At 34.1% G+C, this 72,089-nt stretch overlaps 3 protein-coding genes and 1 long non-coding RNA gene across 4 annotated transcripts; 2 read left to right on the top strand and 2 right to left on the bottom strand.

Moving 5' to 3' along the window:
* Window positions 1–19,442: 19,442 nt before the first annotated feature.
* On the bottom strand, window positions 19,443–20,949 carry LOC127084760 (ATP-dependent DNA helicase RRM3-like). The gene is made up of 2 exons (XM_051025264.1): window positions 20,121–20,949; window positions 19,443–20,020 (listed from the first exon to the last, which is right to left on the bottom strand). Exons 1-2 carry the CDS (start codon window positions 20,947–20,949, stop codon window positions 19,443–19,445), a joined length of 1,407 nt encoding a protein of 468 aa, XP_050881221.1.
* Window positions 20,950–54,233: 33,284 nt separating this feature from the next.
* On the top strand, window positions 54,234–56,232 carry LOC127084758 (cytochrome P450 71D9). Its single transcript, XM_051025263.1, has 2 exons — window positions 54,234–55,252; window positions 55,390–56,232. The coding sequence occupies exons 1-2, from the start codon at window positions 54,353–54,355 to the stop codon at window positions 56,011–56,013; spliced, it is 1,524 nt and encodes a 507-aa protein (XP_050881220.1). The 5' UTR covers window positions 54,234–54,352; the 3' UTR covers window positions 56,014–56,232.
* A 5,924-nt stretch (window positions 56,233–62,156) lies between these two features.
* LOC127084759 (uncharacterized) lies at window positions 62,157–64,510 on the top strand. Its single transcript, XR_007788783.1, has 2 exons — window positions 62,157–62,350; window positions 64,480–64,510. It is a non-coding gene; the product is annotated as an uncharacterized LOC127084759 (long non-coding RNA).
* On the bottom strand, window positions 62,535–65,897 carry LOC127084757 (cytochrome P450 71D9). Its single transcript, XM_051025262.1, has 3 exons — window positions 65,729–65,897; window positions 63,385–64,473; window positions 62,535–63,286 (listed from the first exon to the last, which is right to left on the bottom strand). The coding sequence occupies exons 2-3, from the start codon at window positions 64,285–64,287 to the stop codon at window positions 62,663–62,665; spliced, it is 1,527 nt and encodes a 508-aa protein (XP_050881219.1). The 5' UTR covers window positions 64,288–64,473; window positions 65,729–65,897; the 3' UTR covers window positions 62,535–62,662.
* Between the last annotated feature and the right edge of the window lie 6,192 nt (window positions 65,898–72,089).

The following is a 72,089-nucleotide window of genomic DNA, read 5'->3' as shown; positions in this document are numbered from 1 at the left end:
TCGAGTATTGGAATGGCACCTTTTGAGGCTCTTTACGGTAGAAGGTGTAGAACTCCTTTGTGTTGGTACGAATCGGGAGAGAGTATTGTGGTTGGACCCGAGTTGATTCAAGAGACTACGGATAAGATTAAGATGATTCAAGAGAAGATGAAGGCTTCTCAGAGTCGTCAAAAGAGTTATCATGAAAAGAGGAGGAAAGCTCTTGAGTTTGAGAAAGATGAGCATTTATTTCTTCGAGTTACGCCAATAACGGGTGTTGGTAGAGCTTTGAAGTTGCGTAAGTTGACGCCGCGTTTCATTGGTCCTTATCAGATTTCCGAGAGGATAGGTGAAGTGGCATATCGGATTGCATTACCACCATCACTTTCTAATCTTCATGATGTGTTCCATGTGTCTCAATTGAGGAGGTACATTGCGGATCCATCGCATGTTGTTCCATTAGATGATGTTCAAGTGAGGGATAATTTGACGGTTGATACATCACCTATGCGAATTGAAGATCGAGAAGTGAAGAAGCTTCGTGGTAAGGAGATTGCTTTGGTGAAAGTGATATGGGGAGGAGTCGCCAATGGCAATATTACTTGGGAACTCGAGGATAAGATGAAGGAATCGTATCCGGAGTTTTTCGTTTGAGGTAAATTTTCGAGGCCGAAAATCTTTTAAGTGGGGGAGAGTTGTAACAACCCAATTTTAGTATTTATTTCTTATATTATTATCACTATATTTTATTTTATCTATTTGGAGTGTTAATTAATTAATTGGTTGCTAGGTAGTATAATAATCGATTATATTAATTAATTTGGTGTGTTAATTAATTATTTAGTTGATATGAGGTATAATGAATAATGGAATTAATTAACTTGGTGTGTATATTGTGTTAGTTTAATTTAATTGAACTAATTAGAGACATCTAAATATTAGGTCTTATTGGGCCTATTAATTAAATTGGAGGTATCACTCTTTAAGCCCAAATATAATACTATATATAAGAGGTATGAGAGTGAGAATTAGGATTCATTAGCTCATTGAAGGCAATAGAGAAAGAAAGAGGAGAAATAAGGAGAAGAGGGGAAGAACAAGAGGGAAGCTAAGGTTTCCAGAAAATTGAAGAGGTAAGGGGGAGAATCGTTATTATTATGGGTTAGTATGATTGGGTCAAGGGGTAGATGTATGTTTAGGTTAAAATCCCTAATTTTGTATGGTTGTTTGAAATTGTTAGGTTTGATGAGTATTCTTGATTTGTGGTGATTTGATTGTGTTAAACTGCAAATTTACGTTATATACTTAGAGTAGTGTATGAGTCATGATTTTCTGAATGTTTGGCTTTTTACGGAATAGAAATCGGAGGTCCGAAAGTCCTTCAACGATGAAAAATGCAGAAAATTCTGCATGTTGTTTTTGTGTTAACCGATTACCCACCGAGCGTTAACCGGTTACTTGCTTAAAAATCTGCATTCTGTTTTATGTTAACCAGTTACCCACCGAGCGTTAACCGATTACTTGCTTAAAAATCTGTTGATTCTATTTTTGTGTTAACCGGTTACCCGCCGAGCGTTAACCGGTTACTTGCTTGAAAATTTGCGCAGGAAATTAATTCTATTTTATGTTAACCGGTTACCCACCGAGCGTTAACCGGTTACTTGCTGTGAAAAGTGAAAAATTGAGATTTTAAAAGTTGTACTCAATTTGGAATGAAAACTAGGTGTGTGTATTTGATAATTAACATATATATGTGAATAGTGGATTGTGATGAATGTGTATATGTACTATTGGTGGATAATTCATAGAGTTGAATTATGGTTATATGTGGAATGTTTAGATAGTAGAGATGATCTTAATTGCATATTATGTGAATGGTGTAATTGTTATGAATGTGTATATGTACCATTGGTGGATAATTCATAGAGTTGAATTATGGTGATATGTGGAATGTTAAAATGGTAGAGATGATCTTAATTGCATATGTATTGGTATTTGTACATTCATTCATGGCATGGTCGGCTTCATAGTGGAGGCGGTGAAACCGTGGGTTCACATGGTAGCATACGTTGATCCTTAATTAGAAATAGGCGTAGTAGTAGACGGTGATCCTTAATTGGAAATAGACGTAGCATACGTTGATCCTTAATTGGAAATAGGCGTAGTAGTAGACGGTGATCCTTAATTGGAAATAGACGTAGCACACCTTGATCCTTAATTGGAAATGGGCGTGGTAGTGGCTTTGATCTTGTCCGGATCGAAAGCGTGGCTTGGATTCTAGATATTGAATCAGAAAGCGGTGAAACGTTGGGTTCACATTGAGGTACCACATGCATAGAGTCACATGTCTTGCATTGAGTCACATTAGAGTTTTGTGATCATCGCGTGTATGCATTGTTGTGATTGTGATGTGTGTATGAAATATGGTGATTGAGTTTGGTGATGTTTGAATACATAATTTGGCAAAATGTGTGATGGATTCCTTTAATTGTTGATTTAATCATTGTGCTTTATTATACTTCTTCATAATGATTTGAATTCTCACCCTTCTGTTGGAATGATGCTTTACACGGCATCGTGCAGATACTCCAGAGTAGTATTGCTGAAGTAAGTGGACGGTAGCTCGCTCGAGATTAGCCGGAGAGTTTCCGTATTTTAGTTTGAAGACTAGGTAATGAGTCAATGCTCTGGTCATGTAACACTGGGTAGATTAGTAGTATTGAACTCATATCTTATTTGGATATGCATTAGGTTATTAGTTGTTTTATTTTATCTTGAGGTGATTATTGAGAGATGATCATGGTATGGGACATGGATCATTTTATGAAATACATGAGTATTCATTATTTTCCGCTGTGAACACATATCCTTGAATATTCATGATAATTGAAATGTGTTATTTTAAATGACCAGGTGTATTGATGATGAATGAGGTTGGTTTTTGAAAGCTTTTAGTTTTTGAAAACGTCGATATGACGCCCTTTTGTTTATATGCGTGCTTATTTACTCTGATTAATGTTAAGTATTTTGGGGTAGAAAAATGGGTGTTATAGTGAATACACTTCTCAATAATTTTCTAGATTTTGAATAACGAAATTATAAAGCATTAGGTCATTTCACCATATACACCTCAACATAATGGCATAACTGAAAAGAAGAATCGAAGTAGATTGAATATTGCTAGGAGCATGTTCAAAGCTAAAGATATGTCAAAGATATTTTGGGTGAAGCAGCTTCGACAATAGTATACATTCTAAACAGATGTCCAACCAATAAGATAGTTGAAAGGACTCCTTATGAGGCTTAGACAAGCGTGGAGCCGATTGTTAGTCATCTTAGAGTCTTTGGATAAATATGCTTTAGGCATGTATCTGAACAATTGAGAAAGAAACTAGATGACCGAAGGCAGGCTATGATGCTTATAGGTTATCATTCGGTTGGTGCATACAAGTTGTAATCAATGAATGATGATAAATTGTGTAAGGGCAAATTGTCAGACAACATACAACCACAAGTTTCGATGATGACAAATGACCATCATGGACGAATCGGCATTGTCGATTCCACGTCTACAAACAAATGCAACACATCACTTATCATATCCTTCTCTATGCTTATCTAAATCTGCTATATTTCATAAAACATATGTGGATAACGTGTGATCATGACGAAACGCATGAAAACCACAAAATACGAATTTTTGCAGATTTGCAGGCTTTGAGTCGACCATAGGGGTCGACGCATCTCCCACGGGTCAGCGTATAACACAGACCAGTTGGTGACTGGTCAGCGCATGTTTGCTTGAGTCGACCACAGGTCAGCGCATGGCATAGTGCTGTTGGCCACGGGTCAGCGCATGGAACACTTGAGTCGACCATAGGGGTCGGCGCATTTCCCACGGGTCAGCGCACGCCGACCTATGGTCGACCGCTCGTGCGTAAACTCAGTTTTCTGAGTATTTTCCACTGTTTGAAAAGCTGTTATTTTTGGTTGGTAAGCTAGTTACTATAAATAGAAGTCAAATTACTTTTATCAACTAACATTTGTCAAATTGATTTCAAGTGTTCAAGGAAACAAGAAAAAGTAAAATAGGTGTCCAAGATTCATCATCTTCATCTTCAACATCTCACAACACATCAACTACACACAACCATTTTTGATGTGCTTCGTGATCGGTTAAAGGTGATAAGGTTCGAAGCCGAGATTGGAGAATCCGGTTCGGGTTGAAGCTTGTGGCAGGTTTTTTCTTGAATAAAACCGTTAGGGTTTTGTCCTCCAAGACCGGTTTGTGTTTGGGGGTTTTTGGACGAATTGCTTCATCAATACTCAGCTGAGCGAAGGTGATTAAGAAGAGGAAGTCTTCATCAGTCTAGTAGCGGATTCCGTGATATTGAAGGGAAGAACTCGGGTTCGATTCGTTGTGGTTGAGATCAGCCGGGCCGAGGGTTTGAAGAACGGAAGGATTTTCAACAAAGGGGCTGGAATCGGAGGTCTATCAACAACAATCGAAGGTATTGATTCATCTTGAATCAAGGAACAAGGAGAAGAAGCAACATTCAACATCTTGAGAGTTCAGTTGTTTACTTGCTTTGCAATCCTTGTATAAACGGTTAAATTCTACAGGTGATATCTAATTAAATCATCTCAATTCTAATTTTAGAATTGAGGGCAGACGTACCCCGAAGCGAGGACGGCGGGGGAACTGCCTCATCAAATCTGTGTCTTCTTTAATTTTCTGCATAATTGTTTTTCAACTTAAAAATTAAGTAATTTTAGTATAAGCACTTTTACCAAACATTGATATTAATTGAGTAAGAGGTTAAAACTCTGTTTTTGAATCCAAAGTACAATAGGACATTGTACTAGATTAATTGGAATCACTTACTCAACACAAATATCACTTGGAGTGTTTTTGGCACACCAAGTGTTTGATAATTTGCCTAAACCAAAAATTATCTTAAGTGTGTATCTAGTTTAATTTGGTATTTGAATCATTGGAACTAGGAATCCTAGTAAGTGAAACAAATCATTGATTGTGCAAATAGTGTAGTGATTCATATTTCACTTTATCTCTAATCCATTGGCTTGACGCATATCCGGTTTTCCAATAACGGTTCGTTTTAGACTATATTTTTCCTCGGACGCTTCCGCACTTAAAACAAATTTTAAAAACCATTTTTAAATTGGTAGCGCCGACTTAATTTTTAATTGGGATCTATTCAACCCCCCCCCCCCTTTTTAGATCCGTGCCATAGTCTAACAAGTGGTATCAAGAGCTCCGGTTAACTCTGTGCTTCAAAATATAACTTTGATAGAAAATGGCTAACGAACCTAAAGGGGCTTATAATAGAGCTCCCGTTTTCAATGGTGAAAATTATAGTTATTGGAAAGAATGTATGCGGGTGCACATAAATTCCATAGATAGAAAAATATGGAACGTTATTCTCAATGGTCCAATTGAAATAACCATGACCAATGAGAACAATGAATTAGTGCCTAAGCCCAAAGCACAATGGACCGATGATGATGAAAAGAAATACAATTATGATTGGAAAGCCAAAAATATCCTAATCTCCTCATTAGGTGTAGATGAATACTATCGTGTATCCCATTGTCCTACTGCTAAGGCCATGTGGGATTCACTACAAATTGCCCATGAGGGGACGAACGATGTTAAGTTGGCAAGAATCAACACACTAACACAAGAGTTTGATCTCTTTTTCATGGAGTAAGGGGAAACCATTGCTGACATGCAAAAGAGATTTACTCATCTCATCAATCGATTACATTCACTTGGTAGGCCGGTTTCCAATGATGTTGCTACTAATAAGATCTTGAGATGTCTTAACAGGGAATGGCAGCCGAAAGTGACCGCCATCAAAGAAGCAAATGATCTTACCACATTAGACTTGACAACATTATTTGGCAAACTACAAGAGCACGAACAAGTACTCTTGAGCCTAGAACAACATGAAAAGAAAGATAAGAGGGACAAAGCAAAGGTGAGTAAAAAGAAATCGATAGCTCTAAAGACTTCCTCCTCGAAGTCTCAAGCAAAAGAGCAAAGTGATTATTCATCGAGCGACGAAGAAGAAGAGGACAAGAGCGAAGATATGGGGTTGTTCGTTAAATGCTACAATCGTTACGTGAGAAAGAACGGCATCCAACATTCTGAGAAGAACTTGGTAAACTTCCGGAAACAATCTAGGTACTCTAAAAGTGATGACTCAAAAGGTAAAATTACTAGAGGGTCGTGCTATACGTGTGGAAAGCCCGATCATTACAAACCGGACTGTCCGATGAACAAGAAGACAAAGGAAAAGGAATCATACAAATCACACAAGAAACCATCAAAGCCAAGGAGAGCATACATAGCTTGGGAAAACGATAGCGACTCCTCCGATGATGAAAGTTCTAGTGATGAAGATGAAAATGCAAACCTATGTCTCTCTGCTCATCAAAAGAACAAAAAGAAACAGGTACGACAGGCTAAATATGAAAAATTCTCTAGTATGTCTCATCATGAATTACAAACTGCATTTGATACTTTACACTATGAAGCTAAAGAGGCCTTTAAAATGCTTGCCTCAAATAACAAAATTTTTACTCATTTGGAACAAAAAATTCGAGAATCCAAAAGGAAACTTGAGGCACTTAAAGCTTCTATAGTAGAAAGCACAAAAGCAGGTTATGAGGACCTTAGAAGTAGGATGATAATCTTTGGGTGTGACACTTGTTATATTTGGCAAGGTGAAGTAAGAAACCTAAAGGCCAAACTTGACAAGGCTCTTGAGCCCAAGATTACCTTTGCCATCGATAAATCAAACTTTCGAAAAAGTATGGTTAATCCATATCAAAAATATAAATATGTTATAAAGGATGAAGATAGCAAAGGCAATCAAAATGTAAATTTCTCTTGTCTATTTTGTTGCAAGAAAGGCCACTCCATTGCTAAATGTAGGTTTAGGAGATTTTTAGTTCCTAAAGGCATTTATCAATGGCTGCCCAAATGCAACCATTTCGTTCCTCACCATTCAGGACCCAATAAGCCATTGGGCACCTTCTCTTGTTAATTATATTTCCATAGGTACAATGCCCCGAGACTACCGAGAGAAGATGGGTTCTCGACAGTGGATGCTCAAGGCACATGTCAGGAGACATATCACTCTTCATTGACTTCGTGGCTAAGAAGAAGGGATATGTAACTTATGGTGACAACAACCGTGGAGCAATACTTGGTAAAGGTAGTGTAGGTAATCCTTCTTCCACTACTATTTCTGATGTATTGCTTGTCGAAGGTCTTAAACACAATCTACTTAACATCAGTCAATTATGTGACAAAGGATACAATGTATCGTTTTCAAAAGATTGTTGCAAAATTGTACATAATGATGATAAGAAGAGTATGTTTAATGGCCTGCGTGTGAATAATGTTTATATGCTTGACTTAAATGAAGTATCGTTAACAAGTGACAATGCCTTGTAACAATGAGTGAAGATTCATGGTTATGGCATAGGCGTTTAGCACATGTTAATTTTGATTTACTAAATAAAGTAGTCTCAAAAGATCTAGTCTTAGGTCTCCCCAAAATAAAAGTTTCGTAATAATGGACGACTTTTCTAGATTTTGTTGGACTATCTTTTTAGCAAGCAAGAGCGATACGTTCGCCGCCTTTGAAAGATTTGCTAAGCTTTCCCAAAATAAATTAAATACAAGCATTGTTGCAATTAGAAGCGACCATGGGGGTGAGTTCGAAAATCATTTATTTGAAGAATATTGCGGTAACCATGGTATTGATCATAACTTCTCCGCTCCACGTACTCCTCAACAAAATGGGGTTGTGGAGCATAAAAATCAAATTTTGGAAGAATTGGGAAGAACAATGATCAACGAAAGTGGCTTACCGAAATATTTTTGGGCCGACGCCATTAGTACGGCTTGTTATGTTCTGAATAGGGTGCTCATTCGCCCCATTCTAAATAAAACACCGTATGAGCTTTTAAAAGGGCGAAAGCCAAATGTTTCTCACTTACATGTTTTTGGTTGCAAGTGTTTTATATTGAATAATGGAAAGGAAAACTTGGGCAAATTCGATTCCAAGGCCGACGTAGGTATCTTCCTCGGATACTCTCAATCGAGCAAAGCATATAGAATATACAACAAACGATTACTTGCTGTAGAAGAGTCTGTACATGTCACTTTTGATGAATCCAATCCGAGAAACGTCGGAAAGGGTAGTGTTTTTCATGGTGCAGGTACATCTACCGAAGACATACTCAAAGGTGGCGAGCCGGGAATTGATCAACCCGACAATGTCAAAATTGAGGAGGATAAAGATGTACACCATGAGGAAACCGAGGTAGCTCATCCGCCTTCAAACGATGATCTCCCTCAAGCTTGGAAGTCTTCCAAAGACCATCCAATTGACAACATTCTCGGAGATATCTCAAAGGGTGTTACAACTCGATCTAAGCTAAGTAATTTCTGTTATCACTTCGCTTTCGTTTCGCAAATGGAACCTAAAAACCCTAAAGAAGCCCTACTCGATGAACACTGATTTTTGTCAATACAGGAGGAACTTAATCAGTTCACTAGAAATGAGGTTTCGGACATTGTCCCTCCTCCGCGAGATCATCGAGTAATCGGCACCCGATGGGTGTTTAGGAACAAGCTGGACGAAAACGGGGTAATAACCCGTAATAAGGCGCGTTTAGTCGCGCAAGGGTATAACCAAGAGGAAGGCATCGACTATGAGGAAACTTATGCGCCGGTTGCCCGACTCGAGGCTATACGCCTTCTCCTTGCCTTCGCTTGTGTGAAAGACTTTAAACTATTCCAAATGGATGTTAAGAGTGCGTTCCTTAACGGTCACATAAATGAAGAGGTTTATGTCGCACAACCTCCGGGTTTCGAATCTCATGAGTATCCTGATCATGTTTATAAACTAAAAAGGGCTTTGTATGGCCTCAAACAAGCTCCTAGAGCTTGGTATGAGCGACTAAGCAAATTTTTACTCGATCAAGGTTACTCAAGAGGAAAGGTTGACACAACCCTCTTCATTAAACGTCAAGGAAAGCACTTGATATTAGTGCAAATTTATGTAAATGATATTATATTTGGGTCTACTAACATGAATCTTGTGAGAGAGTTTTCAGACCTTATGCAGGGCGAATTCGAGATGAGTATGATGGGGGAGCTCACATACTTTCTCGGTTTGCAAATTAAACAGCTCAAAGAAGGAACTTTCGTGAGCCAGACAAAGTACTGTTTGGACCTTATCAAGAGATTTGACATGGCAAAAGCTAAGGCCATAGACACCCCCATGCCAACTTGTGCAAACTTGAACAAAGATGAAGACGGTAAGGAAGTAGATGTAAAACGGTATAGAGGTATGATTTGATCACTTCTCTATCTTACTGCCTCTCGTCCCGATATTATGGTTAGAGTATGCATGTGCGCAAGATATCAATCATGTCCCAAGGAATCCCATCTAAAAGCTGTTAAACAAATACTTCGATACCTATCTGATACTCCGAAGTATGGACTATGGTATTCCAAAGGTAATGATTGTTCATTGGTAGGTTTCTCCGATTCCGATTTTGTCGGGTGCAAATCGGATAGGAAAAGCACCAGTGGCACTTGTCACTTATTTTCAAATTCTTTGGTCAGTTGGCATAGCAAGAAACAGGTTTCAGTTGCTTTGTCAACCGCCGAAGCGGAATACGTTGCCGCCGGTAGTTGTTGTGCTCAAATCCTATGGATTAAGCAACAACTATTGGATTTTAACCTCAAACTTGAACGTATTCCCATTTTTTGTGACAATACAAGTGCCATTAATCTTACCAAGAATCCTGTGTTGCATTCTCGCACCAAACATATCGAAATTCGACACCACTTTCTTCGGGATCATGTAGAGAAAGGTGATATTGTATTTGAACATGTTAATACTGAAAATCAACTAGCGGACATCTTCACAAAGCCGCTAGCCACTGAACCTTTCTTTCATATCCGCCGAGAACTTGGTATTCTCGATATTTCGGAACGGGCATTATAATCTGCTGGTTTTACCTTATTTTCATTTAAGACTATAATCTTGTACTTCTAACAAGTTGATGTTGTTGCAAGCACAAGTTTATTGTTCACCGAGTTACTTCGGCATCGAGGTGATACTGTTCCCTTCTCTCTCTCTCTCTGCAAAGTTTCATGGTTAAATAGCTATACTACATAATGATATTGTATATATATGCATGATGTATCTCTTTGGATGTTTATTGTTGTATGGCATTCTAATTATGCATCAAACTTGTCAACGTATGTGCAGAATAGTGAAAAACTGAAATTTTGTCTGTATGAGTCGACCGTAACAAGGCTATGGTCGACGCACACTTAACATTTTTTTGTGATTTTTCAAAAATCAAACAGTATGCGTCGATGCATACAGAGGTATGGTCGACGCATCGCTCAAAAATTCTGTTTTTCTGCAGAAAACCTTCAACCTTCTCATGCATCTACATTCAAAAATCATCATTAAGTGTGCATTTACATTCCATTACATTTCAAACTTCCCACTACCTTGTAACTTGCATCTACCAAGTGTCTTTTGTCCCTTGATCTTTCCTCTTCCCAAAACCCTAACTTCTCATCTACAAAAAGGGAAAACCACTCTCTAGCAAAATCTCTCTCAAAAACCCTCACCAAGCTTCACTCTACTCCCACACACACTAAGCTTCAAATCTGTTCAAATGGCTTCCACATCTCGCAGACCCACCGGCAAGAGATCCCGGGAATCATCCGCCGCATCTCTACCCATCTCTGCTGTGTCGCTAGTTCCACCGGCTCGCATCGAATCCTTCAACAAAGATATCGGCAAAAGAGGAGTTGTACGACAACATGCTTTCTACAAGCTTACCGCCGAACGCATGCACCTCATAGAAATCATGGCTCTGCTACAGCATCAAGGCATTGTCAAATTCTTGGAATGCAATGCTAAATACAGCGAAGACTTAGTCCGAGTGTTCTACGCCGGCCTTCATGATAAATTTCGCGGGCACAAGTTTCACTCCAGGATCGACACGACAAAGGTATCGTTTAAGTCAAACGTTTGGAACAAATATTTTGATATGTCATTGGATGATGCTGAGAATCCTCTAGCTGAGGTAACCGACTCTCACCAAATAGAAGGTTACGAGTTCAGGAGTGCGTTGAGCGATATGCTGAAACGACCATATCCTGATCATATTGTTAACAGTGACTCGTTCCCACGAACTGTCACTGCCGGCAAGCTGAAAACAGGAGAACGGATTCTTCAGTGGATTGTCTCACGCATCCTGCGACCAAAGAAGGGTGGTCTCTCCAGAGTTGAACAGGCTGAGGTTCATCTCATGTACATTCTGAAGAGTAAGCAGAAAATCAACTGGCCCTACTACATTGCCAATAGGATGTTCAGCCTACGTGATTCCGGACGAGGAACGGCTCTTGCCTACGGATCTTTCATTCAAGAGGTCCTTACTGCAGCCGATGTCAATCATCCGTCCTTTCCGTATACCTCCATCTCATCAGACAAAGAGTTCAGCCCAAAAACTCTGTCTATGATGGGATATTTTTGGTGTGATGAGCGAAGGATGTACAAGTTTGTTCGAAGAGGAAATGTTCCTGCGCCTGTTGCAGCAGATGATGACAGTGATGAAAGTGAAGAAGAAGAAGATGAAGAGGAAAATGAAGAAGAGGAAGCAGGACAAGCCTTTGATCACCATGGTGGAGATAATAGTCCTCCACAAGTTGTCACTCACGACTACTCCGACTCCGCTTGGGTTCAGCATTCACATTCAACTGAAGAAGATGCCTCCAACCAGGGTGGCTGGGGTGAATGGCAACATACTGGCTGGTCAACACAACATCAATTCTACCAGCCGTATCACCATGATGATGAAGAATCTCCTCCGTCTCCTCCACAACATGAAAACTCTTCCGAATTGTTGGATATGATGCGAAATATGCAGCTCACTCAACAATCCTTCATGCAAACTCAGGATGAGCGCTATGCTCATATTAGCAGCCAAATTCAAGCGCAAAATGAGAGGCTTGATAACCTTTCTACAAGCATGAATGAACGGTATGCTACATTTACCGAAACGTTTGAGCGCCAGGAACGGGCGGTCGACGGGGGTCTCAAGTATCTAGGAGGGATTGCTGACCAAATATCGTCGCTGGCTGACCCCTACCGAAACCCGGATATCTGCTACCATCGAGGACGACACCATTAGTACATAGGACTGCATATGCATCTAAATTTGCTTGTTGTTTGTATGTATTCATTTCTCTGTCATGCTTGTTTGTGCAACATTAATTTTAATGTGTATCTTCCTTTAATTAATGATTATCGTTCAGTAATGATATTTGGTGTGATATTATCATCTGATTGTGTTATTTCCTGTTGAATTTTATGTTACGTTGAATAATCATTCCTTGTCTCTTTTTGATGTTGTCAAAGGGGGAGAAAGTGTACAAAGCAGCCAAAATGTTCACCACAATTAACAGCACAATTAACAGTCGTTTTTTGCAGATAGCCTTAGATTACAAAAGAAAGGGGGAGTGTGCATAATGTGTCAATACTGCATGTTGTTTGTCTCTTTGGTTTTGCACAGGTTGTCATCATCAAAAAGGGGGAGTATGTAAGGGCAAATTGTCAGACAACATACAATCACAAGTTTCGATGATGACAAATGACCATCATGGACAAATCGGCATTGTCGATTCCACGTCTACAAACAAATGTAACACATCACTTATCATATCCTTCTCTATGCTTATCTAAATCTGCTATATTTCATAAAACATATGTGGATAACGTGTGATCATGACGAAACACATGAAAACCACAAAATACGAATTTTTGCAGATTTGCAGGCTTTAAGTCGACCATAGGGGTCGGCGCATCTCCCACGGGTCAGCGCATAACACAGACCAGTTGGTGACTGGTCAGCGCATGTTTGCTTGAGTCGACCACAGGTCGGCGCATGGCATAGTGCTGTTGGCCACGGGTCAGCGCATGGAACACTTGAGTCGACCATAGGGGTCGGCGCATTTCCCACGGGTCAGCGCACGCCGACCTATGGTCGACCGCTCGTGCGTAAACTCAGTTTTCTGAGTATTTTCCACTGTTTGAAAAGCTGTTATTTTTGGTTGGTAAGCTAGTTACTATAAATAGAAGTCAAATTACTTTTATCAACTAACATTTGTCAAATTGATTTCAAGTGTTCAAGGAAACAAGAAAAAGTGAAATAGGTGTCCAAGATTCATCATCTTCATCTTCAACATCTCACAACACATCAACTACACACAACCATTTTTGATGTGCTTCGTGATCGGTTAAAGGTGATAAGGTTCGAAGCCGGGATTGGAGAATCCGGTTCGGGTTGAAGCTTGTGGCAGGTTTTTTCTTGAATAAAACCGTTAGGGTTTTGTCCTCCAAGACCGGTTTGTGTTTGGGGGTTTTTGGACGAATTGCTTCATCAATACTCAGCTGAGCGAAGGTGATTAAGAAGAGGAAGTCTTCATCAGTCTAGTAGCGGATTCCGTGATATTGAAGGGAAGAATTCGGGTTCGATTCGTTGTGGTTGAGATCAGCCGGGCCGGGGGTTTGAAGAACGGAAGGATTTTCAACAAAGGGGTTGGAATCGGAGGTCTATCAACAACAATCGAAGGTCTTGATTCATCTTGAATCAAGGAACAAGAAGAGGAAGCAACATTCAACATCTTGAGAGTTCAGTTGTTTACCTGCTTTGCAATCCTTGTATAAACGGTTAAATTCTACAGGTGATATCTAATTAAATCATCTCAATTCTAATTTTAGAATTGAGGGCAGACGTACCCCGAAGCGAGGACGGCGGGGGAACTGCCTCATCAAATCTGTGTCTTCTTTAATTTTCTGCATAATTGTTTTTCAGCTTAAAAATTAAGAAATTTTAGTATAAGCACTTTTACCAAACATTGATATTAATTGAGTAAGAGGTTAAAACTCTGTTTTTGAATCCAAAGTACAATAGGACATTGTACTAGATTAATTGGAATCACTTACTCAACACAAATATCACTTGGAGTGTTTTTGGCACACCAAGTGTTTGATAATTTGCCTAAACCAAAAATTATCTTAAGTGTGTATCTAGTTTAATTTGGTATTTGAATCATTGGAACTAGGAATCCTAGTAAGTGAAACAAATCATTGATTGTGCAAATAGTGTAGTGATTCGTATTTCACTTTATCTCTAATCCATTGGCTTGACGCATATCCGGTTTTCCAATAACGGTTCGTTTTAGACTATATTTTTCCTCGGACGCTTCCGCACTTAAAACAAATTTTAAAAACCATTTTTAAATTGGTAGCGCTGACTTAATTTTTAATTGGGATCTATTCAACCCCCCTTCTAGATCTGTGCCATAGTCTAACAAATTGGTGATCAGTCGAGATGTTCTAGTAGATGAAAGCAAATGATGGGATTTGAGTCATGGGTCAAATCGACAGAAATTAGATACAGTCACAATTGTGTTTGAAGAAGATCAATAAACTAAAGCCACATCCAATCGAAATGAATAACCACCTGAGCAGAATGTCAAAAGATCGACTAGAGCAAGAACTGGGTCGACAAGGCAAGCTGGATATGAGAGATTTCCAGATCAAGCAGTAGATGCACGTGGGGCTTAATAGGAGAAGTGATGATGATGGATGAAGTGAAACCAATCAATTTGGATCAAGCCATGAATGATTTAAATTGGTTAGCGACCATGAAAGAAGAACTCAGTTAAATCGAGAAGAACAAGACCTGTGAGATTGTCGAAGAGTCAATCAAAAAGCCAATTGATATGAAGTGGGTTTACAAGGTGAAGCGAAGGTCAAACGGTGAAATTTCCAAGCATAAGGCAAGACTAGTGGCGAGAGATTTTGTGTAAAAACAGGGTATTGATTTCGACAAAGTGTATGCACCTATTTTGAGGCTAGAAACCATCAGAAATATTGTGTCGGCAGCATCATACAAAGGGTGGAAGGTACATCAGTTGGATGTAAAGTCAACATTTTTTAATGGATCTTTGGAAGAAGAAGTCTATGTCGGTGAACCACCAGGATTCGAAATAAAAGGGCAAGAGTTGAATGTGTACAAATTTAGGAAGGCTCTATATGGTTTGAAGCAAGCCCTGAGAGCTTGGAATAAGAGAATATATAGCTTTCTGATCGAAGAAGGTTTCACAAAGTGTGTCACTTAACATGAAATGTATGTCAATGATGCAGATATAGTCAGGCGAATCATCTTATGCATGTATGTAAATGACTTGTTGTTTACAGGTACAAATGAAGCAAAGATAAGAAGAGTCAAGTCAAAGCTGGTGTAGGAGTTTGAAACGTCCGACCTAGGGAATTTGTCATATTTCTTAGGGATGAAGTTCAAAGATATAGATGAAGGAGTGTTCCTGCACCAAAAGAAGCATTCCCAATATATCTTGAATAGGTTCAAGATGAGCAACTGTAATGCAGTTGCTACGTCTTTAGAAATTGGAGCAAAGTTGAGGAAGTAGACAAATGATGAGTTCGTAAGTGCAACATTATACAAATAAATAATTAGATCCTTGAGGTATCTTTGCAATACCAGGCCATATAGTTGTTAAAGTGTCAAGCTGTTGAGCAGATTCGTGGAGAAACCCTAAGAATTTCATCCCATTATAGTCAAAAGAGTGTTGAGATACATCAAAGGTATGATTGATCATGGTATGTTGATGCCAAGACAAAAGAAGATCAACACAGATGTAGAGGTATATGGCTACATTGATTCATGTTTCAATGGAGATCAAGATGAGAAGAAGAATATAACAGGCTACATATTCATGATCGAAGGCCCTCCAATCTCATGGAGCTTAAGGAAGCAAAGAATTATGGATTTGTCTAAAGTAAAATTGCGATCCAAATTGCAGCGAAAATTAAAATTTTTCCTTTAGTGATCCTTAGGAATGGGCATGATCAGTGATAGAAACCGTTACCTCTTGTGGCGATTGAAACCTTTTATGTAGATCTAAGGAATGATCATGAGCGTTGAATGGTGACAACGCCTCTACTCAGTCCACACGAACGAATTCCTTCAATCTTAATGCTAGCTGCTACGAATGAAGGCTTTAAGTGTATGTGTATGTCTGTGTGTGCGAGAGAGAGAGAGAGAGAGAGAGAGAGAGAGAGAGAGAGAGAGAGAGAGAGAAACTAAATTTCATCTGCCGAAAATTACTTAAGTGTGTGGTACCTTACCATATTTCGTATTCTACTTAGGAACATTTTTTCTCTTGGGGTCATCTTCATTTGACCAACACATCAAAAGTTATATTTCATTGATGAATAAATGATTGAGGGGCCTCAAATAGGCTCATATATGCATAAAATGGTAAATGAAAGAACTTCCCTTGATTAAATTTGATCAGAGGTTGAGATTGCTTCATGGGCAAGGCACAGTTAAAGCACAATGAAATTAGGGTTTCCTTGGGAAACAATCTTCAAGCCCTTTGGGTTATCTTGATCAAATTGGAAAATTGAGATACTTGGGAGACATATATGATGATTAGGAGATTTGTGGACCATTGTCATGCTTTTTCCCATCTTCATCTAGCCATTGTATTGGGTTTATGAGCCTCCTAGGAGCATTGTGGAGCACATGATCACTTGAGCTTCAAAATAAAAAGGGGTTAATGACATATTTTTGTGCTTTTGGTTAGTAATAAAATAAGAAATGCAATAACATATAATACAAGCATGCTTGGTGGTCTCAAAACACTCAAACAAGTCCCAACCCTAGGGTTAAAAAGCCAAACATGCTATGATCCTTGAGGCAATGCACTTGTGCAATAACATGATGCCATGAGGGATATTAGGGTCAAAATTAGGGTCTTATACGTGTCATCCTTGTCCAGTTCAATATTGGACCCTTAGACATTTATCCTGTTATGCATGATGGGCAAATTCCATCTAGATCACTCATGTCCCTTAGCATGCTTTGTGGAGTATCCATCAACTGTCTTTATGGTCATCCAGTTACGGACAACATTTGATTAGCAATAAAGCACTTGACTCTACATCTAAGGTCCATAGTGGTTTCAGGTCGAAGGGTGGTATACACCACTATCACCATCAGAATAACTTATGACACTTTGAATAACATTCTAAGTAGTATTCTCATAGCTGATCAATCCGGTATAAATATTACTCCTAATATCCATACCTATGTTTAAGACTTGATAACTCCTTATCCATGATCCATGAGATGTGATCATCAGTCTATATACACAATAGTCTTAATGCTTTAATATTATCTCACTTCACAACAAAGCTCGACTATGGATACTTTAAGAATAGTGTCCTTATGTTTAATGAGATCTCATGATTAAGTCACACTTGATACATTAAATGGACTAGCTATTCTAGGGACTTTATTAAACAAACATAATAAAGAAAAAGCCTTTTATTATTAATAAATAATTCGATACAAGTATCAAAAGTATTGACCTTTAGGGCTTACACCAACATTGTAATCTTGTGAAGCTGAGTATGTGGTTGCATCATATGCAACATGTCAAGCAACATGGATATAGATGTTGCTCGAAGAGCTCAAGATAATGGAACCGATGAAAATGAAGTTTTTATCGACAACAAGTCAGTTATCGACCTAGCAAATCATCTAATCTGTCATGGTAAAAGCAAATACATAGAGAGGATGTATCATTTTCTTAGAGATCAAGTTAACATGTAAAAGCTTGAACTTGAGCATTGTAAGAAAGAATGACAACTAGTTGATATACCAAAACCTCGAAAAAAGTCAGGTTCGACGAGTTGAAGAAAATCATTGGGATGCAGAGTCTAGAAAACTTGAATTAGGTGGTGTTTTAGTTGTAATTAATAGTTTTGTAGAAATCTAGCATTCGATTATGTCGAAGTAGCTAGTCGAAGTAGTAGGAGTCAGCTGTATTTGACATAGTCGAATATAATATATAGTTGTTATGTCGAAGTGTAACTTGTATTTTTATATTTTTCACTTTGTAAGTTTTGGGATTGGGCTTTATTTTCCTATATAAAAGTCATGGTATGATGTAAACAACAATTTAACTCAATAAAGATTTTCTTCATTTATCACAAATTAAGTTTAGAGTATTTATCTCCTTTCTTTTTTCATTTTCTTCTCTCATCTTTCTTGAAAAACCCTTTTATTCCAACAATTACTAAAATAAATTTTAATCTATAATATCAAAAAATTCAATGTTTTGGAAAACACATTTTTTCCCTTCCCTCTAATTCTGCTACCTCACCAAAATATGGGTAATTTTAATCCAAAAGTTACTTTTTTTTCAACTAAACTAACATAGTTAACCAATTTGAATGACAATGTTACTATTTTGTTTCTCATTACACACCTTTTTAAATTATTTACATCTAACTAGTAAAGGACCCGTGCGTTCGCACGGGTCGCGCAAGTGCAATAATTTATTTTAAAAAAATTAAAATATAATATATTTTTTTGTTTATATATATATATATATATATATATATATATATATATATATATATATATATATATATATATATGGTTGGATCAACGTACACAAATTTATTGCATAAGAGTTTTTTTTTTAATGTAATGGATGTTAAATGATCAATAAATGGGTTCAAAAAATTTCCACAAATAACTTTTTCCAGTTTGGGACATAATAAAGTAAAACATTATTAATTTATAGTAATATAATTTGCTTAATTTTTTTGTATACTATATTAAGGAAATAATCAAAAAATATAATACAAAAATATTTTTACAATTTATTGGTATATTGATATATAATAAACATTCCATTGTTAATGTTATGAATAAACATTCCATTGTTAATGTTATGAATAAACATTCCATTTATCATTGAGATTTTGGACATAAGAAATAAAAATATATTTATTTAGTAATGGATGAAATTTTCCAATCTGTTACTAATTTGAGGTATAAAAGCGCAAATATTAACCTTCATAGTAAATGATTATTTAACCAAAATACATAAACCATGTAAAAGAAATACTAGAACCTCATTTGTTTTAAAATATAGTAACGAATACTACCAAATGTTGAAATTAATTGCAATTGATAGAGTAAGGTTTAATGCAACAAAAGATATTGAAACAAAAGGTTCACAATTTTAGTTAAAATTGTGAGAAATAAGTCCAGCAACAAAAATGATTTAACTTCGTACAATTCTTTGGTCCTTAAAAAACTGGGTTTATACAAAACCTGCCCGCAATCTTTTAGGAAGTGATGATTCATTACCCTGTAAAAAACAATTACATCCATATAAACAAATGTTAAAACATAATGTATATTTTATACAACTCATTCAATAAAATTCTAATAATAAACAACGACATTTGTTGATATAATATAACTAATGAAAAACTTACGTTCTATAAGTTTTCAAAAACTTCTTTGAACACGACGTTTGTTGTAGAATTCAATGAATGGTTATCCTTGTCATGGATTAATATCTTAAGCCATTTTTTGCTTTTGACCCTTGATATTGCAACATATAGTTGACCATGATTAAATACACTTCTAGGCAAATACAATCCAACATAATCCAATGACTGACCTTGAGATTTGTTAATTGTCATAGCATAACATATAGTTATGGGGAATTGCCTTCTAGTCATTTTGAATGGCCACGGAGATTGTGTTGGAGTCATATCCATTCTTGGAATATAGATAACCCCTCCAATATTCTTTCCAGATATAATCTTTGCCTCGATAACGTGGTTTGCCAATCTTGTAACTATAAGCCTTGTTCCATTGCAGAGACCTTCAGGTTGATCAATGTTTCGAAGCAACATAATAGGGGTCCCAATCTTCAATTTAATCTTGTGGTTAGGTAGACCGGAAGTTGTAAGTGTATTCAAAAATTCTGGGGTCAAAACATCAAAAGCTTCATTTCCTTCACCGTCAAAAGTGTCTACAGAATCTGAACTTAAATATTCCTTTTCTTCACCTTTGGGAAATTTTTTGAAATTTTATTATTATAAATCTATGTTAGTACATATAAATATATGAATGTATCTATAAATATGTTTACAATGGATAACGCATACCTGGTATGAATCTCAAAACGTATTGATTTATGATGTCAACCGTTTCAATTGTTCCTGCCAATATAGCTCTTGATTGCAAAAATTCTGGATTCTTGTAATTGTTAAGAAAATTCGGATATGTTTCACTAACAATGGCTTCTAGTGGATCATCATAGTTAGAAATTAAGAAATCATTTGGAATAGGAATATCCGTGTAACCATCGTTAGGTTCTTCCAATTTCCCATCGCCAACTTTTAATATCCAATTAGAAAACAATTCTAATTCAGATGTACTTGAAGTATTGCCGGCTTGTTGGAGTCGCATGTTCTTTGTAAGCTTCAGCACAACACAATGATCCCAAATGTATGATGAATTTATTGTAGAATGTATTATATCTGAACGGCTGCCCCTTGGTACAACTGGTAATATTTGCCGAAAATCTCCACCAAATACAATTACTTTCCCTCCGAATAATTTGTCAGAACAATTGGAACGCCCCATTATGTCTTTAAGGGTTTTATCAAACGCTTCAAAACAAAATCTGTGTGCCATTGGAGCTTCATCCCAAATTATCAACTTTGCCATTTTTAGTAGCTCTGCACGATCACTACCTTTGTCGATATTACATGTAGAAGACTCCATTGTAGGTATTGGAATCTTGAACATTGAATGAGTCGTTCGACCTCCTGGAAGTAGTAGTGAAGCTATGCCTGATGAAGCAACAGTTAAACAAATTTGTTTCTTTGATCTTATATAGGAAGCTAGAGTTCTCCACATGTAGGTTTTCCCTGTGCCACCGTATCCATACAAAAAAAATACGCCTCCTTGTTGATTGTTTATTGCTTCCATTATTCGCTTGAATACACCTCTTTGCTCATCTAATTTAAAAAAAATACATAGCAAACATGCAGTGAATAAATTAATTATACATTAAAAAAAATTGTAAGATAAAATCATACTTTAAAAGTTAACTTTATAAAATTATGACAAAACTTACAAACATTTAACATATTTACCTGTAAGACTTAAGAACAAATTATTGTATTCTTGCAATTGTTCGGCTGGATTGTAACTCCGCTCTTCGTATATGAGCTTATTTCCCAACTGCTCAACCACATATCCACTTGGCAAAAAAACTACAATAATAACTAATTTGATTTCAGGATATTGATTTCATTTTGGAATGATAAGATTGCAACAACAATAAAATAACGGTAATATTTTTTAGTAGTATAAATAGGTAATTTATTTTATCATATTTTTCACTCACATCTAGTCTAAATTTGACCAATTTATTTTATTTAATTTTAATTTTTTTGTGTACACATTTCATTTGAAAATGAACCTCAATCAACATAACACATGCTCCAATTTTATGCAAAATGATGGAAGTCCTCTTTGTATCCCAAATCAACAAAACACCCCATATTTTGGAAATCCACATCTTATTCCAAATCCACACCATAATTCAAGATTTCAAAATTCTCTTTTTATCCCAAATCCATAAAATAATTCACCCATTGGAAATTACTCATATCATACATCACCTTACCCAATGAAAAACTCTCTTTTAATGTATTTTGATATATTTGAATCAATTTTTTAATTATATTTTATATAATATATAGTGGGATTTAGTGGGGCCCATTTTCTTAGTCCACTTTAATTATTTACAATCATTTTCTTGTACAACTAAATGTATAAATAATTGATATTCTTATTGATTTATTACAAATCATGCATAACATTAATTATCTTACGGCTGAATTATTTTAATACTCCACTGACCTAGCCAATAGAAAGGAGGCAGTGAACATAATTATTCATTTCAACCCCCAACTATATTTTGGCAAATAAATAATTTAAATATGTTGAGTTATAATATTATATATGATAACGTGAGATTGGTAAAAAGTATAGTTGCATGCTTAACTTAATCATTTCAAACAAACAATGTAGATTTTCCATTACCAATCAAAAGACAATTCACTGTATATGATAATTATACCTTGTTTTTTTTATAAATCCTTAATTCAGTTGAATGCAAGATTCAAACATTGCTTCAACATTTCTGAACTACCTGCAATTTTAACATATGTATTAGACTTTGAAAAAAAATTGTAAAAAAATGTGTTTCTATGTGTTTTCTATAATTAGTTTTGAAGGATTTCATAATAAATTTTTATGTAATTGTTTTTTTAATTTCTAACACCATTAGGCATGCTGAAACCAAACACGACATGCAATAATCTATTTATAATTTAGTCGTATACACATATTCCATAAGATGACAACGTATTTTGTTATCAATCTAAAATACTTATTAACATTTGAAGATATGATACTCATATAAATTTTGTAGTTGAAAGAACACACAAAACACAATGTTCAACATAACAACATAGGATTTTGAATAATTTCACACACATGAATTAAATACTCATTATCATCCTTTAAATCCTTTAAACCATACATGAAAAATAAATGTCAATTGTAATCCCACAAAATAAACACTTCAAAAAAGTAAGAACACATCCTACAACCAAAACATATCATGTTCTTAACAACTTCATACTTAAACTCATTCTGGTGCTAAAAAGTTCATAAAATATATTTCAATATCAAATTTCCGAAAATTCTAATTAAGAAGATGGTTCTATCTTTACTTTCTTGAATGGTTTGGTGCCTGATAATTGCGTAGCGCCAGACGCTTCAAAATCAACTTCTTCACCCTTGTCAGCAATTACAACATCCTTAGCCGGAGTCATTAGAATGATTGATTATGGATCATTTTCACCAGATGCAGATAATGTTTGCTTGCAATATAAAAAATTAATTGTCAGATATAAAATGAATTATAATAATACAATATTTATCATAAAAAATTATTATGTTAACAAATAAAGATACTTACTACGGAAGTTTCCAAATTTTCTTTGTTAGGGACCAACTTTGCATATTCAATTTTAGACTGATTCTGCACATTGAAACATCGAATATTTATTATACTTGTTAAATGTTTAAATAATACATGAATTAAGTGAATATTATACGTCTTCTACTATGTAGTCATTTTCAATCTCTTTAACAAAGGCTTCATCATCACAAAGCTTCCAAACAGACGCTTGGGAAAACGTTGGCTGCACCTTAACTCTAAAAGCCATTTTCTTATTCAACAGCATTTCAAGCTCATCAGGATAAACCATTGGAAAAATAAAATATCAACCATGAGTGATAATCTGAACTTTACAACTCGATAAACTATTAACATTTTAACTTATGTATAACAATGTACCTCCACCATAGAGTTATGCATAAATTCAGCAGTCATTCCAAGTATAGCAGCGCATTCGGAATCCCAGAATACAAATCGATATTTTGATTCACCATTGCTAACATATATCTCAATCTTGTACCTATAGTATTTTAAACGAAGAAAATAATATGATTAATAACAAATCCATTACCAAATTTATTTGCAATTCATCTAGATTATATGTACCTTGGTATAGGCTGTTCGACTTTTTGCCCACATGAACATTCATAAGCTTTTTCAGGATTAGGTGCCTTCGAAGAACACCTTGTGCAGCCATAATAAAACCATCCATACTTTGAGACAGCAAATTTCAATGTGGTTGCTACAGTAACACATAAAGTTTCCTAAAAGCAAATCAAAAATGATATTAATTTCAAAAAGCAAACAATATAATTGTAATAGTAAAGATAAATTCGGCTCTATAGTATTCAACTTACATGTTTGATTTTGCAGAACTGACTTAAGGACATACATTTCGCATTATGAACAAACCTTTCTACTGTCGAATACTGAGAACCACCAGACCAATTAGAAAGAGATTTTGCAGATTGAGTAGGCTTCTCCTTCTGTTCATTAGTAGGCAACCTATAGAAATAAGATTGTTTTTGAAATTAAAAATTATGTATAATAATTTGAATATAAATAAATAAATAAAATCCATACTTAGACATAAAATCTTGAATTTCAGGGATGTCTTCATTTATCAACAATTTGGAACCACTCCATGCATTTGACACTGTAAATTGTATAATTAATATAAATATTATTGAACGTATAATGAAAAATACAAATTAGCTATGTATTTATAAAGTCTGATAGTGTAATACCTTGGCCATCTTTTACCATTGCATGAGTGAGCAGAATTACAATAGCTCCATTGTTTTTAGGATCATTGTAGTAAGCCAAATTTTTTGATCCATAGATTTCCCATAAATTTCAATTTATGCAATTACCCCTATTTTGCAATATAAATAAACAATATTATATGATGGGATTCAGTGATGCAAAATATATAAATTTATCAAACACATAAGTTATGAAAACAATGCGCATTACTTCAAATCTTTCAGCACAACAGAAACAATAACTTTCTTCCCCGGAGTGTTGGATTGGATATGGTTTATCTCACTAACAGCACCAATAATATCTACATTAAAGTAAGGTTCATTATTGAATGTGTTTGCAAATATATAAGTTATAATAGAATTTAAATTACCTTCCAGTCTATCGGTTTTGCATTTGCCTTGAAGTATCTCACCAAAATCTTTAAAGAAATATCCTTTAGGTGGAATATTTTGAAGTTCGATTGCCTTCATTGTGGTACCACCAAGAAACACAATTTTTTTTGAATGATCACATACCTTCCACTGAAAATCATTGTTATAGACACTGTCATTGTTTATAATGCATGTCATATTCTCCTTAATGACCTCTTTCCATTTCAGTAAATGGTCATGACGAATAAGGACCTGAATCCGATCACCCTAACAAAATAAAAATAATCTTCTTTTTATATGTTATACAAAAAAGCATTTTGTTGTAATTACTAACTATCATACAAAAATCTATACTTAAAAAAAGAAAAACAATTTACCAAGGAATCCATAACAATCATCTCCAAATGTTCAATACCCTTATTATTCACAACACTTCAAACATCCATTATTCGAACAACAAGACGCCAAGTTTCTTTTGAGTCATTGATGTCTTTCACAGAATCAACCTTTCTACTCATTTTCACTGAAAAAAAATTCAAAAATTAATGTAACTGCAAATTTAGATGACTATAAAATTACAAACCTAATAACCTGAAAAAAAAAAGAGTATATAAAGAAACACACGCTCCTACAATTTAAGTGGTTCATATTTATTATTAAAAAAATTCAATTTTTCATTTAAAGAAAATCAAACAACGATAATATTTGGCAAAAAAAATACAATAATAATTAATTTGATTTCAGGATATTGATTTCATTTTGGAATGATAAGATTGCAACAACAATAAAATAATGGTAATATTTATTATTAAAAAATTCATTTTGTCATTTAAAGAAAATCAAGCAACGATAATATTTGGCAAAAAAACTACAATAATAATTAATTTGATTTCAGGATATTGATTTCGTTTTGGAATGATAAGATTGCAACAACAATAAAATAACGGTAATATTTTTTAGTAGTATAAATAGGTAAAAAAAAATATTGTCAATGTAAGAAAAAAACAGTATTAAGAAAAAATATTGTCAATGTACATAATGAATTTATAAAAATTGCAATTACATAATGATTTTTTTAAAAAAAATATATATGAATCCAAACAGAATATTGTATTATTCAAATTTGGTTTCTATCTTTATTATTCAAATTTGGTTTCTATTATTATATTATTCAAATTTGGTTTCTATCTTTATTATTCAAATTTGGTTTCTATCTTTATTATTCAAATTTGGTTTCCAAACAGAATAAAAAAAAATAATATTATATTATTCAAATTTGGTTTCTATCTTTATTGAAAAGTATGATAAATATAGGTTTGATGTGATGTTAAAGTAGAGCATTAATGATGGTTACTTTTGGAAAAGTTTGCTTCAAATATAAGCAAAAAATATTGAAGTGAAAAGTGTGGATATACTGATTTTTTAGGGTTGAAACACGTGTATTGGAAGTTGCATATCTGTATCCATTACATTTAAAATGATATAATATTGTCAGTGGTTTTGGAATATTTTGAGTTATTAAGTGGGTAAATGGGATTAATAATGATGATAATAAATATTAATAAATAACAATATTAATAATAATAATAATAATATCAATTTATTCAATTAAATAAAACCCTAATTTTCATCAAACCGTTTCATATTACTTCTCCCTCTTTTCATATTCTCGGTTTGACATCTCAGAAAGACCACTTAAAAAATCAGTATATTTATTATTAAAAAAATTCATTTTGTCATTTAAAGAAAATCAAGTAACGATAATATTTGGCAAAAAAACTACAATAATAATTAATTTGATTTCAGAATATTGATTTCATTTTGGAATGATAAGATTGCAACAACAATAAAATAACGGTAATATTTATTATTAAAAAAAATTCATTTTGTCATTTAAAGAAAATCAAGCAACGATAATATTTGGCAAAAAAACTACAATAATAACTAATTTGATTTCAGGATATTGATTTCATTTTGGAATGATAAGATTGCAACAACAATAAATAGGTAATTTATTTTATCACATTTTGATATATTTGAATCAATTTTTTAATTATATTTTATATAATATATAGTTGAATCAATTTTTATGTTGTCGAGGCAAATTTATTAAATTGTAAAATGGTAGAGTTAGTTAGAATATTAAATAGAGTTTAGTACGAAATTACTTATAGGAACATGAAATTAGCTGTATTATGGATTGTAATTAGGGTAATTAAGTAATTATGGTGGTAATTAACTTTTATATATTAAAAGTAGATTGATTAAATTCTAACTAAATCTTTCAACATTTTTTACTTTTTCTCTTTTCCCAATCTATCAACTCACCATCTGTCTCTTCTTCCTTTCTCTCTTTCTCGGTCTCTCTCTCATTTCTCTCTTTCTTACTTCTTCCTCTTCTTCCTTCTTCCTCTTTTATAAATTGTAATGATGATCTTCCAAAAAACAAATCCAAATCTGTTATCAACAATATCACTTTTGAAGCCCTAACTGAAGCCAAAAAAGCAATCAAAGTCATCATTTGTATTTTGTCAAAGTTATGTTTCTGAATCTTGAATTTTTTTGTAGATTTATGTTGAATTGCTTGATGTGGCATTGGGGATTTTTCGCTATTGTCTGAAGAATAACGTGGAGATGTGTTTTAGAAATTTTTCCAAAACTTATTTTTGTTTGATTTATTGCATATTTGGCGGATGACGATCTAGAAGTGGTTGCGAATTTTTTGGTTTTGTATAAATTTGTATAGATCCGCCTCTAACGTTTTAATTTTTTTTGGTTTTTTGTTCTCTCTTCTTGTGTTGCTTCCTGCTCAGATCTGTACCGAGGAACCATTGTCCAAGAAATCCACCCTCACATTGGATAACACCAACTTCCATGTCACTATCAGCAAGCACGATTTCGTCTTCGTCGAGTTTCTACGGCATATGGTATATTTCGATTCTACTATTTTTTTATGTTAATGTTGGATTCATCATTTTTTGTTATGATATGTTTTTTACGTTATCACCAGGGAAATCCAGAAAGATGGGGAGGTACATGAAGACGCATCAGATGGAACGAATAAACTATACTTTTGTTTGCACTGTTTACATTGTTTTTATTTTGAGTTCTAATAGATTTGTAGAACTTAATTCTGTAGAATTCTAATAGATTTGTAATTGCTTTTGGTTTGTTGTTATGAATATTTTTGTAACAGATGTTTTCTTCATCTGATAATAAGGTTATTCTTATGTTGTTGACAGTTGTTAATGCTTGATGAATATGATTTGGCTCAGCCTAAAGTATTATATCGTGATGTTGAGACTGATGTACTCTCCTTTGACTTTTACATCCATATGCAATTTTTCTTGTATTTTTTGTATGATTTTGCAACTTGCATAATGTGATTTGTGTAGCTGGGATGACATTCTTTGTTGTTTTCACGCGTTATAGTTTATCTATGTAATGTGATCTAATTGCAATGTTATTTTTTGAACTAAGGATTTTATCATAGCTATGTACTCATTGAATTTTCGAGTTTTGGTTTTTTGTTCCCATCATATGATAAATGAGGCGTTTGTTACCATCATATGATAACTTGAAACTTTAATCTATTGAGACTTGGCTTATCATTTTAGTTTGCTGAACCAATATATGGTTTGATGAATATTAAAGTTGCTTGCAAGAAAATACTGAGATCATACTCAATTGGCACATATCATGTAATAATATTGATATGCTACTTCTAGCCACTTCTCAGACTCGAGACCAGTTATGACCTCTTGGTAGGTCACAGGCTCATCTTGATCCATGAGTAATACATCACCTTGATCAGTTATGAGATATTCATACCTCTCAGGTAGGTGACGTATCCTGCTTGACCTACGCTGGTCTTGTTCTACTTGAGCAGGTTGCTCTTCCACAACTACTTGTGTTTCCTGCTCTAATTCCTCCATAGGTGTATCAATGCTTTGTGATTCTTGAATTTCTTCAAGCTCTACTTTCCTCCCACTGATTCCTTTGGAAATAAAATCCTTTTCTAGGAAAACTCCAGTTCGAGCGACAAACACTTTGCCCTCAGAAGGATTGTAGAAGTAATACCCTTTTGTTTCTTTATGATATCCCATAAATAAGCATTTGTCATATTTGGGCTCAAGCTTAGTTGAAATTTGTCATTTCACATAAACTTCGCAACCCCAAATCTTCATGTAAGACATATGTGGTTTCTTACCACTCCATATCTCATATGGTGTCTTCTCAACCTTTTTGGATGGAACACAGTTAAGTGTGTAAGCTGTTGTCAATATTGCATGTCCCCAAAAGGAGTTTCGAAGATCGGCGTGACTCATCATAGATCGGACCATGTCTAACAGGGTTCGATTTCTTCTCTCAGATACACCATTCCATTGGGGTGTTCTACGAGGAGTAAGTTAGGATAGGATCCTACACTCTTTCAGATGGTCATCAAACTCTACGCTTAAATACTCACCACCTCGATCTGATCGAAGAGTTTTAATATTCTTACCGAGTTGGTTTTGTACTTCATTCTTGAATTCCTTGAACTTTTCAAAGGACTCTGATTTGTGTTTCATTAAATACACATAACCATATCTACGGAAATCATCAATAAATGTGATGAAGTACTGAAAACCTCCTCTGGTTGGTATGTTCAGTGGTCCACATACATCAGTATGTATGAGGGCCAAAAGATCATTAGCTCTTTCACCTTTTCCTGTGAATGGAGACTTTGTCATCTTTCCAATTAAACAAGATCTGCATGTTTCATATGATTCATAATCAAAAGAGTCCAACAGTCCTTCTTTATGGAGTTTGGAAATGCGTTTCTCATTTATGTGGCATAATCGACAATGCCAAAGGTAAGTTGGATTTAACTCATTAGGTTTCATCCTTTTAGTATTAATGTTATAAATAGGCATTTCAAGATCAAGGACATATAGTCCATTGTTCATTTGTGCAGTAGCATAGAATATATCATTCAAATAAATTGAGCAACAATTGTTCTTTATTATAAATGAAACACCAAACTTGTCCAAACAAGAAACGGAAATAATATTCCTGCTAATTACAGGTACATAATAACAGTTCTCTAACTGAATAATTAAACCATTAGGTAAAGTTAATACATAAGTTCCTACGGCTAAAGCAGCAACCTTTGCTCCATTGCCAACTCGTAGGTCAACTTCACCTTTTGCCAAATCTCTACTCCTTTTTAGCCCCTGCACATTGGTACAAATGTGAGAACCGCATCCAATATCTAATACCCATGATGCAAAAGTAGATAAATTAATTTCAATAACAAAAATACCTGAAGTTGAAGTCTCTACTCCATTCTTCTTATCTTCCAGGTAATTTGGGCAGTTTCTCTTCCAGTGTCCAGTCTTACCGCAATGGAAGCAGGTGCCTTCCTTTGTTATGCCTCCACTAGGCTTCAAAGTAGCAACAATGGGTTTGGGTTTGGCAACTTCCTTGCCTTTCCCTTTATCACCCTGCTTGGTGGGTCTTTTGTTCTGTCTCTTTCCATTTCCGATCATCAGAATTGATTTCCCTTTTGACTTCAGATTCTGCTCAGCAGTTCTTAACATGGCTAGCAGTTCAGGAAGAGATTTGTCCATATCATTCATATTGAAATTCATGACAAATTGACTGAAGCTCTCTGGCAACGATTGCAAGATCAAATTAGTCGCAAGTTCCTTTTCGAGAGAAAAACCTAACCTCTCAAGGTTTTCCACATACCCAATCATCTTGAGCACACGGGGACCTACAGGGGCTCCCTCAGCTAACTTGTCTTGAAAAAGGGCTTTTGAAACTTCAAACCTTTCATGCCTTGCTTGCTCTTGATAGAGCATCTTCAGGTGTTCGATCATATCAAACACTGCCATGTTCTCATGTTACTTTTGCAACTCTGAGTTCATGGTAGCTAGCATGAGACAAACAGTTTCATTGGCATTATCGACATGCTTCTTATAAGCATCTCTTTCTGCCTTAGGTGCAGAACTAGGAGGTTCCTCTTCAGGAACAGGTTTCTCCAAGACATACAGCTTTCTCTCATGTTTGAGGACAATCCTCAGATTTCGGTGTCAATCCAGAAAATTTGTCCCAGATAATTTTTCCTTGTCAAGGATTGATCGCAAAATGTTGTTAGAGGTGTTTGTTGTCATGGTAATCTACATGAAAATAATAAAAATATAAGTATCAATAACATATTTAATTAGGCCTTTAATTAAATGTGCTCCCACTATTTTACTTAAAACAAATGACCCTCACCATTTGATTCGGAAAATCCCGTTGGAAGATTTTCTAGTGGGTCGAGATTCACATTTCACTTTGTTTTAAGTTTGCATAGGCGAATTACACAAAACTAGGTTATTTAGGTAGGAACTCCTTCCAATTGTATCTAATACAACTCTCGAATATTTTAGTTGGGTGAATAACTCCTTATTCCAATCCATCACATGGATCATTTCCAACTCTTGCTTCTAAACATATATAATCTTATTATAATTTGTTTAGTTAAGTTTGACCCATTGTTTTAGCAATTGGATATTACAATTATCCCATCGCACCTTACTAATATAGAACATGCACCTCGCGTAGGCGAAACCTACACTATCCGATACTAGTCTTGATGAGTGCTAAAACTTGGAAAATATAAACTTAATATTTAATTTGAGGGAATTTGCAATTATTTTGATCTCACCGGCTTATTTATCATATAAATCGTCTCTCACATGCATCAACATACATTCACATGCATCAACATACATAATGAAACCGTTATGGCCCCTAGCGCAATTGTTCTCCCAAGCCAATGAGAGAACCTAAGCTAACCTAATAACGATCTAAGCTTCTCCAAGCAAGATCTTCAAGGTTGTCCTCCTTTGATATTGAATTCTTCTCTTTCTTCATAATATTACATTACATAAAAGAAACTCGTTTTACATACGAGGGAGTGAGATGAGAAAAGAAGTTACATTAAGAGATTAAAAGAGAGGCACGACACGCAGGTCGTATTTTAAAAACCCAAAATAAAATAAAGGAAAACTAAGGCCATAACCGATCACCACAAGACAATAATAATAAACACATTATTATTATTAATTTTAATTCTTTTAATTAATTAAAACCAAATTAAATTTCAGCGTCTGATCACACTACGCAGAGTTAGCTGGGGGTCCGCTGCCCGGTCAACGAGAGCGGAATTTAAAATTTCTCCTTTAGTGATCCTTACAAATGGGCATGATCAGTGATAGAATCGTTACCTCTTGTGGCGATTGTAACCTTTGATGCAGATCTACGGAGCGATCACGAACGTTGAACGATGACAATGCCTCTACTCAGTCCACACGAACGGATTCCTTCAATCTCAGTGCTAGCTGCTACGAATGAAGGCTTTGAGTGAGTGAGAGAGAGAGAGAGAGAGAGAGAGAGAGAGAGAGAGAGAGAGAGAGAAACGAAATTGCAACTGCACAAATGCTTCTACACAAGGGCTCTATTTATAGAACCACTTGTGTGGGTTGCAAGCTAAAAAACCCACTCAAGTGTATGTGGCCCATATCTTATAATATGTCAAAATCACTTAAGCGTGTGATACCTTACCATATTTCGTATTCTACTTAAGTACACCGTACCTTACGATGTTCTACAATTCACTTAAGGGCACCGTACATTACGGTATTCCTTAGTTACTATATCTCTCATCAATCCGTCCTTTTGTGTGTGACCCTGTAGGTTTTCGCGGTATTGACAATTATATTAAATCACGTATTTAACATAATAAATAGTGAGCGGTATCTAGCAACACATCACTGCTACCCAAGACACGAAAATGTCATGTGATCTGACAAATCTTTTTTGTGATAATACTTATGTGTACAATTATCCTTTTGCCCTTATGTCTATATTGAACACAAGACATAGACCGTGTCATCATTGTCCAGTTCAATATTGGGCCAATAGACATTTATCATGTTACGCAGGATGGGCAAATTCCATCTAGGTCACTCATGTTCCTTAGCATGCTTCGTGGAGTACCCATCAACTGTCTTTATGGTCATCCAATTACGAACAATGTTTGATCAACAATAAGGCACTCGACTCTACATCTAGGGTCCATAGTGGTTTCAGGTCGAAGGGTGGTATGCACCATTATCACCATGAGAATAACTTATGACACTTTGCATAATATTCTATATAGTATTCTCATAGCGGGTCAAATATAAGGATTAATTGGTATTACCTATACCAACAAGATGCATATTCTTTTCGGTAGCCTAACAGATAAGAACTCCATAGTTAAGTCACACTTGATACATTAAATGGACTAGCTATTCTAGGGACTTTATTAGACAAACATAATAAAGAAAAAGCCTTTTATTATTAATAAATAATTCGATACAAGTACCAAAAGTATTGGCCTCTAGGGCTTACACCAACACTTCCTTCTCATCTCCTCATTAAGAATACGATCCTTAGTCATTTCCAAAGAAACAACACCTCTTGGAGCAGAATTTATGAAAGAAACCTAAAACGTCTCTCAAAACTATGGTAAAGATAGAAATAGAAATAGTCCCAAAAGTTAATCATCACATTCGAAACTCATTTCTGACATCTGATCAATGAGCCCTTGAAATTAACTTAAGTGATCTGAAATAGAAGTCTCCTCCTTATACTTCAAACTTATGAAGTTATTCAACAAGAACAATTTGTTATTCCCTGATTTAGAGGCATACAAGGACTCTATCTTCTTCCATAAAGTTTGTACATGTGTCTCATTAGCAATATAATTATAAATATTATATTCTACATATTGTCGAATAAAACCACGTGCCTGTTGATGTTCAAACTCTCATTCTTCATCAGACACAAAATCCGGCTTTGCATAGCTAAATATCGGTGAATGAAATTTCTTCATAAATAGTAAGTATTTCATCTTGCCCTTCCATAAATGGTAACTATAATCATTCAACAATACCATCTTCATCTTTGTATTCGACTCCACCATTCAAACAATTAAAATAGCCATTAACCAAGAGCTCTGATGCCACTCTGATGGAAAATTAAGACACAATAATAGACCAATATGCACCGGATATAAAATTTCCCAGACTTGTAGGAACCTTGAGGATCAATAACAAATATAAGATGGCAAATCGAACAAATAAAGGCACAAATGAATACTGACATTTTTAACGTGGAAAACCCCTTAATATGAAAACAAAAATCACGAGTCATCTAGACCAAAGAAATAGTAAAGACAATGATGATTTGTACGGTGATTTCGATATGGTTGGCATTGGAGTTGAGGCATCTCAGGGTGTTTTGATCAAAGGGGGACAAGGTTTAGAAAGTGCACACAAGGTCCGAATTTGTCTTTAGAATTAGATTGTCTCCTTAAATTATAAAAAAAAATTGTCAATGTTTTTTTGTGTTTAACCAATTTGTCAATGTTTGTTGACTTTAAAACTGAACAATGATTATCATTTTTGCTAATTTGTGGAATTGTCAAATATGTTTAGGAAAAGAGTTATGTTTATAGTTTATACAATGTTCGTTTGGTATATGATGAATTGGTGTTTGTTATACTGCATGAGAAGAGAGAGTGCTATTGGATATCAATATGTTCATTTTATGTTACGGTAATAGTTTGAAAAAAACAATTGACTTGCAGTTGAGTGCTTCTCGAATATGTCATTTTTATCTTTATTCTTCTCCAATTCTAATGTGTATTTTGCTTCTTCGAATGTTGGGCTACAAATAATCAGGTAATAGCCCTAAATTTTTTAATATTTATGTGTATTGATGATAAGAAATCCGAACTCCGAACTTCAGAAATAAATAAAGGAATATGTGTTTTCGATAATTGTTTGGTGTGTTGTTAATTGAGATCATGGTTACTAGCATTTGTCAAACAAGAAGTTAGACATTTATTGATCATGTGTGTTTATATGATGTGAAATGGTGAATTGTATTGTCTGTATGACCAATGACTCCAAATTGATTCCCGTGTAGCATGGAGATCACCAGATCAGACTATGAGGAGCTAGTTATATGTACCACAACTCCCAGGGTTCACATGCCAAATTTGATTCAAGGTTCTAAACTTACAATTTGCAGTTGCATCCTTTGGAGGATACTTGCACCACTTGTGAATAAAATCATAATGTGATGTAGGGGTATTCGTGGTTTATTAACTCCATTCAACCAAACCACATTTATAATTCAATTCAGTTTATAATAATCATTTTAAAAAAAATGCAGTTAATTGTTAAAATGATTTTAATTCAGTTTAAAACTAGTTTATAACCGGTTTGTATTTATAAACTAGTTTATAATCGGTTTGCAATTATAAACCAATTTTATAATTTGAACTCTTTTAAAATTAATTTTTTGAATTTCATAAAAAATAATTAATTTAAAAAAATAATAATATTTGAAAATATTTATTTTTTTAAAAAAAACTTTTATTTATAAAAATTAATTAAAATTTTTATTTTTCTGGAAAAAAATGTTGTAAAAATTTCATGCAAAAAAAAAAATTTAAAAATTTTGATTTAAATTTTTCGGGGAATAAAATCCAGAATAATTTTTTTTTGAATTTTATTTTCGGAAAAATAAAAATAAAAATATTTTATTTTTATATTTCAAAAGTTTTGGGGAAAAATTACACTACAAAAATTATTTTATTCTGAAATTTTTATTTTAAAAAAAATATTTTTTCAGATTTTTTTATTTCAAAAAACAATAATTTTTTATTTTTTTGAAAAACATTTTTTTATTTCAAATTAAATTTATACTTTTTTAATGAATAAAAAAAATTATTTTCAAAAAAAAATATTTTTTATTTTATGGAATACTTATTTTATTTTTCAGATTTTTTTTCTAAAAAAAATATATATATATTTTTTATAATTTTATTTTTAATTTTCAATAAAATATTTTTTACTTTTCATAATTATAAATATTTTTAATTTTCAATTTTTCACTCTCATTAATTCTTCTTTTTCTTATTAAAGAAAATTATAATTAAAGCAATTTATAAAAGAAAACTGATTATGAATCAATTTTAAACTGAATTATAATTGGTTATTTTAAATGGTTCAATTAATTAACCATTTAAATGATTTAGTTATTTCATGGTAGAATGCAATTCAGTTTAGTCATATAATTTGGTTAACCGTATTTTTACACACCCCTAATTTGATGAATCTGATTAAATATACCACCACCCTTAAATTTTATAAAATATGTATCATAATGCTAATAGTAGAGACATGCATCTTGCATAATTCTGATTCCAGAGATAGACTCAAATGTTCCTAATTAGCTAAACTACTTTTTGCTATGCCACTGAAACATTTGAGGGTTACATGCGGTTATATTTAAATAAAACTAAGTAATACATTTTGTTACTGCTAATTAGAGGTTAGGGGTGTGTAAAAAAATTGATTATTCATAATCAAATCGATATCCTTTCACTTTTTAAAAACAAAACCAAATGATAAATTAAAAATTTGTGTATGCATTTTATTATCCAAATATAAATTATTATTTATTATAAAATTTTGGTTTTGTTATTGAGTATTCAAATTTTACTATACTTTAAATTTTTATATTTGTCAGTTTTCATGTTTTATCACATTATAAATCAATTATATATTTTAAATTTTATTTAAAATATTTTTTTTTCTTTTTATAAAAAATATTATATTTTGAATTTTTTTTCAAAAAAATTATATTTGATTTTTTTTTCAAATAATTTTTTTTTTAAATAAAAAATATTTTTTATCAAAAATATTTTATATTTTTTTCTGTAAATTTAAAAAAAATATATATATTTTTTATAATTCTTTAAATTTTCAAAAAGGTTATTTTTTCAAATTTTCAGAATAAAAAAAGTTTTTATTTTCTATAATTTTAGAATAGAAATTATTTTTTATTTTCAGAATTTTTTTATTTTCGATTTCTATTTTTTTTGAAATAATTTTTTTTCAGTTATATTTATTTTTTGGAATAATTTTTTTTAAGACTTTTTTTATTTTCAATTTTTTTTTCATTTTCAGAATATAATTTTATTATTTTCAATTTTTTTTTATATATATTTTTTTCTTTTATCTGAATATTTGTTATTTTTTTCTAAAAAAAATGTTTTTTTGTATGTTTTTAAATTCTAATAAAATTTGTTTATGTTTTTAAATTTAAAAAAAATAATATTAATTTAAAGAAAATAAAATTTAAATTAAATTAAATAATTTTGATTAAAATCAAAATCTATTTAAAACCAATTTTAAACCGATTCAGAACCCGTTCTAAATTTTAAATTGGTTTTTGTGAGAAGTGGTTTGATTTATAAACCATAACCATGAAAATGAATTGGTTCATATTAAATGGTATTCATGCGCATCCCTAATACTTATGATATTAAATATGTTTTTGAGTAATTAATGACAACCATCTCACAAAACAAACTATATTGCATGAATGAACATTAACAAGTAAGCTTACGTGTTCCTGGTCATTATACTATCCAACCTTAGCTGTGTATTATGCTACTGCCTTAGCCGTATATTTCCTTTTATAATATTGATTAACTGACTCCGTTTTTTATTATAAGTTGTTTTAGAAAAATATATTACACTATAAATCGTTTTATAATACCAATAAATCATTAATGTTATTTTTTTTATTATACCATTAAATATTTATTATTCTCTCTTTTTAATAATATCAATTTGTGTTTCCAATACCATTAATAAAGAATAATTTTGTAAAACTCTTCATAATTTATCTTTTTAATATCATAATTATTATATTTTCTAATATGTATAAAAAATCAAAACCAACTTATAATAAAAAAATCTTCTATATTTTGATGTAGCAGTTACCTAAACCATCTATTGATTTGCAATATTTTGATGTAGCTGTTACCTAAAACATTTATAACAGAAAAGTTGATTTGCAATATTTTGATTTAGCAGTTACCTAAAACATTTATAACAGAAAAGTTGATTTGCAATATTTTGATGTGGCAGTTACCTAAAACATCTATAACAGAAAAGTTGATTTGCAAGTGGTTTCATTAAAGAATTTAATTTCTAATTAAGTTGTCGGTTTGATGTTTTGATTAGGGGTGGTACAAAATATGTCGACCCGACCGAAAATCCAAAATATTAATTATCACTTCGGGTGGGCCGGTTCGGGTAATGGATGGAGAAATTACAAAAAAAATTAGTTTATGGTGGATATATTCGGACGGATTCGGTCTCTAAAATTACATCTATCGGTATCCTAAACCGTCCGAAATTGAACTCATTAGATGATGTAGGTTGCACTACAACTGTATCACTACTACTCTACTATTTTTAGGCTACACAACAAATCAATTAATTGATTTTCACTCTTTCATTGCCACGTCATCTCTATCATTCCTTGTTTCAATCTCTCTCTTTTTCATCTTCTTACTTTCTTACTTTGAACCTTATCTTCTTTCACACCATCATCTTTTTATTTCTCTCATCTTCTTTCACAACCATTTTTATTTATTCCAATTAAAGTTAGTTATTCTATTTCACTAGCTTTTGGTTTAGTGTAATAAAGTTCGCATTAAAATTATTTAGTCTCATGGAGACTCTTTCGGTTAGTGTATGAACTACACTATTAAAATAAAAAATATTTGTAATGTGTTTTAGTAATGTATGAACTACATAGTTAAAATTATTTGTTAATGTATGAACTATTAAATTAAAAATATTTGTAACATCATTTTTTTGATTCTTTTGTTTTCCAGTACAATCACACGAATAGTGATCATACTTCTGACAATTGAAACACTGAATGTGACTTTTGTTAGGTTTTCTTCCACCATCTTTTCATTTACCTGCAATACCACCTCTGTGGTTGCTTTGATATAAGGGTCTTCTTTGATTCGGCAAATTTTCTTCTTGATGATTTCTTTTAATAGTCGAATTGTTGTAGTCTCCTCTACCTTTGTTGTGAACCATTTTCCTTTGCCTTTCTTTTCTCTTGTTAATTACGCCTGCAAAGCCACATCACTATTCAAATTGCATGTAACTCTTTCAATCATTCTTTGCTCATGTTATTCAAGCGTCCTTTAAAGTTCTTCATTTGTTAATGTTTACAAGTATTTTGATTCTTATATGGCTACTACTAAGTGACCGAATTTTGGAGTCAATGACCTTAAGATCTTTGCAACAACTAATCTTGATTTCAATACTTCTCCCCATACCTTGATTTCATTCACCAATTTCGTAACCCTAGTGAAAAACTTAGTTATGCTTTCACTTTCTTCCATCTGAAGCAATTCATACGTTCTTTTTTGAGTTGGTAATTTCACCTCTTTCACCTTCTAAGTGCCTCCAAACAATTTCTCCAAAATTTTCTATACTTCTTTCGTTGATTCAAGATCACTCAGATATTCAAATTTGTATGGATCGACACATTGATGAATTATAAAGAGAGTTTTATAATCTTTCTTCTTCAATTCTTTGTGTGCAACATTTTCTTCATTCGTCACATTTTCTGCAAGTGGTGTTACTCCTTCCTTCACAAGATCCCACATATATTGATAACATAATCAATCTTCATCTACTTACACGAATTATCATAATTCTTATCATTCAGAATTGGAATACTTTCTGGAAAATTACCATTCAGATGATTCTTCACGCCATGCTTCCCAAGAATCACACAACCAGTGCTCTGATGCCAGATGTTGGAATTACACCCAAAACTCGGAGAATTCCGAATCAATCTTGACGAACAAGAATCAATTCTTCCGGTTGATTCTACCTCTTGTTCTTCACTATTCACTCGAGTGAATTAACCACACCTTGGTTCCAAGATGATTCCGCTGCACAACGATTATTAAAAAAGAAAGGAAAAAATGAATTGGGAAAGAAAAGAGAAATTAGGCTTTGGGAGAAAAGGAGAAGAAGGAGAATATTTCTGCAGAGTTTCTCTCTGTCTTCAAACTGAAGTTTATTCAATATTTTCTCTATGCAATTATTGTTTATAATGATAGGGCACTCCCTATTTTAGGCTGCGATTGCTTGCACGTCAAGTAATCTCCAACTAACCTAACTCAGTTAAAAACACAAAATAAAGTTAAATCTAATTTTTTTGTCTAGGTACACTTCTTCGATATTTTGACTGCTATACAATTTCTACTCAGAGCATTTTGACAACAACAATCTCTGTCAAAATGGTGCTTTGACACAAAGAATTATATTCTCAACAAATACAAGTATTGATACATCAAAAGATTACAAAATAACATCAAAAGATAATCACAAAATATTACATCAATCAAGGTTAACTGAAAACATGTTTTGGTACATTTTTGGAAAAAAAATCTTCTTTGTAAGAGGTTGAGTCGATGAGGGTGGTGTTGGCTCAGTTGATGTTATTTGACTTGGTGTTTTCTTCAACTCAATAGAAATGGATAGCCTTTCAAAACAATCACTTTGATCATGCATTAATTGAGTTAAAGGTTATAGCCAAAGCTCTTAAAAATAGTTATGAAGGATTTCAAGTCAAGAAAAGTACTTTGAACACTCCGGACACGAGAGTGAACCAAGCCTAATCATTAATGTCTCCACATAATAAGATATTAGTTTGCATAGTTAATTTCATGGGAGAAATTATTACTACAAATAATATATTTAACAACAGTTGTAAAGGAGATATAACGACGGTTGAGGGTTTGTGGTAAAGTAGTATGTGGTTGTAAGTGGGATACTAACAATCACAATCTACAACATGTGATAATAAGTTGGCAAGTGCACTACATATCACCACGGTTGTAATAAACAAGCGTAGTGAAATGCTTTAAGGTCTTGGGTTCGATATCCAACAATGTTATTTTGGTGATTTTTTAATCTGAATAACGTGCTTACATATAACACCAGTTGCAATATTCGATCGTGGTGGAATGATTTATTTTTTTAATATAATTTTTATATTTTACATAACTGCCTAATTTTAACCTGTATTTTTTTAAATCATAAATAGAGCAAAAACAGAACACGAGCTATTTATGAACCACACCTACAGTTGACAACTAAATGACTCAAAAATTGTATTATATCAAAACTAAAAAATGCATTAAAATTCAAAAATTGTATATCACATCAAACCCAAAATGGTACAAAACAACATACAATATACATATCATTACGTTAAATAATATATACAACATGAACAAGGTGCCTTGTATCTTGGTGTCTTGATTTTAAACACCTATAATTTTAAATAATATTACTTGTTAGTAAATAATCTTAGAAATTATAACATACAACAAATTATGAATAAACAGTAAAAAAAATTAGTTGTTAATTTTCCTATATGCCTTCTTCATGATTATTACGAATAACATCCATATCATCTCTATCAACTTCTTCATATGAAGTAGGCACTTGTGTTGCGTAAGAAGGAGTCAGAGGAATATCAAAACTTAAATAATGATTTTCACTATTATGAGGAATGTGTTTTCCTTGGAGAATAATGACCATCTTTTGTCATAAGGGTCAGTCATGTAAATCACTTGTTTTGCTTGGGTAGCAATGATGGATGGTTCGGCCATATAAGTTGTCTTACCAAGGTCAATTCGTGTGAATCCTAACTCATCAGTTTGTACACCAATATTATTGTCAATCCACTTGCATTTAAATAAATGCATGTTGAATAAAATATAATCAATCTTCTAAATCTCCTCAATGACCCCAAAGTACGACCTAAATGCCAATATAGGATTCTTATCTTTCGAACTAGAGAAATACATGGACTCGACCTCAATCATAACCACACTATTTTGCATTGTACTACGATCATCTTTTAATTTTGTATAAAAGGAAAAATTACAAATGTCGTATGCATTCCAAGTTACTAAATTAAATTTCAAATTTCCAGAAGCCATATACCAGAAATTTCAAAATTATCAGTGAAGATATACCGAAAATCATGACTTTTGTGTAAAATAGTTAAGAATCCTGAAAATTAAAAAAATTTAGTACACCGGAATTTGAAAATAATGCCAAATTTCCGGTATGATCCCAAAATTATCGAAAACACAAATTTTCAATTTTTTTTTATACAACGGCCTGCATTAATGGTTCGATTAAAAAGTCATCACATATAATAGATACATATTTACCACAAAAGTTATTCTGCATACAAGATTACAAAACTACTTATGTTGGCTTCCTAACTTCATCTTTCCTATGCCTAATCTGTCCTGCATATGCTGCTGATTCCCATGTTTTTGCATCTTCAGTATAGTTCGGTCTCCAGCGGTCAGTGACGGATGACAATGGACTACTAGGTTTCAATTTTACCTAATCCCAATGATTGTCATTGACAAAACCAACATCAATGATTTTATGTCTGCTCGTATACATAGGTGGAACTAATGTAAGAGGAAAAATGTAATGTTAAGTCTCTTTGACAGGGAGGTAAATATGACATTGTATCTACAAGCCATGACTCTTCAACCCATCCAAATAAAGCTGCAATAGCCTGGAAACCACAATTTTCATCATCACCCACATCAACAATGTCATCAATGTATGGATGCAAGAAATCAAGAAATTGAGACAAGTAAAGATGCCACGAAGATGTAGTGGCCGGTTGACTTTGATCCGACAGACTTGACTGTTGACTTCCTGTTGGTTTCATGCATGATCTCTTTGTAGTCTGACTCCCTTGCGAGCCCTCACCATACTCCCACTGTGAAGGATCATGATGCACATCACTATTTTCACTCTTTCTATCTTCTTAACTCCCCTCTCTAGCTTGTACTACACCGGTGATAGACATATCAAAGTTGTGGATGGATGTGTTAGTAACCTTTTTCTTCAACACCCTCTGACCTACAATATCCAAAGAATTGAAATATGTCTTCAACTCTTCACACTCTGCTTCTAAATCCAACTTTGTACCAATATCTTCATGATTGACACCATGCTCTTCAATGTGTAATTTCTTCCAAAAAACATGAATTGGATCTAAAAGAACAAGTTTGCCTTGTATTTGGCAATCAACAAGTCGACACGCATAAGGTAACCCATGTGTTGTTCTAATGAAGCAACCACAAGCATTTTTGCTTGTACCAATAAATTTTACCATTTCTAGTTCCTTCCCTAAATGAGTGACTCTGTTAGTCCAAGCAACAACAAACCTTTCTTTATAAGGTGTCAACAATGTTTCAATCACATACTTAACAAACAAAGAAATATCAACACAAATATTCTCAAAATGCTCTAAGTGTGCGACACACTCAATTTCTCTATTATCATACATGATGTTGTTCCATAGATCCATGACATGCTCATGTCTTTCTGCTTTAACATACTCTTTACATTTCATGCTAACGTTTTCTGAAATATGGGATGAACATAACAAATGAGTTGAATTTGGAAACACAACTTCAATTGCATTCATCAATACAAGTTTTTAGTCTGTCACCACAATATTAGGTAGCAATTTCTCTGAAGAGAACAACTCTTTGAGCTTCTCCAGTGCCCATTTGAAGTTTTCTTCCCTTTCATACTCCAAATAGAAAAAGCCTACCGAAAGCATCAATTTTGTTGACGTAACACCAACAATTTCAAGCAGTGGTAATCGCTACCTGTATGGTCACGATGCAAATAATAATAAAAAACTGATAAATTAAAGTATGTCGAAATAATATCAATGTATGATCACGATTCACATTACCTATTTGTCTTGTATGTAGAATAAAAAATCAACACCAAGTGAAATATATTCAACAACTTCACTAAATCAGGATATATCCAAAAGATATCAACACCAACATTTGAGTCTTCCCTATTTCAAAATCAGAAGTTCATCTCCGAAATATTCCGGAGATGCATTCCCAAATTATTTTTTGGTAAAATAGTAGTGTCTCACTTACAACATATTTTTTATATGTATTGAATGCGTCTGAAGATACATATCTGAAAATAGGATGCACAAAATTGAATTTTCAATATATTCACCCGAATTTTATGAAATTTAGAAAACAATTGTTAAATCTTTATATTAGTTCTTAGGGTTTTAATGTTAAAAATTTGGCCTTTTAGGTTTTGTACATCTTATTTTTTGGCCTAGTAAGTCTCATTTTTTGAAATTTTTTAAATCCCACACAGTAAATATTCAATAATATAATAATAATTATAGTAATAATACTTTTTATAGTAGTAACAAATTAATTATATAATACTGACATATTATTTATCTAATATTTATCTGTTATATTATTAGTGGTTCAATATCGACTTTTGATTAAACTTTAGAATTTTAAACTCATATTTACATTAAATTAATATCCAATCTGATTTTACTATTTGCTAACTATAAAAAAAAATTAAGTAAATTTATTGGTGCTGAAGGAGAATAGGCCAATGATGAATATTGTATTGAGAAATATTTTCACCGTTACTTTTTAAATGTTATATTTTTAACTTTCTATATATATATATATCAATAAACTTAATCATTATTGTTATTTTTAAATTATAATTCTTTTTTTTATCTATAATATATTTAATTATTTATTATATTTAGTTTATCTTATTTTTTTTTGTAATAATTATCTATTTGCAAATGATAATTAAAAAATAAAAATTACTTTTTTAAAAAATGGGATTTAAAAAGGAGAACGGAAGGAATCTTGAACTAGTGATTGCATTATTATTTTGACCGGAAGCTTCACAGTTGAATCAAAATTGAAGAATTGGACATGAAAGGTATGAGGAATTTGGATGCACAATTAGAAGAAAAGATGATCTTTTATTGCTACCTCTTACCTTTCACTTTTTGTCACACTCAAAAAAAGGCTACACAAAAATTAAATTGTGGTAAACTTTACTATTGATGTAAGTCATGACACATTTTGACAAATTTTGTGTCTAAATGTGAGCCGTGAAGAGGATTAACAACTTAGGATTAACAACTTGACCTAGAAAATATAAGAATTTTTTATTAAAATAATACAGTTTTTCAAAAAAAAAGTTCAAACTACCCCATTTTTAGGAGGAAGTGTCAATCCAATTGACGTCTTTTCTTAGAATTAGAGTGGAGGCGCCAATTGGATTGGTTAAGGCACATGGTGCAGCCAATTTAATTGGCGCCCATGTGTATGGTTTGAAAGGAGGTGCCAATTGGTTTGACATCTCAATGTATTTTGTAATTTTTTTTCAAAAACAGTCTACGTGATACATAATTTCGAAATCGGACCAATTTATATTAATATAAATTCCTGTTTACACAAAAAGACTAATGTTGATGACCGGGATCACCTAACCGACCTCTAGTCCCACATCCCCTAGCTACCCGAACTCGTGGCCCTAACCCACGTTGATGATTCACCACTAGTGTTTGAGCATCTGAGGACCCAGGAACATCCCTACCAACTGCAAGAGATTTCCTGTTGAGATAGTCAGACAAATCAGCGTAGTCTTAAGTATGCAACGAAGGTGTACCGCCATAGCTGAGTTCATGACCCATGCCAGAGTAGTTGGGTTGTGTTTGACTTGTTGGTGGGAGACCGAAACGGTTGAAGGGAGACATTGGTGTGAATGATGCGTCGAGGAAAGGTTGGAAAGATTGTTGTGGTGTTTAGTAGAGATAGGGTTGTTGAAGGTTTCGGTTTTGTGAGGTTTGTACTTCTTGGCTACGGTAGGAGGAGGGACAATTGATGTTAAATGATCGTTGAGTGTTCTGGCTAAGGCGACTTTGGTAGGGTGATGTGTTGGGTGTGAAGCGATGTTAGGTCTCTGGTTGATGATCTATTTGTTGGTGGTGGTATGGGGTCTGCTCTTGGTATTGTGGTTAGGTGTATGGCATGTTAGGGTTGTATGTTTGTGTGTTTGTGGAACGAAAAGTTTGACGAATAGGGGGTTGTGTGTAGCCGGTCTGACAATGTTGTTGGGGGTTAGATGTTGAGGCGTCTGGTGTGTAAGTTTGTTGGCGTGGGTCGTATAGGTACATATCCTCGGCGATGAACTCAAAACCAACCGATCTGTACTAAGCCATATAAGTACAACTTGGTTTTTCTTCATTTGGCATCACTACGTCAGTTAAGACATGGTCATGACGGTGCTTCCATTTGCGACACTCAAATCTAGCGAAGATTTTCCATGGATTGAAGTTCCATTGGTCGTTAACTTTGCGCAAATGCCATTCTCCTAGGTTTGTTGGGGGATCCGGGATGTGTTGAAGCATACCGAACTGCAACTTCACATGATCACTGTTGTGCATCTCCAGTTGTGAATCTTATGATCGGTGTGCATGCAGTCCATACGGCTGCGTCTTCTTCGTTGATTTCACGGTCATGATCCAAATTTAGGTATGGACGCCAAATGAATTGAAATGTGAAAGTAAGTTAGATTTTAAACTTGGTAGAAGAAGTTAACAAATTATAACGAAATAATGCGGTTATTATTCATACATCTGTCGGTAGAAGGTGATCCAAGAGATTGCAATACTGGATAATACAGTGTCTAGGACATATGTTATAACTCATACCACGTGTCGACCATCTGCACCATAAAGGTAAAAATATTAGTTAGAGATAATAATCGTTAAAGTAAGTAAATATATAACATTTTAAACAACTTACTTTTGTGCATATAGGAATGTGAAAGGGTTGTTGTTGACGGGCATTAGGGACGGTAGTCTTGACCAACTCCATGCTTGGAGCAAAACAGCACATCCAGAAAAGGTAGATGTGTCTTTGTGTGAATTTTTACACAAAGAGCTTTAAAGATAGACCAGACAAGCGGATCCCCAACTATAACTTCCTATTCTATCTACATGTCTTAGTAAAGGTAAATACATAACATGCATACTAGAACCACTACCTTCAGGAAATAAAAAAGAACCAATTAAAAGCATAATGTAATACCTAGTTTTTATTATTCGAGCCTCTTCGGTAGAATGCTCATCTAAATGTAAACTGTTATAATATGACTTAAGACGTGAAAGGAGTATACCTTGACCTCTTGAGTTATCATCTAACAAATCAGTATCCAAGAGGTCCATGCAAATTGAATTCGCCTAGTTAGTTTTACCATTTACAACTTTACCTTCAATAGGCAGTCCCAATAGCATGTAGACGTCTTCTAACATCACGGTACACTCACCGGTTGGAAACCAGAATGTGTGTGTCTCGGGATGCCATCTTTCACATAATGCAATAATGAATTTATTATCCACCGATCAAGACATAATTTTGCTTATATGTCCAAAACTGGCGAGTTTGACATACAGTTGAATCATCGGGTCCATGTGGATATATTCGTGGACCCGAGTACAGAACCTTGAAACATCCTATAAAAGAAACAAAAAAATTCTTTACTAAGTTGATATGTTATTAAAAGGTACTCTAGACAAATAACAAAAGAATTAAACGCTGACATAAGTTGCTATGTTTGCAACTGTTCCTTTGTGTGATTCGCCCATTGTGAGGATAGACATCTTGTCGAAGATGAAAGAGGTTGTTGCAAATGAAAAATTTGATGTTGTAGAGGAAGTAGTGAGTGATGGTGTGGAAGAAATGTTAGAGTTACCTTCCTATTTATAGGCAAAAGTGTGGAAGCTTGGAAAAATGTGTTTGCATGTGGTAGCCAAATGAATTGGCGCCCATGTGCATTTTTTTACATGGTATCTCCATTCAAATTGGCGCCTCCCTAGGCTCATGCATGACACACCTAGCTCTGCATGCTTGGTTACGAGGTCTGCATGCATGTAAGACATGGTGTCGCCAAATGGATTGACGCCCATGTGCAAGGATTGTAAGGAGGCGCTAATTCATTTGGAGCTAGTGTTTGCATGTGTGACACGTGGCTTTCCTCTCTCTTGCATGCTGGACACATCACTTCCGTCTAGGTTGCATGTTTGACACATCCCTTCGGACTAGCTTGCATGTTAGACACATCACTTCGGACTTGCTTGCATGTTTGACAAATCACTTACCTATTTAAGTGTCTTACTATCAACATCCAACAATCAACACACATTCATCTGCAATAAGAAATTAATTTTCATCTCCACCAGAAATATTACAATGTCATCTTCACTGAAATATAGTGTCAATGTTCATTGCAATGGTGAGACATACGAGTCTGAGTTATATGGGTTTTGTTTTAGAAACACCGATACCATTCGACTTACGATCAAGAGAAATGCAAATTTCTTGCATTTGAAAAAATGAATTCAATCCTGCATAGGATCTGGTATTATGTCAAAGATCACGTATCAAAATCCGTTTTTTTTTAGAACAGTCAATGCAAGTTTTTCCCGCTAAAGGTACGGGATGATGAAGATGTTGAATACATGTTTGTTAGTCACGAACATTCTGGATGCAATTGTATTGAGTTGTATATTACTCTTCAACCAAGTATACCATTTCAGCAATCTCAAATAACTAGTTAGGATGAATCTGATGAATTTGATTCACAATACTCAGATGGCGTCGACCCATAAGCAGAAGCAGAAGTCAATGTCGTTGATAATGAAGAAGAAGAGACCGAGATACAGGTCGATCATATGTTGAACAACGACATTGAAGATGATGATCAACCAACGCTATTACCTCCTAGTCATGTCTATAATCCACCTCAACATATGACAAACATGGATCTACATGACGATGAAACATCCAACAGTGTTTTTTATAACCCGTATCCGTGATCAGAAGGTGAGTTAAAGGTGGGATACATGTTCCGCACTAAAGAAGAATGCGTGTGAGCTATCAAAAAATTCCACATGAACAACTCTGCTGATTTCATAGTGAAACACACTGATTCGAGAAGGTATGTCACCGAATGCCGTAACATCCTTTGTAAGTTTCGGTTGGCTGCATATTACAAAAAGAAAAGCGACTCTTGGGAGATAGCTTCAATAGACCCACCTCACAGTTGCATTGCAACTAACGTTGAACAAGATCACCGTAAATTAAGCGCTGCATTGATATGTCAAGACATTTTGCCGCTTGTTAACAAATACCCATCAATGAAGGTGAGTATAATTATATCTCATATCAAAATAAGATATAATTATACTCCATCTTACAAGAAAGCATGGATTGCGAGGACAAAGGTTGTTGAACAGGTATTCGGCAATTGGGAGGATTCATACAAAGAATTGCCACGGTTTTTGTGGGCACTAAAAACATATGTGCCAGGAACTGTTGCAATTATGGAGACATTACCAGCAATGACGCTAGACGGAACATGTGTTACTGGTAATATAATCTTTCACCGTCTCTTTTGGGCGTTTGACCCATGCATCAAAGGTTTTGCATTCAGCAAACCTATTATTCAAATTGATGGAACATGGTTATACGAAAAATACAAGGGTACTTTGCTTATGGCGGTTGCACAAGACGACAACAACAATGTCTTTCCCATTTCCTTTGCTCTGGTTGAAGGTGAAACTACTGGTGGTTGGGGTTTCTTTCTTCGACATCTCAGAACGCATGTGGCTCCACGAGCCAATCTCTGTTTGATTTCTGATAGACATGCTGCCATTGAGAGTGCTTACAATAACCATGACAACGGATGACATGATCCTCCTTCTACCCATGTCTATTGCATTAGACATATTGCACAAAACTTCATGCGTGTAATAAAAGATAAGAACCTTCACAAGAAAGTGGTGAATGCTGGGTATGCTCTAACTCAGCCGTCATTTCAATATTACCGTGATGAAATTAGACTATCTAATGAAGATGCAGGAAGATGGCTGAATAACATACCAGTAAAGCAGTGGACAATGGCATTTGACGGAGGTTGTCGATGGGGCCACATGACAACAAACCTTGTGGAATACATGAACGACGTATTCAAAGGCATTAAAAATCTGCCAATAACCACCTTGGGCAGATAAACCTATTATAGGTTGGCTTCTACCTTCGCAACCAGAGGTGGAAGATGGAGTGCAGTGTTAATGTCTAGGAAAATATTCAGTGAGTGTTGCATGAAAGTCATGAAAGAGGAGAGCATCAAAGCTAGCACACACGCTGTAACAGTCTTTGACCGTCATAGGCAAAATTTCAGCGTGCAGGAAATAATGGACCACAATAAGGGGAGACCAAATTTAGCTTATGTTGTCAAACTAAACAGAAGTTGGTGCGACTGTGGAAAATTTCAGGCCTTCCGCATTCCTTTCTCCCATGTCATTGCAGCATGCGCACATACTCGCCATGACGCTTACAACCATCTATATGATGTTTACAAGGCCATCACTGTCATGAATGTCTATAATAAAAGCTTCTCGGTGCTACCAATGGAGGAATACTTGCCTCCATATGAAGGTGACATAGTTTGGCACAACGACGAGATGCGTAGAAAGAAAAAAGAACGGTCAAACAACACACGTATCAGGACAGAAATGGATACGACAGATAAAATGATAAGACTATATAGTATCTATCGTCAACCAGGACACAATAAGAATAACTGTCCCAATCGAGAAGCATCATCTGAGTCATAATCTTTTTGTAACATTAGATTTTTGTAACCTTCAATTTTTATATATCATTAAGTTTTTGTTACAACGAGGTTCACAACAAACATCACTACAACATAAGCAAACTGAAAACATAATATTTCTAACTGATTACAACAATCAAAGTGATGTCATCTCGTCCGAACATCATTTCCCTAGCATCCTGCATCCTTATCAATTTTCATTCGCACCCAACCAAAGATACTGTCGAGTCTCTCAATACTTCTAATTATTTTCCCTTCTGGTATTTTCCCATCTAACCAACGAACCAGCTCTCTCTTCAGTTGATCAAAAGTAGTGATGTTCCAGAAGAGCATCAACATCAGAGGTTTGTCTCTCGAATAAACCACTTTTCCATAGCGGCGACGAACACCAAACATGATTGCAAAATGATGAAATGAGATGTGGAAAAATGATTCACACAACACCTCTATTTATAACAAAAAAAATTTACAAAATACATTGAGGTGTCAATCCAATTGACGTCTCCTTTCAAAACATACACATGAGCGCCAATTGAAATGGCTACACCATGTACCATAGTCAATCCAATTGACGTCTCCACTCTAATTTTAAGAGGAGACGCCAATTGGATTGACGCCTCCTCCTAAAAGTGAGATAGTTTAGGATTTTTTTTGAAAACAAAATTATTTTGGATTTTTTTTTTGAAAATTAGGGATATTTTGATAAAAAATTCAAAATATAATAACAAAAAGACAAATCCCAACTTAATCAAAACACAAAAGAAATAAAAGGTTATATTTGATTATTAAAAAAATGATGCTTACAGCATATTATAAATATTTTTTTAGTTAGGCTACATGTTAGTAATAGTATAATGACTTAAATATATAATTGTCCCTACAAAATATATATATATATATATATATATATATATATATATATATATATATATATATATATATATATATATATATATATATATATATATATATATATATAGTTTTTGTTTTTGTTTTTATAATTATTTTTTTTTCTTTTAGTTTTTGCAAATATTATTTATTTTATTTTTTGGTTCTTGTTATTCTTTTTATCTCTAGAAGTGGCAATCTATTTTAGTTGGTACATGAATTTGTTGACTAAGGTTACAACAAAAGTAACTTTTTATTTTTGATAAAACAACGAAAACAACATTTTCTTATTAACCACAAAATTTTTTTTCTCCTCAACTTTACATTTAGTGTCTTGCTTTTTGAGAAGATCAATAATGTATGAAGATTTCTTTTATAGGGTAATCAGTTTCAATTCACATAAAATAGTTTGATTTGTGCAAAGATTTAATCTCAAATTCCTTAATTAAGTGTTCGTTTAACAATTGTTGCTCTCTCAGTATAATATAGCTCACATACATTGATAACTCAGAAAAATATTATATTTTTTACTCGATTCACATATTAATTTATGTCATTTTATATTCCTTTTTATGGTTTTCTATTTATATTTGGTGTATGTTTCAGGTACTTTACTTGTAGGAGTGTCAGCGCGAGAAAATGATGTGAAACGACAAAAAGGGAGCGAAATAGGCATTATGCATTGTCATGATGGGTCCACTACCAGCATGACGCCCGTCATGACGTGGCAAGTACAAGACCATCACTGCTAAAGGACAAAAACTAAAAAATTTGTGCGCCAACTGGATGACGGGTGGGTCGTCATCTCGATGACGCACGTCATCCTCCCCTGACTCATGACGGACAAGGCGTCAGCACCATGAAGCCCGTCATGGTGTTAAAGCTCAAAATTTCACGACACGTTTCCATACTCAACAATTCAATTTTCACATTATCTCCACCATCTCCTACATGATTTGTGACACCCCAGTACAAATTTGATCAATATAAATAGGACCCTTTAGTCTAGTTTCAAATATCCAAGTTTTTAAAATTTAATTTTGGGCAGAAATTTAATTTTGTAAAAGCATAAATTCTTCAATCAGCAATACTGTTACTCTTTTGTCTCTCAGGATACTTGACAAATAGAGTAAGATCTCTTTAACTTTGTTAGAAGTCTAAACCTACCATAATTTTGATGAATTTTCCAATCGATGTTTGTGGTGATTATTTTAAATCATTTAAATCTTTTTGTAAACTTGCACATAACGTTAGTGGCAGTATGTTTAAGAGTACATCAACGTAGATCTTTTCTTAAATTTCTACATGAAAGAAGACACTTTTCACATCAAATTGGTGTAAATTTAAATTAGAGTGGATGTGTCTCAGTAATCTACTTTATAAGTTTGAGTGTATCCTTTGGCAATCAATTTTGTCTTATATCTCTTAATATATCCACAAGTCTTGTACTTTATAGTGTATATCCATTTTCACTTTGCATGTTTCTTTTTATTTAGTAAATAAACGAATTCCCAAGTGCTATTCGTATAAGTCCAGGGATTGTTTGCATTTTCTATTAGATAATTCCTTAGGTGAAGAGGTATAGTTATAATGTTTAGACTTGCGAGGAAAGTTATATGGGTGGGAAAAATGTTCAAAATTTAGCTAGCTAGATAAAGGGTAAAGCGACATTTTGGTACATGTTCTGGTATCAAAGGTAATTGGAAGATATAAGTATTTATAGTGAGGTGGTGATAGTGAGCTGGATTATGGTTCCTATTTGCGAGAAAATTCAAAGATGAATCACTAGAGCTTGAAAGGTCAAGGAAAGTTACCTCATATAATCTCGGAGTGGACTTTTGAATATGAGGAGATTTAGGAATGATCTTATTTCTTATATATACTAAATTGTTCCCATATTTTACATCAATTTCAACATTTCTATTTATTGAATCAATTTCAGTCTCAACTTTGTTACCACTAATTTGAGTTTTAACTTTTGGTTTGAGAATAAGATCAGTCTCAACTTTGTTACCACTAATTTGAGTTTTAATTTTTGGTCTGAGAGTAAGATCAGAAAGTAGAAGAAACTCATCTTCTTTACTTTCATTTCCCCCTATGATGAGATTGAAGGAAGAAACTTTCTTGTTTATGGAAGGTGAAATCTAGAGAGACAACTAATTTAAGAGATGGAGAACAATAAGATTTGTGCCCATATTGGGTGGAAGAATATCCTATAGAGATGCATTTTGATATTTTAAGATTAAGTTTTCCTCTACCATCAAAACGCATATGAAAAAACAAAGTACACCCAAGTATTTTGGAAGTGAGATTCATGGAGTAAGCACGTCATGGGGTATGATTTTGATAGGAGTTTTGGAGGCAACGATAATAGAAGATAAACAATTTATTGATGGATGTCATGCAACTCTGTCTCAATAAACTAAAATAGACTAGCAAACAATAGTAAAGCAACTTGCAAGTTTCCATTGATTTTTTATTTGAAAAAAATTGATCAACAGTGCCCAAAGTAAACAATGTTTCCTGATGAAAAGTGTTTTCTAGATATCAAAAAACCTGCAATTAAGGTGGAGAGATAAAATAAACCGCAACGAAGACGGACAAAAGATAGTGCCACAATAAAAGCTGAAAAACAAAGGAAACCGCAATGACGGCGACTAAAGTTTAAACGGTAGGAGGCCTTCAAAATCGAGAGCTCTGATACCATTTAAAAATTGATAAATAATATATTTCAAATATGAATAATGCACAAGCACTATTTTTTTTATGTAGACTATTCTAACCTAATGAACCTTTGAGCTAAAAGCACGAATATAATTTACTATTACAAGAACAATAGCATCCGAGCTTTATCCCACTAAATATGGTCGGCTATATGGATCAACTTTTATCATGTTATATCAAAGATCATATAATTTACTGTTAAGAATAATATAGTAAAAAATAAATTATATGAAACATAGGACAAAGTGAAGATGATCATAGGGCATAAAACGAAACAAGAAATGTACAAGCACCCTATGGTTTGGTAAAGTACTCAATAATGTGTTCATGGTGGAGCCAACATATTTAAGGGTCTAAAATAATGTGTGGAGAGTGGAGCCAACATATTTAAGGGTCTAAAATAATGTGTGCAGAGTGGAGCCAACATATTAAAAGTTTCACAACTTATAAAAAGAGAGTTCAAAAATCCAAGTTTTCTACATCCATGTTTAAATATCTTAAAATAAAAAAATTCAGAAAACAGGAATAATGTACCATAGAGCCTCCCTATATATACACCAGCTGGTAGGATATGAGTCATACTAAGTTTATTTGCCATGGCTCTATTATTCCTCTACTCTGCATATCTTTTCTCCTTTGTCCTCTTAACCTTTATGGTTCAAAAGATGAGAAACAAGAAAGGTTATTCAATTTATAACATACCACCAGGACCTAGAAAGCTACCTGTTATAGGAAATATATATAATCTGTTAAGCTCTCAACCCCATCGGAAATTAAGAGATTTGGCCAAAATATATGGACCTGTGATGCATCTTCAACTTGGAGAGGTTTCGACTATTGTGATTTCATCGCCCGTATGTGCCAAAGAGGTAATGAAAACCCATGATATTAACTTTGCGTCAAGGCCTTGTCTCCTAGCTTCAGAAATAATGTCTTACAATTCCACAAATATAGCTTTTGCTCCGTATGGTAGTTATTGGAGAGAATTACGAAAAATATGCACATTGGAACTTTTAAGCCTAAAAAGAGTAAATTCGTACCAATCAATTAGAGAAGATGTGCTTTCCAACCTTGTCAAATGGATTGCTTCGCAGGATGGTTCGCCAATCAATTTAACTGAAGCTGTAATTTCTTCAATATACACTATTGTTTCGAGGGCCGCCTTTGGCAATAAATGCAAAGACCAAGAAGAATTTATATCAGTGGTAAAAGAATTGATAAAGGTTGCAGCAGGTTTTGACCTGGGAGATTTGTTTCCTTCTGCTAAATGGCTTCAACATGTTACTGGGTTGAGGCCTAAGCTTGAGAGGTATCATCGACAAACTGATCAGATATTTGAAAACATTATCAATGAGCATAAAGGAGAAAAGTACACAAAAGCCAAAGATGAACAAGGTGAAGTAGAAGAAGATCTGGTAGACGTTCTCTTAAAATATGAGGATTATAGCAACAAGGATTTTTCCTTAACAAAAAACAACATCAAGGCTATAATCCTTGTAAGTGAATATTTAAAGCATGCTCACATCTTATATCTCCATATGAAATATTTTCTAAATGATTTCTCTACTTTGTAGCATTGGATTAACTTTAAAATTCTTGGGTTAGCTTGACTTTATCGATGGCTACTTTTCAGGACGTTTTCGGTGCTGGAGGCGAGACATCTGCAAGCACCATAGATTGGGCAATGGCAGAAATGATAAGGGATCCAAGAATAATGAAGAAAGCACAAGATGAGGTGAGAGAGGTCTTCAAAATGAAAGGTAGGGTTGATGAAAATTGCCTCAATGAACTAAATTATTTGAAATCAGTAGTCAAGGAAACATTAAGGCTACACCCTCCAGCACCTCTTTTGCTACCAAGAGAATGTGGTCAAGCATGTGAGATAAACGGCTTTCACATACCGATAAAGAGTAAGGTTATTATCAATGCTTGGACAATTGCAAGAGATCCAAACTACTGGACTGAGCCAGAGAGGTTTTATCCAGAGAGATTCATTGACAGAACTATTGACTATAAAGGTAGTAATTTTGAGTACATTCCTTTTGGTGCTGGAAGAAGAATATGCCCAGGGAGCACATTTGGTTTGAGAAATATTGACCTTACCCTTGCAATGTTGTTGTATCATTTTGACTGGAAGCTACCAATTGGAATCAAAAGTGAAGAACTAGACATGACAGAGCAATTCGGAATTACAGTGAGAAGAAAAGATGATCTTTTACTGTTCCCTTTTGTTTATCATCCTTTGAATGTTAAGTGAGATTCACATGAGGAAACTGAAAGCCATAAGAGTTAAAATAAATGAAGATTGTGCAACTTAACCATGTTTTCTAGTATGTATTCTCTAAGCCTTTTTGTAAAAGTATCAACATTGTCATAGTAATTACCTAAAAGGCATCCATCTGTCATTCTTATAATCACCTAAATTAGCAGCATTTCCATCACCCTTTTATAAAATACTACTCTATTTTGATTTCTATTTCATAGAATATAAATGTGATTTCACCATATCATGTATCTAACATATCTTATTTGGCAGCAGTTATAAACATTATAATTCGTAATTACAAAATTGAAGAGAACAAATAGTGTTACAAAGTATACTTACAAAAACACATGATGAATCGTGTTCATTCAGCTGTTGCATTTCATCGAACACCTAAAAGGCAGCATTGTGAACCACAAATTGGAGGAATATTGGAGATAATGGACTATCATTGCATTTTCTCATATGAAAATATTAAATGGTAGTTGAATTGAACACAAAAAGTTCAAATTGAATCTTTTATTAAAATTTGCATGTTATATATTGGCATTTGCATTTTATTAAAGCTATCCTAATGTGACGAATCTCTAACTCATATTCAAAGCTCAAATATTACAAATGGTATACTTTGTAATATATGAAGAAGCCGGAAGTTGATTGACTTCTAACTGTCAAAACTAACTTCTAACTGACAAATAGAGTTAGTCAACTAATCAAAAACCCAAGGCTTGTCATTACTGTAAGTGATATTTGTAATACTCCCTCTCAAGCTTAAAGTGCTTGACTCTAAGGTCACGAAATGATGTAAAGTCTAGAGGCTTGGTAAGAGTATTTGCAATTTGAAGTGAAGTAGAGACATGTTGAACTACTAGTTTATTAGATTATACTATTTTTCTTACAAAATGAATGTCTCGGTCACGGTAGCCATAACAATTTAAAAATTGTACGTGCTAGTGCTCAATACTCAGTATCTCCGATAGATCTAAGAACAAGAGATAGCTTCTTGGAGCTCTATGAGACTATATTTAGGCCAAAGAAGATACATGACTCACATGTAGACCTTATATCATCAATGTCACCGGTCTAATGACTATCACTATATATTATATGCTCTTAGAGATCATTTTTTATTAGCTTTGAAAGGAAGGAAGGTGAGACCATAGTTGACTTTGTCTCTTAGATATCTTAGAATTCTTCTAACAACTGCATATGCCTATGTGTAGTTAGATGCGAGACCATGAATTAGTAAACTTGGTTAACAATGAATGCATGTCAATCCTAGTTAGGGTAACATATTTCAAAGCCCAAAAGATTGAACTATATTGGTGAGAATTTAAGAAGACACCCGAGTCATATTTGCTAAGTTTGAGACTAATAAGCATTGGTGTGAGAGCTCCATTGGCAGACATGTTGGCTCTTGCTAGAAGATCCTTAGTATACTTAGACTGAGACAATAGAACATATCCCTAAGCATGATACCATACTTTAATGTCAAGAAAGTATTCAAGTCTACCAAGCTTCTTCAAGGCAAATTTGAGGTGGATTTTATTGATAATATCATGACCTAGTTTGAAGGATGGGTCAATAATTAGAATGTCATCAACATAAGCAAATGCATACATGATAATCCCGTGATGAGAGTATATGAATTAGGAATTATCACATTTTCTTGACACAAAGCAAAAGTGGAACATGGCTTTGTGAATCTTTTAATATCACTACCTTGGTGATCGTTTAAGGCCATAAAGCGCCTTATGTAGTTTGCAGAAAAGGGTCTTATCAGAATTTGTGAAGTCATGAGGTTGCACCATGTAAACCTCCTATTGGAGAGTACCATTGAGAAATACATTGTTAATATTGAACTATTGGAGTTCCCATTTGTGTGTGATAACAAGGGTAAGAACAACCCTTATTATTATAAGCTTGACCACATAACAAAATGTCTTACTATATTCAAAGTTAAGTTGTTGATGGAAGTTTTTAGTAACCATACATGTTTTGTACTTATCGAAAATTTCATCAGGATTCTCTTTAATATTTAAAACCCATATGCAACCTACATTTTTCCTTTGACTAGGTAGAGTAGTGAATGTCCAAACTTTGTTTTTTATTTGGGCATTGTACTCTTGTTATATAGCTTGAATTCATTGACAACTAGACAAAGTTTTCTTGACTAAGGTAGGCTCAGTGAGAGCTACATATCTTTATGTTTAGAGTGATCTATCTTTGCTCGAGTCAACATGGGATGAGTGGTAATATTGGGAGTAGCTTGTGATTCAGGTAAGTGTGGGAAACGTGATAGTGACTTAGTGTGAACATATAGCTTTGATAAGAGTTCATTGAGAGACACATAGGCATCTAATATTAGGACTACGAGGCATTTCAAAACCAACAAAAAGTGTTGGTTGATGCGAGTTGGCAAGTGATAGTTACACATCATTGGAGGTCTCAGATTATAGTGACATATTATTGGAGGTTTTAAAGGTAGAATTTGTGTTAGTAGGAATGATTGAGTTAGAGATAATGACAGACTGATATTGGTTCATAAGAGGAATTTTTAGATGTACGAGAGGAGTGAGGTTAGATATGTGTGTATGTGTGTGTGTGAAGAGAGAGAGAGAGAGAGGTGAGTTTGTTACTTATCCTTGTCTCTTCTTAGAAGCACCGCCTTTAGCAACATGAACCCATTTTTGAGAACCCTTAGTCTAGGGGGATCGTTGTTACTCATCCTTGTTTCTTCTTCAAAATTGGAGGAGGGTTAATTCTTTCACTAATAAATTGGCCGCAATATCCGCAAGTTGCTCCACCTCGAGAGCAGAAGTAAGAATCTCTAATCTGGGGTACGAGAAGGGATCAGAGTTGGAATAATGGTGGTCTGAGGAGCAGGTGTAGAAGTGGTGGTCTCAGTATTCATCATAGCCTAAACTCCTTGAGAATATGTAAGGTTGTAGAACATATTTAACTTGCTTACTTTGTCCATGCTATCTGCAAAACAGAATCACGCATGTCAAAAATAAAAGCACGAAGATCCCGCTCTCACCAAAAATCTTCTTCCTCTCCTTTTGACTAATTGCACTCAAGGCAACATGAGTGTCAGTCCATCTTTTTCTCACTTCGGTAGGGGATACCTCACCAGGGTCGAACCCTTCCTTATAACCAAGGCCTTGAAACAAAGTCCGCACTTCCTCCTCCATTCTCACCTCGTCTGAAGAGAGAAACTTATCTTAGTACAATAGGAAAGGGCATCCCGGTTAAACTGGATCTTGGACTAGTACTTTGGATATAAAATCCACCATAACCGAGGAGAATCGACAGGGATGTAACAAAAAAAAAGACGGGTCGTGGACGTGTGAGGCTTTACTAGTAAAAAGTTCCTTAAGAAGAGCTAACAGTCATCAAAACAACGACATGTCCTTTTTTCTCATAACACTGGAAGGGTTAACCACTCCAAAGGGTCGCCGACCAAAATACATGTTGCGTCTACGTTAACCTCGGTGCTCAAAACTGAGAAAGTTCCCGCTACTTTTGCATCTACCCAATTATACTCTGACATAATCGACCAGCTTCAAAGATTCAAGTGGACCGACACATCAGCGTCGCTAGGCTCACAACCATCGACCTATAAACAAAGTTGAATGTAATCTCTAGCGCATTCCTTCCTTTGCAAATTGGCTCATACCTCCTTTTTCGACAAGATACGAGGAGGGGACAAGGGCCTCAACGCGATTTATTCCTCTGCCAACATTTAATATAAGGGGCAGCTAATGAACTAGATGACGAAGTTTCTTCCTCCAGAAATCCCTAGATACCCATTATGAATCAAAATTTCCAGATATGGATATGATTTCTAGTTCTAGGTGATCACTACGAAGAGGAGAAAGATCAGAATCGGGTGAGGTCCCCATTGCAAGGGCAAATGAAGTTTCAACTTCAGAATCAATCACTAGGTCGACCGTATTATCGTCCATCCTGACTAGAAAACAGGGAACGATGGAAGATAAATGCTTGTGTTAGAATGATATCTGGTTATGTAAGGGTGATGAAGCAGGAGAAGACTAAGAAAGGAGAGAGCTTTAAACAAAGCACTGAAAATCACTTCTACTAATCTTCCCAGGGAAGAAGAAACAAAGACATTTTCTGGAAAGTAACCGTAAGTCTGAATGCTATAGGTTGTGAAAAACTTCAAAATAATCAATTCACCCTATTTATAAGGAACAACAACTGAAAGGATCAGACCAACTGTGCAAAAGGATCACAAAATCAACAACTAGATTTCCACTCATGGATACACGCCAACTCGACTACACTCAAGCACTCTATAATTTGTGTCATACCTTAACCGGTCACGTTACTGCATCTGTTAGTAAAGGGTGATGAAATATTTCAATGGTGGAACCGCATTAAATATTCCTGTTCCCCCACTACTTTTTCAAAACTGATCCAAAGCATTTCAGTTCCATTCCACATAGGATCACGTCATGGAAGTCGTTCAATGATACTTAAGGCTTCCCTTGACTCCTTCAGTGCCCGACAAAGCCTTAGGGGAAATTGTTCTGAACTGGCGAAATACCCAATGGACCAAGGCTCGATCCTTCTCAAATCCACTCCATTTAATCCAAAGTATAAAATCAGTTCACATGTTAAGAACAAGGTATAATCTCTGATCTCTAATTTTCACTATACTCATCTTGAATCCTGAATTGACTTGGGCGTCAGAATGCTAATCATGCAGGTCTACCCTGCACCACCGTAAAGGAGATCAAAACCATATTTCAAGATCATAAGTTTTCCAACTTCATCTATTTCTGTTTCTCGAATGAAACAATTCTTCAACCATCTTTGACCCTCCTTGCTTTCGAATGTGTCTTTGAAGGTTCCTATTTCTGCATTTTGCAACCCTTCATGAGTCAAATGATAATTATATAATTGTGTAGTTGTTTTATCACTGCTAATAGTTTATATAATAGGAAACTTCACCTCAAAATGAGTTTTCTCCACCATAGTTTTTACAAGATTCATCTATAGATCTTTACTCATCTTCCCCTTATGGGACTCACAAAAAGTAATACATATGCCATTGATGAACTTCAATATTTTAGGTTTCACTCCCAATAACTCATAACTCTTCCAACCTCTTGGATAACCTAAGACACAATCCATAACTTTACCATAAAGCTGAATTTGCTTGATTTGCACAATAGAAAAAGCTTTGGAGACCTTTGAATAAGATTAGTTTTCAGGTTTCCTACTACGAGCCACCATAGGTGTTGAAAGTTTATTCTTGTAAATGAACACATGCCGACCAAGTAAGTTGTTTCTGCACCAACCTTACCCTAGAAACTCAATGACAACTCAATGATCACATGCATTTTTATCCCTTGTCTTCTGCAAAACTCATTAAAATGCCCTGAAAACCTCCAAGCATATGTCTTAACCTCAAATCTCATTTTTTGTTTTTGTCATAAAAAATTTCACTAATTAATGATGAATGAACGATAACATTGGAACCTTCTAAAATATATCGACTCTATATTTTAGATTCTTTAACCAGAGATGTGCAAAATATTCGTTGACGGGACCTGATTCAAATCCATTTTAAATATCTGAATATTATTATATGGTTATCATTTATTTACAAATGGTTTAGGATCCATCTATATTTCATTTTTAGATAGGTTACAATCCTTTACAAAAACCTAAAATTAAAAATCTATTATTTCAATTTAATTTTATATTTCGTTAATTATTTTTTTAATTTAAATTTTTACAAAATTTGACCACTAATGATTAAATTTTAGTCACAAATGAAAATAGTTAGTTGCAAAATTTATCCTCTCTAGTCCCAACCTTATATCACTCCACCAAATTTAGATTTCCAATATTTTTATACTATGAATTTTGTTAAAACCTATAATCATTAATTTTTAATAATTAAATTTTGATAAAAATATGAATAATAAAAAATGTTCTAAAAAATAGTTTTTTTAAAAATAATTATAATGGTTTTTAAAAAATTTACCAAATTTTTTAAATATAAAAACCGGATTTTCATCTAAATTGATAAATATTCTATTTAAAATGATTTTAAGAAAACAATTAATTTAAAATCAAATTTGTATAACAAAATAGTTTTTGAGCCATAGTCAAATTATAATCAATTTTTGATTGAAATACAGTTCTGAAACATGTACTGAAACCACACACCCTCTAAGATCATGCATAGATAATCCTTATCTCTAATATTTCTCAAATCTGCGGTTCACAAAGCTGCTTTTGAGGTGTTTGATGAAATGCAGCACTCAAATGAATCACTAACGATCATGTGTTTTTTGTAAGTACACTTTGTAACTTTTATATCCTGTTCAATTTCGTTCTGATTTTGGTGTTTTTTGAAATAGTTATTGTACCATATCAAGTAAGATATTTAGTTACATGACTTGATGAAATCACATTTATGGTGTATAAAAGAGAAACTGATATTTAGTTACATGAAAAATTTAATATTGAGCATAAGAAACTTTGTAAAGTAGCATAATTTTCATTTATTTCAACTCTTATATCCAAACATAGCCCACTTATTTAATACTAACAGAAGGTATCGTTTCAGTACATTGCCATAGATTTCAGTTTCTTCTTGTGAAACTCATGTGACATTCAAAGGATGATAAACAAAAGGCAACAATAAAAGATCATCTTTTCTTCTCACAGTGACTCCAAATTGCTCAGTCATGTCCAGTTCTTCACTTTTGGTTCCACTGGGAAGCTTCCAGTCAAAATGATACAACAACATTGCAAGGGCTAGTTCAATATTTCTCAAACCAAATGTGATCCCTGGGCATATTCTTCTTCCAGAACCAAAAGGAATGTACTCAAAATTACTCCCTTTATGGTCAATAGTACTGTCAATGAATCTCTCCGGATAAAACCTCTCTGGTTCAGTCCAGTAGTTTGGATCTCTCGCAATAGCCCAAGCATTGATTATCACCTTAGTCTTGATCGGTATGTGAAAGCCGTTTATCTCACATGCTTGACCACATTCTCTTGGTAGCAAAAGAGGTGCTGGAGGATGTAGCCTTAATGTTTCTTTGACAATTGATTTCAAATAATCGAGTTCGTTGATGTAATTTTCGTCAACCCTTCCTTTCGTTTTGAAAACCTCTCTCACCTCAGCTTGTGCTTTCTTCATTATTCTTGGATCCCTTACTAATTCTATCATGGCCCAATCTATGGTGGTTGTTGATGTCTCACTTCCAGCCCCAAAAACGTCCTGAAAAGTCGCGATCAATACGTTCAAGCTTATCTAATAATATTTGAAGAGAAATTCATGTAGTGATAGAGAGAATTCAAAAAAGTTAATATGCCTACCATGATTATTGCTTTGATATTGTCTTTTGTTAAGGAGAAATCCTTGTTGCTACCATCCTCATATTTTAAGAGAACGTCTACGAGATCTTCTTCTTCCGGATCACCTTGATCATCTCTGGCTTTTGAGTAAGTTTCCCCTTTATGCTCATTGATAATGTTTTCAAATATCTGATCGGTTTGCCGCTGATAGCTCTCAAGCTTAGGCCTCAAACCAGTAACACGTTGTATCCATTTAGCAGAAGGAAACAAATCTCCCAGATCAAAACCCGCCGAAACCTTTATAGATTCTTTCACCACTGATATAAATTTTTCTTGGTCTTTGCATTTATTTCCAAACGCAGACTTCGAAACAAGACTGTATATTGAAGAAATCACAGCTTCGGTGAGGTTGATTGGCGATCCATTCTGTGAAGCAATCCATTTGACAAGATCGGAAAGCACCTCTTCTCTAATCGGTTGCAACGAGTTTACCTGTTTCGGGCTTAAAAGCTCTGACGTGCATATTTTTCGTAACTGTCTCCAATAACTACCATAAGGAGCAAAAGCTATATTTGTGGAATTGTAAGACATTATTTCTGAAGCTAGGAGATGAGGCCTTGACGCAAAGTTAAGATCATGGGTTTTCATCACCTCTTTGGCACATTCGGGCGATGAAATGACAATAGTAGAAACCTCTCCAAGTTGAAGATGCATCACAGGTCCATACTTGTCGGCCAAGTCTCTTAATTTCCGATGGGGTTGAGAGCTTAACAGATTGTGTATATTTCCTATAATCGGGAGCTTTCTAGGTCCTCGTGGTAACTTATAAGTTGAGTAGTTTTTCTTCTTTCTTATCTTTTGCGCTATAAGGACTAAGAGAATAAAGGAGAAAAGATATGCAGAGTAGAGGACTAGTAGAGCCATGGCAAATATGCACCTTATCTTTCTAGCTAGTGTCTATATATATATTCATCATTGAGCATTCTCTATGACCATAGTGTCCTTGTGCATTGTTTGTTTTGTTCTATTTCCTGTCATCATCTTCAATTTGCCATATGTTTAATATGATTTCTTTACATGTTTGGCTTCTTCTCCAAAATGGATCTATATCTGCAGATTAAACAGTTGAACGTGACTTATTAGTACAGATGTAGAGGTTCCGTTGAGTTCAATGAAATCACTGTCTTGTCTAAAGAGAAGACTTTGAGAATGATGTCTTTGTCCAATAATATAACGGACGAAAATGAAAGGAACAAGATAAGTTTTGAAAGGCTACTAATTTTTCATATCCTTACTATCTAGAATATTATATTGTCACCATCATTGTGGTAGAAGTTGAATCCTTGTTCTATACAGCCGGCCAAAGAAAATATATGTGATGATTAAACAAATTTAAAAAGGTGATTTCTTTATTCATCATAAATGTTTTGACGCATCTTTAACTTTTTTTAGAAGTGTGAGAAATGTTGAGAGAATGTACAAGGTTTGCATTTGCTACTCTTCATGAGCATCTTTAGTTAGTTAACAAAAAGTTTCTTGTTTGCTTGCCTCAAATATTTGCCACCTATAGTTAACAACAAAAAAGTTTCTGCAATTTTGTTTTTGATTAAAGTTGTGTTACCATAGTCCATTCCAATTAGAGTTGGAGTTGCCGGATTGAGTGTTTATTGTTTAGATTTGTTTTGATATAGTGACACCATTCTCTCTCAATTGGGTGAATCTTGAAAACAATCTTTTCAAAGTAATTATTGTTCATTTATTTAGTTATTAGACCCGCAAGATTGTATTGAAAAGAGATATATGAAACGTAAGTAAGATCAATATTTAACTTTTCGTTTTCTTCGATGAAGTGTTTGTCTAAATCAATATGTTTATATGTTTGATTCTATCATGTTGCAATGGACTGAAAACCATGTTGATATAGTAAATTTATTATCATAATAAAATTTTAATTATTCAAACATTTTTATTTTCAAATCTTCTAAGATCATTTTCAGCCATATGAGCTTGCATATTTTGTGTCATTGTCCTGAACACTCATTTAACACTAAATCTATATATCACACTTTGTTTTATATTCTTCCAATTTAAAAGATTCTCACACAGAAAAATAAAATATCTTGTATTTGAACTCCTACCGGCTGTTGGTCTCGCATGGTCGACGTGAGTATATGCTTTCAGATCTACACTTCCATTCCATTCAAAAAAGAATTTCTTTTCCTATTTCTTTCAAATATTGCACAATTAAGAGCACAACTTCTACATAAATATTTGTTGGTTGGTGCATAATAAGTTGATTAAGCTCACAACAAAAGCAACATCAGATGATCTAATATGTGATAGATATATAAGTTTAGTGACTAACCTTTGATACATCTCCTTATCCGCTGTAATATTTTCTTCAATGTTCTCCAACTTTAGATTGGGATCAATCGGACTATTTGCAGGCATGCATGTTGTTTTGTCAATCTCTTGCTAAAGATTTATATCCCTTAGCAACCAATCTTGTCATTCACCTCTCAATGGATCTATCTACCTTGTATTTTCCCATGTATATACTCATTTTATACCTTATAAGTTTCTTTCTATTTGGTAAAGAGGTGAATTTTAAAATATTTCTTTTTCGTTGCCTTCATCTCCAAGTCAATGACTTGTTTCAATTTTCTCTAACAATGCTTACTAAATTATTCAAGGAGTGAGATTAATGGTGGTGGGCACATGGGAGTATCAAGGAGTGAGATTAACGTTGGTGGGCACATGGGAGTATCAAGGAGTGAGGTTAACGTTGGTGGGCACATGGGAGTATCAAGGAGTGAGATTAACGTTGGTGGGCACATGGGAGTAGAGTGAGGATAAAACAATAAAAGATAAACAATTTATAAGATATAATGCAGTTAAAAACAACTCATTTCAATATTTTTTAGAGACCTTATTTTAGAATATCGTAGTACATGTTTGGTCAGACAAGTGGCTATTTTTATTTCAACAATTCCATGAATGGTACTTTTTTACAAAATTATTAAGATTATGGTTAAAGTAATTTTTAGAATTACCGGATTTAATTCTCTTAATACTCACGCCAAATTGATTTTTGACCATGAAGAAAAAGCAGAGAAATACAACACTAACTTTAGATTTTTGTTTTAGTAGGTAGATCCAATTAACCAAATGCAATCATCAATAGAAATATAATTCAAAATCACCTGATATATTTGGAACATTAGATGGACCTCATATGGCATGGCAGTATGGATTAAACAAAATGGAAATACTCATTTATTGTTGACTGGATAAAAGACACAGTTATGTTTAGCAAGTTTACATACCCCACAACAGACTCTTCTCATCTAACAGACTCTTCTCATCTAATTTTTTTTAAAATGAAGAAAATAATTGTTGTAGGATTGTAAATGAAGGATGACCAATAGAACAATGGTACCAATGAACATTCTCCTTGTTGGTAAAACAAAGAGTTGTTGTTGAATAAATTTGGAGAATATTTTGGTTAGACAAGTAGTAAATACCATTCTATTATCTAGCATTTCTAACCGTTCTCCCTAAGTTTTTGTCGAAAAACACCTAAATAAAATTGTTAAGAGTCTTACATCAAATAATATATAATCAATATATGTATTTATGAGTGAGAAATTTTCACCTTACAAACCGGTTTTGTAGGAGATGAGTTAGGTCCACCCATAATTCTAAAATGGTACCAGACCCTTGATCAAGATCTGTTGGACCATCTACTATCAAGTTTTTGTTATCGGGTCACCCATCATTTATATCCATGCACCAAGTCCAATTGTGTTGGCCATGAGGGGGTGTCTTAAGTGTCCAACATCGGACAATATATGACCTGGATATGTATTTATGAGTGGGGAAATTCTCACATCATAAATCGGTTTTGTAGAGATGAGTTAGGCTCAACAAATAATTCTAAGAAATATTATAAAAATACATTAAATTATAGGTCTTTGACAAGTTTTTGTTTGGAAATTAGACTACTATATAATTTGTGAATATGAAGAACATTTTGTAGAATTATAAATGAGCTTATTAAGACATCTCTTAAACTTATTACTATCGCATCGTGAAAAATATGACCACGAGCGCATCGTGAAAATATCAATAAAATCCTTAAAAGAAAGAGAAAATGACCGTCACAACCAAAATCGGATTCAGGAGTCGATTATACAAGGGAAAAGTTTTAGCACTCCTCACATCTATTGTACTCGACAAGAACCATTTAGTTAGATTTACGGTGGAATGTTAGTTTTTGTTATTTGTTTTTTTTTGAGTGATTAAAATTTGAAAAGAAAAAGAAAACGGGTCGCAAAAAGGTTTTTATTAGGGTGTTTGACAAGATTGCGAGTCTTGCTCACACATTTCCTTAGGTGCAATGAGGAATTCAAATAGACGTAGTTCTGGAAAAGAGAAAATATCTAGTGGTTAAACATTGTTTGTGTACTTACACACGGGAGGCTTACGCATTTGTTTGTATCGCGGTAGAACAAACTAAACCGTGTTCGTTTGTGAAAAAGTTTTTGATCGCGTAGAGGGCGAGAAAAAACAAGTTTGATTGGTTAAATATGGTTTTGAGTGGTTAACGAGTACTCATACGATAGGCTAATTACAACCATCATCCAAATACTAGGGATTACAAGGGACAAGTACGTCCAACCTAACATTTTTCTTCCACAAAAGAATAGATTCGATTCAGTTATTTAATGTGTTTTGAGGAGGATGACAAATATTCAAACGATGGCCTAATTACGGCAATCACACGAATATTCGGGGTTAGAAGGGACAAGTACGTTCAACCTAACATTTTCAACTAGTTGTTTATTTTCTGAAATAAATTTTATGTTTTGATGTGAAAATGATTTTGATTGTGAAATGGTTCCGAAATGGTTTTGAAATGGTTTGAAACGATGGTGAAATTGAGTGAAATAATGATGAGAGGCGCATATTGAAACGCAAGGTTGCAAGCTCTAGTGCAAAGCATAACTTTATGTCACACATCGTAGGAACTGCAATACTGTAATACCGCATACACAACAAAATGATAGGGAAACAGTGTTAAGTTAAACGCAACGTGAGAAGACAAATTGAGCTAAATGATACTACAACAAAATCAAAATGTCGCACAAAAACGAAAGAAAACTAGCCAGCAACTTGCTAACACACAATGCGCTCATCGCAATCGAAATAAAATGCACTTAACACAATATTGATAAACAAAAAACAGCAACATGTATACTAAACATTTGCGTCATTATATCAAACGAAAATCCAGCAACATCACAACATTAAAATCATGCCAAATATGCAAATTTTATCCGATCTCAACGCAATGAAAAACAGAACAACAACAGTAGAATCACAACTGAAAATATTTACAATATTACATTAATATTAATAGCCTAAAATATCCAGCACCATCCATAATCGGATCGGGTCGAATATACGAATTGCTCATATCGTATTTAATCACAATAAAAACAAAATACCGCAGCACAATCGCGATAATATATACAACAAAATCGAAGGTATAACCACAACCGCACAATGTGAAAGGAAACTCAAAACTGAATACGTTAAAAATGCAACAAACACTTTCGAATGAAATCTTTACCAAGTCGTTGTTGCGAATCTGAATCTGCTTCCAGAGAGCTTGAAGGTTAGCGGTGAGGATGTTGTTGTTGCGCTTTGACAGGAGGCGGAATGAAGATGTATTCCGGTGAGAGGTTTGTGTAGGTTTCCGAAAATGTGTTTGTTGTGTTGGTTATGGTGGTTACGGTATGAACAGTGTAGTAACATGTTTTGTGGGGTTATTAGATGGGGCCGCAGTTACTGAGTGAGCAGAGATGATTGAGGGGGTCACGTGAATGGACAAGAAGAAGAGTCTTCAACTTCTGTTTTTTCATTTCCCTCCCTTCTTCAAATTTTACTTTTTGATTTGCGTTTCAAAATTGAGAGAGAAAGTGCACGCTAAAGGGGCGCCGCTTGTGTGTCATCAATTTGCCGATGCATTTAGCATTTATACTACATCTGTTAGGGTCTAATCCTTAAATGCATTACCAAAAAAATCCCCAAGATGATCCAAATCAATTAAAGAAAAAAGAAATAAAATTCAATTTCTTTTAATAAAAAACAAATTCATTATTTATTTATCTCTATTTATTTTTTCTTGATATTTTGATTAAAAAAAAATTAATAAAAATCAAACGCGACAATGTGCGAAAAAAGAAAAAGAACGCATTAAAATGATATACGTAAAATGAAATTCAGCAAAATAGACAGTCTGAGATCAAATCTCGCAGTTAAAGTACCCGGATGAAAAGGCTCAAACATATCAAAATGTATACATGCGAAAATGCAAAAAAAAAAAAAAAAACGAGCACGACAGGTTAAACTACGCGTACTATAGATAAATAAAATAGACTATTATAAGCTCAAACCTAAAAAAAGTGTTCACTGATTTCACATGCGGTTAAGACCTCGATTCGCTCGATCTGTTTGTAAATTGAAATTTTATTCTAGATAAAACAAAATAAAGTTGATTGCCTAAAAGTTTAAACTGCGCAAAAAAATTAGGGTATGACAACTTCCCTTATTTAATTACCTTGAATCCGAAAGTATGAATGACAACGGTCTTCATATAACCGTGGTGGAAGATAATTAAATACGAAAATACCCCAAATTTTATCCTAAAAGACATAAATGAAATGCAGTGAAGTTGGGAAAATAAATGAACTAGGATGGGAGAGAAGATCGTGGTTAACACTTAGTATAAAGAACAATGATTGGTCTCAACTCGGGGTCGAAAATAAAGACAACATCAACTCTGGGGTCGAGAACATATTAACTCGAGGATTGAGAAAATAAAGACAACAACATTGACTCGGGGTTGAAAACATATCAACTCGGGGGTTGAGAAAATACAAAAACAACAACATCAACTCGAGGGTCGAGAAAATAAAGACAACATCGACTCTGGGGTCGAGAACAAATCAACTTGGGGGTTGAGAAAATAAAGAAAACATCGACTCGGGGGTCAAGAATATATCAACTCGAGGATTGAGAAAATAAAAACAACATCGACTCGGGGAAATCTCTTTATGGTTTGAAGCAAGCGCCTCATACCTGATATTAGTGTTTCCCTGACTATGTCTCCACCATTGGATTTCAACACAACACCTCATATCACTCTCTCTTCATCTACCTGTGTGGATCTAACATGGCTCACATCTTGTTTTTATATTGATGACATCATCCTCTAAGTTCCTCTCATGACCTACGCAAATATATCATGACGTTTCTTGTCTCAGAGTTTGCTATAAAGGATTTGGGACCGGTGAGCTATTTTCTGGATATTGCAGTGACCAAACATGCAAATGGACTTTTCCATAGTCATAGTACCTATGTCAGTGACATTATTGCTCGATCCGGCATGACCTCATACAAACCTTCTGCTACTTCAGTTGACACCAATCAGAGGCTCAGTACCTCTGTCGGCCTTCCATATGACGATCCTACCTTATATCAGAGTTTTGTCGGTGGTTTGCAATATCTCACATTTATCCGTCCTGACATCGCTTATGCTGTCCACCAAGTGTTTCTTCACATGTGTGCTCCATGCACCGATCACATGCTTGCATTGAAACGCATTCCGCATTATATTCAGGGCACCTTACAATATGGTTTGGATCTCTCTCATTCTCCTATTGAGAAGCTTGTTTCCTACACAACTGTTGATTGGGGGGGATGTCCCGACACTCGTCGATCTACTTCTGATTATTGCATTTTTCTTCCAAGAGACAACCCACGCTTTCTCGTTCCAGTGCAAAAGCTGAGTACTGGGACGCTGCTAATGTGATTTCAGAATCATGTTAACTCCATAGCCTTCTCTTAGAGCTTTATTTCCCCTTTCTCATACTACTTTGTTGTATTGTGACAATGTTAGTGCTATCTACATAAACGACAATCCTGTCCAGCATCAGCGTACTAAACACATTGAGATGGACATTCACGTTGTTCTGGAGAAGGTCGTCCGTAGTCAGACTTACGTCCTTCATGTTCCTTTTCGCCACCAGATTGTTGATATCTTCCTAGAATTAGACAAGTCTAAACTTCCGTTGACCTCACATTTCGACTGGGGGGTGATACAATTATTTTGTACGATAATGATTTTGTAATCAATTTATAATTATTAATTATATGTAATTACGCTCCTATTAAGAAAATTAGGTCAACATTACTAATGTATGCGACATACAAGGAAAATTCAACAATCTTATACCTGCAACCGCATCAACATCCACAATCACTTTCACGATTCAAAATCATGAAATAGATTTACATCTCATATCAAAATCTAGATCACAATACGAGGATATCCAATTAAATATACACAACCAACAACTCATGAATCTTGAATCCAACACAACAAGACAGATTCATAGGATTATTTTAAACAAAATAACAAAATATTATTTAGTACGACAGAAACTGGTATATGTATAAAACAAGACTGATTCATAGCTTTATTTAAACTATATCAATAATGTGTCGATGATATATGTATACAAATAGAAACTGGTAGCACATGACTCAATGCTGTTTTTTTCTTAACCATGGCTATAGTTCTCTATTTGTCATATATTTTCTCCTTTGTCTTCTTAGCCTTTCTTGTACAAAAAGTAGGAAAGAAGCTCAAGAAAACG

Source organism: Lathyrus oleraceus, chromosome 5, assembly GCF_024323335.1.
Source record: "Lathyrus oleraceus cultivar Zhongwan6 chromosome 5, CAAS_Psat_ZW6_1.0, whole genome shotgun sequence".
Lineage (NCBI taxonomy): Eukaryota > Viridiplantae > Streptophyta > Magnoliopsida > Fabales > Fabaceae > Lathyrus > Lathyrus oleraceus.
Note: the sequence above shows the minus strand (reverse complement) of the source record. Positions and strands in the feature narration are given on the sequence as shown.

Bases quoted from the DNA above. Each gene is read 5' to 3' on its own strand.
- LOC127084760 (XM_051025264.1), bottom strand. From the start codon at position 20,949: ATGGAAGCAATAAACAATCAACAAGGAGGCGTATTTTTTTTGTATGGA. The intron at 20,021-20,120 runs GTATGCGTTATC...AATTTCCCAAAG, and splicing joins CGTTTTGAGATTCATACCAG to GTGAAGAAAAGGAATATTTA.
- LOC127084758 (XM_051025263.1), top strand. From the start codon at position 54,353: ATGGCTCTATTATTCCTCTACTCTGCATATCTTTTCTCCTTTGTCCTC. The intron at 55,253-55,389 runs GTAAGTGAATAT...GCTACTTTTCAG, and splicing joins ACATCAAGGCTATAATCCTT to GACGTTTTCGGTGCTGGAGG.
- LOC127084757 (XM_051025262.1), bottom strand. From the start codon at position 64,287: ATGGCTCTACTAGTCCTCTACTCTGCATATCTTTTCTCCTTTATTCTC. The intron at 63,287-63,384 runs GTAGGCATATTA...GCGACTTTTCAG, and splicing joins ATATCAAAGCAATAATCATG to GACGTTTTTGGGGCTGGAAG.